Consider the following 63330-nt stretch of genomic DNA (forward strand, 5'->3'; position numbering starts at 1 on the left):
AGTTCATGGAGGACTGTCTCCCGTGGGAGGGACCCCACCCTGGAGCAGGGGAAGAGTGTGATGAGTCCTGCCCCTGAGGAGGATGAAGCGGCAGAGATAACATGTGATGAACTGACCGTAAACCCCATTCCCCATCCGCCTGCACTGCTGGGGGGGTAGGTAGAGAATCCGGGAGTGAAGCTGTGCCCGGGAGGAAGGGAGAGGTGGAAGAAAGGTGTTCTGAGATTTGGTTTTATTTCTCATTACCCTACTCAGGTTGATTTGTAGTAAATTGAGTTAATTTTCCCCAAGCTGAGTCTGTTTTGCCCATGACAGTAATTGGTGAGTGATCTCTCCCTGTGCTTATCTCGGCCCGCGAGCCCTTTGTTATATTTTCTCTCCCCTGTCCAGCTGAGGAGGGAGGGGGGAGTGATAGAACAGCTTTGGTGGGCACCTGGTGTCCAGCCAGGGTCAACCCACCACAATGCCTCGTTAGCCTTAAAACTAGACCATAAGATATATTTCATCTTAAGAGGAAAGTAGCTGTTTTCCTTGTGATGATGGCCCCCATTCCCCAAGCTCTTCCCTCACTCTCTGTAATGTCCCTGATACCCCTGTGAAATCTCCCCATTGGTGTCCCATTGCCCAGGCATTGTTTTGTTGGAGGGGCCAGAAGTGCTGGTGAGGGGAAATCAAAGCACAGAGTCCCCAGGGAAGCTTAGGCATGGCAGACACTCAGGAAGATTCAACCAGAAAGGGATAAGACAATGAAATCTGTGGTCAGCGATGATCTCAAACCATACGGATCCCAAAAGTCTGCAGGCATCACAATATGAAGTCAAATAGATTTCTCATGATTTCAGAGAAGTAATTTCAGGTGTCCTTAGTGCCAGTATACCATCTCATAGCAAAATAACTATCAGGACAGTAAACTTTAGCTAAAGGAGTCATCTTTAAAGAGACAGCTTGCCCAGCAATAAATGTAAGGGGCTGTTGCCGAGAGAGAGAGAACAATCTAAGATAATACAAACTAACCTAAAGAGATTTATATGAATACACTTACATATATACTTCCTAGGAAATAATTTGAAAGAATTAACAGATTTGAACAGCATCCTGACTAAAACTTCTCACATTTCTTTCCAAATCCTCACAATTCACTGTTTTTTAGACAATCTCTATTATTGTGTTGGGATCTATCCCTGCCAAGTAAATGGGGAAAAGATGAGATTTCATCCTAAAAAGGAAGAAAGTCCTCAAAAAACCATGCAATTAAGCTGAAGGAATGAAATGGAAAAGTTGTTTTCATATTAATAACTGAGCTGATGAAGGCTGTACAAAGTTCAAAGAATTGATATGGTTTAGAGTAGCAAGAGCATTAGGACTCATGTGTGTCTCCACACTTGACTCCAGTAATTGTAATAAAGTCAGTATCATGTTTAGTCTTGAGATTTTTTTCAGGGCTTTTTAGTGATTTTACTCTTGACAGACTGTGTGAATAAAATCCCATGTTTGTAAAATGTTTATATTCATTTACTGTGGTTTCATAATTCTGTAAAATGAACTGTTCTCCAGAATCAGGACTAAAGCACAGGGGTGAGGCCCTTTTAGCTAGAAAGCCTCCTGCTCTCTGAAGATCCACCTGCTTTATGAAACATTTTAGTTTTCATATCCTAAGTCTGTATTTGAGCACCTCATTTCTTGTCCCAGGTGGATTTGTACCAGAAGCCAGGTAGGCAGGAAGGTTATTAGGAGTGCTGAGGGGAAAGCTAGCCGGCTGGCTGGATTTGTTATTTAGTTGGGTATCAATGCTGGAAGCACATTTGGGATCCAATAAACAGTAATAGACCTGAGTCAGTTACTCTAAGTGTGTAAAAATGGTCACATCCAGAAAAAAACAACACTTAAACTGAGAACAAGCTTCCAGCCTTTGCCTCCAGTGTTTGCTGCTGGATATGTCGTAGGAGCAGACAGAGATCAGAGGAAATGAAGCTTGCCAGAGGCTCTGAATGTTTCGCACCTCTTTCCTCTGCCTGCTCTTTCAAAGCCTAATTACACAAAGGTAACGAAAGCCCTTTTGCCTTCTGTAAAAGGATAAGGATTAAGTGGAAGTTTGCTGGTACTGAGTTCATTCAGCCACACTTGCCTCATCTGATACAGAGCCCTGAATGATGTCTGAACAAATGGTTCGGTAGGACTGGGATATTAAAAGCTCTACTGTAAGGTTTCTTTCCTTCATTTTGTGTAAGGATCTATCCTTTTCACTGGATGGTGCCTTGTTTTGTGATGATCAGTGAACATGGGAAAAGCAATTAATCTAGAGGATCCTAAATAGGGACATTTTACACAGGAAACAAGAGGCACTTCTCCGCAGCAATAAATAAATGTGCTCTATTTAAATGCCATTTCTACCTTGGGTTATGAGATAAAGGTGTGACACAAAGGGAAGGACACATTGTAGAAATCCTGCATGATATATGGTGCAAGTGTACTGCATCAACATTTAAAAATGATTAGATGCTGACCATCAGTAAAAATACAATTGTTCCCAGTGTTCCACTTCAAACACAGAAATGTACTAAAAGGAAATGCAGAGCATCAGTAATGAGATTTATTACTCTAGAGGTGAACATGGGGCACTTTAGGAAAACTGAGAAAGAATGACCAGAGATGGCCTCAAAAGTGGCAGATAAGTGTATGTAAGAGTGACACAGTTTTGGTCTATAAGCCTGGTTTTGATCAGATTTTTTTGTAATGGATTTTAATGGCAATGAAAACTATTTCCTTTCTACTAGCACCACTGTCTCTGAGCAGCCATGAATTTTCCCATGAGCATATGGTCAAATGCAGCCAGGAATATCTTGCTCTTGCTTAAGCCAACTTCGTAACTCCCACTGAAACTGCTGAGTCTTAAGCACCTTCTGCTTTGTTTTCCTTACCAAGACATAACACCCTTTCATTGCATCTTTAGTATAAATCCTGCTTTTATTTTCATTCCCTGTTACTTTCAAGCATCCAAACCAAGCCAGCATCTTCCCTGAACCGGGCTCTTAGGAGAGTAATTCCAAAGGCTCAGGCAGGGAGACAGGTAACTGGATTCCCTCCCTCCATCCCCCCCATAAAAACTACCCTTGACCAGACCTAATATGTAAGCTCTCCCCAGCTTCACAAATCTCCCTGTTCCTTGGGAAAAAAAAAGGAGAGAGGAGGGAAGGAAAAGTTACGTGATCAGCAGTGCAGGCTAATGGCCAACATGACGGACACGCTGGGCGGTTTGAAACAGGGAGTCGCTCCGAGTACCAAGGTCCTGCCAGCTGCTCCGCCCTCGGCTGCGGGAATGGCAGCTGGGCACCTGGAGAGGAGTATTGCTCTGGAATCCCTCGCAGCATTCAGCTCAAAATAGGCACATCTAATCCCAGGCAAGGCACCCCTGCCAGAGCTGGGACGGCCACAGACACCAGTGGCTCAGTAGCCTGGGCCCAGAGCTCCCAGGAATGCATCAGCAGCGGTTGCCCCCGGTGCCCCTGTCCTGCTCCCCCCATGCCCACATCCCGCTCCCTCCATGCCCAGGGAGGCTCCGGCGAGGATCTGCCCTGAGGAAGGCCAGCGGTCGCCCTGGGCTCCCCAGGCCCCTCCAAGTGCCTCCCAGTTTGTGATGACAAAGAGCTGTGCCCCAGCCTGCGGCGGGGAACTGGAGCTGCGTGGGGACAGCAGGGAGGGCCACGGGAAATCCCAAGCACAGCCAGGACGAGGAAAAACTCAAGCCATCTCCGGTTTCTCCCCCAGCCATCTGTGTCCCCTCCTGGCCAAGGGGGCCGAGCTGGAGGAGGGCAGCGGTGCTCGCCCTGTGCCGCGGGGGGGGTCTGCCTCCTGCGTGGGAGCTGCTTCAGCACGACACGGGGCAGGCGTGCCACGAATTCATGTCCTCCGCAGGCCGCGGCGCGAGCAGGGGAAGAAGTTCCTGCATTGCGCGTGATCCAGCAACGCTGCCGCCCGGGGTTCGCCGCCTCGAATCGCTCGTTAAGTTGGAGGGGTGAAATCCGTGACAGAACCCGATCAATACGAGCCAGGGAGCTGACCTTTCCTTCTGGCCAGGCAGGCTGGCTTTACAGCAGAAAACGCCCCGCGTGTGCCTGTGTGTGCGCGCAGGCCGGTAGGGCACCGCCACCCCGCTCCCACTCCAGCGGCCGCCCCCGGGGCAGGGGCGCCGAGGACCCCGCTCCCGGCCCCGCCACGCCGCCAGGCGGCGCTCGCCCTCCGCGGGGCGGGCAGCGGGCAGCGGGCAGGAGCGCTCTTCTGCCCGCCTGCTTCTGCCGCGGCAGCGCAGCTGCGGGCGCCGCCTGTGGGCACGGGCGGGCGGGTGCTGCGGGGCCGGCAGGAGGGGCAACACCGCCCCCTGGTGGCGACCGGTCGCCACTTCACCGCCCGTGTCACCCCCCCCACACACACCCACCCCACCCCACCCCCCGTACAAACAGAAAGCACGCGGGGGCTTGTTTTGGTGCCCGCCGCGGGCAGATGAATTCAGGACGGAGTGTTTTCTGCTGATGATTGTTACCCCTGAATGCAGGCAGGCGGACAGCGGCGTAAATGGACTCCGGAAACAGCAGCCTGGCTAGGGGCTTTTGGCAAACCGTGATTTTCGATTGCTTCCCCCCTCAGCTTTGCTCTCACATCTGTGTTTTGTTTGTATAAAAGATAAATCCCTCCTACACTACTGGAAATCCCTCTATTGACGCTAATTCCTTAATTTGCTGCTTAGATCTTTGCAACATCTGCCACGTCAATTTAGCAGGTTTTTCAAACCACAGGTATGTCCACGCAGCATTTTGCAGGCAGGTACAAGCTCCCTCTGCCCTCGCCCTCAGGCAGCTAAACAAAAGCCAGCTGCAAACTGAAATTTGGCAGCACACTTTCTGTCCTCTGTCCTTCCCCTTTCCACCTCATGGCCCCTTGGCACAGCAGCGGGGCGACCTCCGCTGCCTGAGGAGGATCGCAGAGACACACCTGCAACACCTGAGCTTCTCCTGCCCCTCTGGTGCTTTTGGACTGTCAAGCTAAGCTGGCCATCTACTTCCCTAAAGATCAAACAGGTTGTTGATTACTAGACGTGGTTTGTTATTAGCTATATTCATTGTTGTAGAATTGACTTAGAGACTGCTGGGGGGGGTGGTTCATGTGCTACAAGAAGAGGAATAAAAAGGAAAGGTTGATGGGATGGGAAGTTCAGCCTGTACCTCAACTGCACACTGGTTCGGTTTCATGGACCTGCTACAGGTTGCACCTCTCTGAGGAACAGAGGGGCCCAGTCCCTCCCCTCAGAGATCAGTGGCTCCGGCTGGCAGACGAGAGCTCCTTGCTGTCCGAGGACATGGAGAAATGGCACGGTTGGCCTGGCACGTCACTGAATACCAGCAGTCTGATTTTCTTACCGATCTCTAAGAGGCTGCATTCAGTGGGAGATGGGGAGAGCTGAGCTTTATTGGGAATCTGTACGCAGCTGCTCAGCTGCAACGATGTTCACAAAGCCAAGATCAGTAGAGCCACACGTCAGCCAAAATCTAGGCATAACCACCAAACACCTGAATGGTGCCATACATGAAATCAGCTGGAGGTTTTAGTCCAGCTGTTAGCGGATGACTGTCCCTACAATAAAAACTACAGTCATAACTGATGCCCCAGTTCCTCTGGGGACTGTTGAACGTGACCAACTCCAAGCCAACAAGTCATGACATATAGCTCCTAAAACAAACAATATTGCAGTTACCCTGTGTAACGTAAGCCCATACCTAGATACCCCACATTGGTGCCAGCAGAATAATGACTGTTCATCATGGGTGAGGCCCATGCTGCTCAGCTTATTCAAACAGCATTAAAATAATATATTTTTTTCTATGGTGTGCAATTAGAAAATACAGTTAAGTGCCCTGCAGAATTATACTCCTCAAAATCACCTGTTGGATTGGATGAAGCCAGTATAAGGTCTTCAAAGCAAGTGTTTTTAACAGGAGTAGATTTATTTTAGTTGAGACTTTTTTGTGCTGTACAAGTGCTTGTACTGTATGTAGAGCAGTAGGAGCAAGCATGGCTATGCTTGAGAAAGAACATTATGTCAGGTAGGCTCCACATTTTGGGCTAGGCACACTATTTTGGCTTCCTTCTGATAAGAAACCAAAGTCCTCTGAAATAATCTGGCTATCAGTGCAGCTAGCTTCTTTCCTTGTTTTTCATCAGGTTTCTCAAGCCTTAGCTGGAGAGTTGATCTCTCTTATGTGTACACTGTCCTTGGCCTGTGGCTTCAGATGAGCACTGGCTGCTGCCAAGTGTGAAAGTGGGGGTCTGGTGTTTGCTACAAAATGTTTATCCAAAGTGAGGTTCTGGTGTTTGTTTAGAAATGTTTATGCCTTGACAACAAAACATCCAGTTTACTTTATGGATGATACTGAACAGTGACTACCAACCCTAATGGTTCAACCCTAATCAACTTAGAAGCAAGCATTGATTTATCACATCCAATCATCATTCAATTCACATGGTTTTAACACTGCTGTAATATGTATATATGTAACATTTGTGTTTATTATTACTCTATGTCAGCATATAGGATATTATACTATTCCATACTGTGGGATGTATGTTTTGTTCCATAAAACCTCTCTGCTACTTAGCCTTTTGCAGAATTGCTGTTTATTTTTATTGATCTAAGGCTGTAGCATTTCCGATGCATTATAGGATTTCTCATCACATTCACAGGAGAAGAATGCACAGGACAAGGGGAAAAAGAACCCCAATCTCAAGCTTTCACATTCCCTCTGGAGGAACGCTGAAACTCAGAATAGTTTCCCAGTTCAAGAAGCTATATATATACACACACACACACACTCACGCACGCACATACACAGAACAGCTAACAGGTTTATTTCTTTTCCTGCAAAGACAAATGGCAAAAGGTATCAGTCATCTTATGCAAGTGCTTTGGTAGCAGTCCAGTTTGCACACAGATGGGAACATGTTACCTTTCCCCGTGATGACATAGTGAGAGAAGCTGGACATAAGCTGGAGCACGGCTGGACAAAAGCCACTTGGCTCACTTATGAGTCCCCCAAACAGAACTGAACCCAGGCAAGGCTGGTATCCATCCTTCAGCCTGGCTCTGAACCCATTAGAGGTTTAGAGTCTGATCCTGCAGTGTTGTGAGAGCTGAAATGAGAGAGATGGGAGTGCATACTGCAGAATCTGGTCCTCAGGGGAGTAACTTACCGATTAAGAGAAGAAGAAATTGCTGTCTAATGGACTATGGTAATACTGAGATTGGTGGTTGCTTGTGGTAGCCCCTTGGCTAAGCAGAGAGCTACCCACAAGTAGAAAAGCGGGCATGCTCCTGCTGTGGTTACCCTACAAGATGCTGGGAGTCAGAGGGAAAAGGCTTAAGGAAAGCTAAAGGTTGGGCTGGATTTCAGCCACCATCTTGGCAAAGTTAAGGCTAGAAACTTGGCAACAGAGCTGTTTGTTTTAGAAAAGGCAAGACTCAAAATGACCGTTTTAAAATTTATTTTTAAAATATGTGGTCCACCGAGAGTGAGGGGGAAAAAACAACTTACTTTATTTGCAGATTATATAGTCAGGAAAACTTTCTAATGCTAAGTTTGATTAAATACTGAAACAAGTTAAACAAGAAGGCATTGGAATCTCTTTAAGTGGAGATTTTAAAAAGATGATCTAGCTTTACAGCCTAGGGAACAGAGTATACAATGTTTTCAGAACTCTTCAAGCTCTGCCTTTTTGGGTTTCTGTGACTAGTTTTACTGTGTCCAGGAGAGTCAGCTAACCCATCCACAGCTAGAGGACAGCAATGTGGGCAGTCTCTGTGGAGCAGGAAGTTACAACTAAAAGAATGAACTCTTGACCGGGGTTGGTTTTTTTTAGTTTTCAAATAGTTCAGAGACTTAGTTGGAATAGTGAGACTGTGTGGGCAGGAAAGGCTTGACAGCAAGGATTGTGCTCCAGGCAGACATGAAGGAAAAGGTGCCGTCATTTAAATGGCAGAGCCCCCCGGTTTCCCCTCCACTCCACTGCGTGACTTCAGGAGCTCTGCTCCTGGGTCCCTGTTTCTTTCTGGACCCTTCAGGGCAGGGGCCTCCTCTCGGTGTGTACAGCAGCTTGTATAAATAGCAGTATGATGTTAGTTGGGCTCAGAAGATGTTGCTCCAATTCAGATATTAACAAGTGGTACTAATAGAAGTTGGGGACCCAGCTCGTGCCCTGCGGCAGCCCACGGGCAGGCTGCGTGCCACAGGATGGCAGCCGCGCACCTCGCACCGAGCCATCCTGCAGATGCCATCTCTCCACCTCCCTCTCCCCCTGCTAGATAAGCAGCTCATAAAAAGGGTCTCTGGAGGGAAACCACAGACTTTGAAACCTGCCTCCCCTGTGTAGCTATAGCCAGGCACTGAAGTCTCACTTCACAGAAATTCTCAGTGTTTTTAACATAGACCTGAAGCTACCAGCAGTTTGTTTCACCGTGTTCTCCAAATGCTTGGGTTTGACAATTAACATTTCCAGAGCTGAACCTATACAGCAACCTGAGGCAAACAAACACTGTGCTGAGCTCAAAGACTGGGGTGAATAGTTCAATACCAAACAAACCAAACTTGGGGCAATGAGTCGATACGCTCAAGGGCAGGGCTGTCACTCAGAGGGACCTCGGCAGGCTGCAGGAAGGACAGACAGGAACCTCAAGAAATTCAGCAAGGACAATTACTAAATCCCGCACCTGGGAAGGAATAGCCCCTTGCAATGGTAAGGGCTGGGGACTGACTGGTTGGGGACAGCTCTGCAGAAAAGGCCCTGGAGGTCTGTGCTGACAGCAAGCTGAGCGTGGGCCAGCAGCGTCCTGGGCTGTTTGAACAGGAGCACAGCCAGCAGGTCAAAGGGAGGGATTTTCCCCATTTACTCGGCACTTGTGTATTGGGTCTGGCTGAGATGGGGTTAATACTCCCCATAGCAGCCCTCATAGCACTGTGCTCTGCATCAGTAGCTAGAAAGGTGTTGATAGCACACCAGTGTTTTGGCTACTGCTGAGCAGTGCTGGCACAGCATCAAGGCTGTCTCCCCAACATTTTTGCCCTCCCCTCAATGGCAGGCTGGGGCAGGGCAAGATCTTGGGAGGGGACATAACCAGGACAGCTGACCTAAACTAACCAAACAGATATTCCATACCATATGACGTCAGCTCAGATATAAAAGCTAAGTAAAGGGAGACAGAGGGGGGGCATTTTGTCTTCCGGAGCAACCACTGCGTGTACTGAAGCCCTGCTTCCCAAGAAGCGGCTAGACATCGCCTGCTGATGGGAAGTAGAGAATAACATCATTTGGTTTTGTTTCTTTGCTTTCGCGCGCGTGACCTTTGCTATCACTGTATTAAACTGTCCTTATCTTGACCCACGAGCCTTTTGTTATATTTTCTCCCCCCCAGCTGAGGAGGGGGAGTGATAGAGCGGCTTTGGTGGGCACCTGGCATCCAACCAGGGTCAACCCACCACAACTTGTTAGACTGCATTTGGAGTAATGCTTGTAGTTTTGGGATTTGCTGTACGAGAAAGACATCAATAAACTGGAGCAAGGTCAGGAGAGGGCCACTAGGATGGTCAAGGCTGGAGCACTTGTCCTATGAGGAGAGGCAGAGGGAATGGGACTTGTTCAGCCTTGACGGAAGAAGGTTGGGGGACACCTAACAGCCACCTCCCCATATCTATCAGGAAGTCATCAACAAGATAGAGCTAGGCTTGTTAGTGAAGTGCACAATGGGAGAATAAGAGACAGTGGGAAATACAGGAGGTTCCAACTTGATATAAGGGGAAAAAAAATTCTCAAACACTGCAACAGGCTCCCCAGAGGGGTTGTGCAGGCTCCATCCTTGGAGGTTTTCAAGACCTAACTGGAGAAACCCCTGAGGAGCTTGGTCTGATGCCAGAGCAGACCCTGCTCTGGGCAAGAGGTTGGACCAGAGATCTCCTGACAGCCCTTCCAGCTGAGTGACTCTGGGATTCTGTGAAACTGCCTACCTGACAGTACCCTCCTGAGTGCTAACGGATGAAGAGCTGGGGATGCAAAAGCTGGTTCTGTACCTCATCGCCTGCATAGCTGTGTGTGAAGAAGAGGAGCAGGCTTTTTCAAAATGTCAAAAATCATGTGTGCAGACATAAATGTGTGAGAGACAAATGAGTCCTGACCAGGGCTTCCCATTGCTCCCACCTATAATGTGAAGTTGCAACATCAACCTCTATGCAAGTGATGTCTAATAAACACATTGCCCGCAAGTTCTCAGCAGCAAGAGGAAATCACTTGTAAGACTGTGGGTCTCATCCTATTTTTCTTGAACATCAAACTCTTGGGCATTGCAATACAAAACTTTTTTAGAAATCACTAGAGCAGACACCCCCCCCCCCCCCGTATTTCACAGTTAGCATGAATGGCACGCACATTTTGTAGTGTATAACAAAGCCACAAACCATAAGCATGGGGAAAAATCTAATAACCTTTAATAAACCATGTTTTTACAATTGACAGCATCTTATATTTTCACAGTGAGGCACATCAACAGAAGGACCTTTCTTTCCTTCTGCCACAACATGGCAGTAGCAACATAAGCAAGCAATGTGGTGTGTCAGGGTGGAAGAGCAAGAAGCTGGCAGTAACTCAACTTCAAACTCTCCATTTGCCCCAGGGACAGCTCAGCCCTGCAGAAAAAAAGGATGAGCCAGCCTTAACAACCTATCATTTTCTTCTATATTGCTTGTGCCAGATGATATTTTGCAAGAAAAGATTACAGTCTGGTTAAGAGAAGACTCTTTATTGGTTTACCCTTCTTTCATGTTTTGTGCTGTTGAATGAGAAGGGCAAATAATGCTGTCTTTTGAGGATGTTAATTCAGAGTTGCTCCAAACCTGTTGGTAACAGACCCTTAGAGTGGAGGTGCATACAGATGTCAAACCCAGGTTCAGTCAGTTTCCATAGCTTGGCTATTGAGCTGGCTGCCAGCCTGACCCTTTCTTAAATTATTTGACAACACCCAATAGACCCAAAGGAAGACTGAAATTACCAGAAATAAAGGCACTTGGTGTTAGTCCTAAAGCTAAGGATGGTTTGGAGCAAAGAGAGAATGAAGGTCTTCTCCTATTAGACACATCCAAGAAGGGCAAAATGTAAAAAAGTGGAGTTTATCCTGAAATACAGTAGAATGTCTGATAAGTGTATACAGAGTCAAATTTGCCACTATGTGATGTAAGTAAGGGAAAGTGTCTCTTACTGTGTAACATTAACAACTCTAGCAAACAGATCCTATGTAGTCCTCATATTTGCCTGATGCACAGCCCATGCATTTATTACAAAACAGGGTTCCCCAGAGCACTTGTCCTTCAGGAGCTGAAGGGGTATCTTGGGAATTCAGGCATCTCATAGACTTCTGATGGGCAGAGTGCGAAATACTGCTCCTTCAAGTCCGAATAAGGGCGAGAGGGGACTGAATTCTCTCATGCACCAGCTCTTCCAGGAAAAAAAGTTCAGTCACAAATCCCAAATTCAAAAATTAGACAGCTTGCCTGAAATATTTATAGTATAATTGGTTGGATTTTTTCCTTTACATTTGCATATGCAATACGTCTCATAAATGAGTAGGTAGGGCTTGAATCACAGCAGCATTTTAGTGTCTGACTTCCATTGGTTTCAGTGACGATAAAATGCCCAAATACTTCTCGGAATTGCACCTAAATGACACTCTAACTCCTGGCTTTGGCCAAATGCCCTTACTGAGGTAACAGCATCTGCAGTTCCCAGAGGGCTGTTGGGCATGTAAAGGCCAGAGGTTGTTTCTGAAAAAGCAGCAAATATCTTTTCATTTGAATCACAGCAATTCTTACTCTTCATGCTCTGCAGGTGCCCTGCTAGAGTAACTTTGCCCCGCAGCATGGTGCCTCATGGTTTTTATAGGATGTTCCTACTGCATTTCTTTGTGAAGGTGCTTATGACTGGCCTGTTCTTACAAATAATCCCACTGGTTATTCAGGCTAGTTAGAATGAGGGTAGCTGTAGAGATTCTAGCTTTTGGTAGGTACTCTCCTGCGGTAACAGCATTGTAAAACATGCCACAAAGATGTTGTTTTCCATGCTGCATCATGGAGAAGCATCTGCAGCACTGGAGCCACGGTTGACAGCCACGTTGTGACTGAAAATTTGCAGTTAGTCCTTCCAGTTGGGCAAGCAGGCTTTCAAACCGGACCTGTTTTTTTTCTGTTTTAACCTGCACACCAAGTCCCCAGAAAGCGGGCAGAGCAGAATCTGTCCCATAGGGATGGTCATGGGCGCTCCCCAGGCGGAGGGCCAGCGCAGTGCTGGGAGGGGAGGACATCACGCCGGAGGTCCCCTCTCCCTCCCTGCGCACCAGGCCGGCCATCCCCCGCGAACACGGGTCACCGGCTCCCACCGCTTGGCTACATCCCAGCTCCCCTCCTCGAGCAAGCGGGGAGGCCATCGATCACCTCTAAGCAATCCCTTCGTGTACGACGGCACACCCGATGACGTGCGAGCTGAGGTAACGAAGACAGGTAGGGATCCTGCCGCCGTGGCGTTAAGGATAGGGGTAGAACTTGGACCCCTCTCCCGGTTGTCAGGGGAACGGTGTGGGTCGCCGGCCCACGAAAACGTAAAAGAGCAGCAGCGAGTGGGAGAGCAGGCACTGTCGCCTGCCCCGCAGGCTGACCCCGCTCCCAGCCGCAGCCGAGCATCCCTGCCCCGGCAGGCTCGGCCAAGCGGGAAACCGGGCAGTGACGAGCCCGTCCGCTGGCATTTGGAGAAAGAGTAAGTCGCTGTCTCTGTTTTGGCTCTAAAAGGTGGGGATAAATAGCAGAGGAACTTTTAATAGCTTATATTTTTATGAATGAGGCTGTTTCTCTTCCAGCACAATTATTTCCTTGCCAGTAACTCTGTTCCTGGCAGGTTTGGGGGTTTTTTTCAGATTTGTTGTTTTGTATTCACGGTAAAAGAACAGATTCTGCAAAGTTTGTCTTTCATGTGTTGCAATTGTTTATACGCTGTATCTGTATGCCTTAGGTAATAATTAATAGCTCTATGAATAATAACCACAAAGAACGGTGGAATGATTTTGCTCCATTTTGCAAATACTTCTTTAGGCAAGTCTTTAAAGGTGGTGGAAGTGTCGGTGGGAATTATTCCAGCTGACAGGAATTGAGTTATTTTATTCAGTTAAAACTGCCTTGAGGAGAACACTGGAAGAGAAGGATCAGGGAAAGAGCAGGATCAGGGAAAGAGCAGCTAGGACCTGGGTTTTATTCTGCCGTTTAATTTACCTGTGTTTTATTCTGCCATTTAATTTATAAATCAAGCCGCTGATACAGTAAGGACAAAACAATGTAAATACACCATCTCTGTATAGCTCTGGAGTCTCAACAGCAATGACAACATCCACTATCCGAGTGAGGGAACGGGAGCCGAGATAGCTGACACCAGGAAGCCCTGCTCCAGAGTTTCAGTGTCCACCTGCTTAGTGATCATTAACATTTCTTAACAGCTTTCTATCATGTAGCTTTCTCTTCTCACATCTTATTTTCTTAATTTAGGATTTGAACAACAAAAAACAAAGTGTTAAAGTACACTTTTTATACATTTTCATTCATGAAGTAAGCATTATCTTTTGGGCTTGGCAAATCTTTATTTTAGTGTAACGCTTAACTTGAACTTTTGTCCAGGTCAGGTTAGAAAGGGCACTGGGAAATAATAAAAAAAAAAAATGCAGTCAAGCTTTCTTTCCTAAAGTTCACTCAGTGTAAGTACCCTTGCTCCAGGGAGTAGTTGGTTTGACATAAAAGTGGTTTTGAATTTAATTTAAGTACCCCAGTGTTCAAGAACTCAGCTTGAGTCACCAAGAATAACTTTGGTTTTCAGGCAGTGCTGACCACCCATCCTTTGGACACCTGATTTCGCAGAAAGTGTCCCTTTCTGAGGACAAATGAATAAACAGGGATTTGATTGTGCATACCTTACAATTACAAAAGTACTTGTTGTTTGAAAATGTGCTGCACTTGTGCATTCGTGAGCACACAAATTCATGCTTTATGCATGTGCAGACACTTATACACTTTCTTTTTTTTTTTTTTTTGAATACTCAGACTTTAAATCACAACAAGCACAACCCCCCAAACATTGTAGCTTACATACATTCAGTGCATTCAGAGTCAGCACCGGTACTGAAGGAAATTGTATTTGCTAAGGCTTCTCTTCTACAAAAATAAATAAAATTAGCCTATTGGAAGGCAAGAGGCTAGATCGTTCAAGAAGTGAACAAGGAAGTTATTGAAAAGTACTAATCTATAATTTAGAGTAGAAATAAGATCTTTTCACAGTGTAACATATAACTGTGTACTCTCAGGTTTCTCTTTAATACAAAGCCAGGGCACAATTTTGTATTCCTGACCCCTTTTTGATACAGGGCTCTCTCATAAGCATCAGGACAAGAGTTCAAGCTACTAGTGCTTCTGTTATTTGAAAGCTACAGAAGGCACTGCAGAGAAATATCAAACAGTCAACAGGCTGGAATAGCTGCCTGGTTAGATAGTAACAGGAGGAAACTTATTTTTCTGTAATGCCTTCCCTTTGAGACTCTTAAAGCACTTCATAACCACTGAACAGAAAACTGGGACTTGTAGTCATAGGTTGTACTAACAGGCAGGATGGAGGCACACTGCCATAATGGCACTGCTAGAAATAAAATTCCGATTTTCCATTTCATTAGATCAGATTTATACCACTGATTTCAATCCGGTTACACAGGTGCAATGACAAATCCTGCCTATGGTGCCTGAGTGTGTAAGGTATGTTTGATGAGCGGCTGCTTTGTAAAGCTGTGCAGAACAGCGCTCTCCTCCCAAGCTGGTAAAGCTTTATAGCACTTTCTTCTTACTTTTCATTTATGTAAATGCTTATTCTGGTGCAATTCAAAGATGATACCCAGATCGGTGTGTGTCAGCCTTCCTGGACAGCATGTACTGTGTGCACACCTCCAGGCTAGCAAAGCAAATCCTGCCGCTCATCTTGGTCCAAAGCTCTTTATTAGGAAAAGTGCAGACCGCACGTGTGAAGTGGGGCATGAAAATGAAGGCCTTACACATGCATCCTTTCTACTCTCTCAGGGCTGAGAATAATCAAGCTGTGATCTGCCGAGGGTGACCTTCATTCAGGGAAAAAGGGAGGTATCACCACTCCCAATTCTTTGGGAGGACAAGGCTTCCTCCTTTCCCTTGAGTCTTCTCCTATTAATCTGCCTCCCTGCAGTTACATGTCACAACCTCCCCTGCTGTAACTTCTGCCTCCAGTATGGACAGAAGCTTTGCATGGGATGGACAGGCTTGACGATTTTGCAGAGTTGTTTTTAGACAAATTGTCTGTCCCAGAGTCTGTGTACACTGAATACCAAAATACCCATACGCAAATATTTTCAAGGGTCTGTGTGTTGTTCAAGTTCAGTGCAACAGAATTGCCTATTTTATCTTGCATTTTTATCATTGCTGGGAAGGAATCTGTTCCACTGCACTTGACAGCACCACTGCTACAGCACTGGCTGCTCAGCCTAAGGACAGCAGCCCAGGCTTTTGTTGCACAAGCAAATGCAAATACAATTTTCAACTTATTGACAACAAGCACAGATCACACTGCATCCTGGAAGTCTGTAGAACATCAGCTTTTATCACAAAGTTATTTTTCTACACTTATCTGTGGAATAGCTAAATAAATAAGGTAATTGTTTAAACAAAGAGACAGAAAACAAAATACCTCTCTCTCTGCTGTCAGCCCACTTCGGGAACTCCTAAAACTCCCACGGAGTGAAAAGGTCAAATCCAGCACTTTGTTTCTCTCAAGGCCTGAGCCTCCCTAGGGCTTTCTGGTCAAATAATGTAGCTACTCTGCAGTGAAGACTCAGACTAGACTTATTAAGGGACTGACTCTTTGCATTTTACATAACTCTTTACATTTTCTTGTAATCTTGCATTTTAACACTTGTGTAGTTCAGTAGATGTTAAAAGCTAACCTTACCCTTTCTCATGTGCATACCGTTCTTCAAACCAGAGATGTTATTCTTTTCAGTTATGATTTAACAATAGAAGTTTTTTTCCAGAAGATCCAAGAGGCTTTCAAGCAAATTTATTAGCATTATCTTTGAGCAAAAAAAAAAAAAAAAAAGTTCAGTTTACTCTTTCAAATGCCAAAGAAATTGCATTTCAAAAACCTCCAATTAGTCATGATGTGAACACAGCACAGCCACCCAATGGTAGCCCTGTGCAGTCTTTAAAAAACACTTTTTCAACAAACATTTTACAGGTTAGAGCAGTATTAAATATCACCGAAAGAGCACACAGATGAAGGCAAGCCTGGGGCATGCCATGCTCCTTAGAGTAACGGGAGCTTGTCTGCGCTCCCGTTCCCCCTGCCTCCCTTTTGAGGTTTCTGCACGGCAGGTGAGTAATGACTCTGCCCCAGTGAGATCAGCCCAGTTAAGCTGCTGTACCTACCTCCTTGCTGCCACCTTCTCTCTGAAATGCAGTGTATCTTTTTAAACATCCCTCCCATACCTGCATGCAAACAGGAAAAGAAAGAGGCAGTCTTCATAGTTCTTCTAAATGCTTTTGGTGTTGTCCAGCCTTTCACGCTATTTTGATCTAAATTGGGGGGTTTTGGTATTCATCCTGTGTACATTACTCAAGCTGCACAAGATTATATGGATTTAAGCTCCTCTTTGCTTAATACAGCATTTTCACATAGGCACATGTTAACACAAGTGATCAATGAGGGGTTTTAATTAGGTTTTTTTCTGAATAGAGAATGGAAGAAAGCACCCTGTGAAGAAATTAATTGTATAGGCTTGGGACTTCCATTGAATAGGATTAACTTTGCTTGAGACAGTAGCATTCTCACACAACAGTCAAAGGCTTTTTATTGCTTTTTTGCAGTTTTCTTAATACACAGATCTGCAATTAGCAAAAAAAAAAAAAGGTGGAATGATCAAAGCAAATTCAGAAACATGAAATGACACTATTACTAAATAAGCGTTGAAAATCTCCTTTAGCTATCAAAATCTGCAAAGAAAAAGGAGCGGGGATGGAATTTTGTGCTAGAAAACTTTGGGCATAACATGTAATAAAACAGGGATTTCAATGCTGGAAAGAGGATACACATCTAAAAACATGCATGGTTGAAGCAATCAAACCGGAATCATTTTCTTGTGGTATCTATGTCTAGTCCGATTTTCACTTGAAAGGCCCCACACAGGACAAAAATGAACAAGTGATTTGCTAGATTTAGATCACTCAGAATTGTTTTTTCAGAAGCAGGTTATTGCTACTGGAAGCAAGTAAAATTCCCCTAAAATCATTAGGATTTTTGTTTGCTGCTAAGCAAAGAATGCAGCTTCTCTTCCCTCTCTGTCACAGACATCCCAGCTCCAAAGCAGTGGCTGCCTTACCCCTCCCCAGGTACTGCAGGCTGGAGGGACTCCAAGGCAGCTGCTGGGGTCTAGTTTTGCCCCAGTTTTTGCATGGAAGGAACAACTCAATACTGAACAACAAATATTGGATTGGATAGAAAGCACACAAATCAGGAGCCAAAGCAGAAACAGAATGGGTGGCTCTTGCAGAGAAATGTTGTTCGTTTTCTTTTACTTTCTATCAAGACACGCTTGTAAAGTTAGCAAAAAAACCTGCCCCGGGACATCAGTTTTGTACTCTTTCTGTAAGTTCTGCCCTGTTAAAGAGCTTCCTGATTTGCTGAGGAAGGCTTCCTACTCCTTCCTTCTCCTTCACTTCATCCCATCTCTGGGCTGCGCTTGCCTCTCCTCCACCCAGGCCCTTATCACCACTTTTCCCCCTTCTTCTCTCTACAGCTGCCTCTTTCACCTACAGCTACCTCCTTGTTCCACCATACAGGCTGCTGTGGATTCCTCCTCGTCCACCTGCGTCTGCTGAGTCTGTGCTCTGGGGTTTAAGTACTGTGTCCAGGTACTCCTAGACATGCTTTACTATAGACTTACTTAGTTGTTACGGAGTTGCTCTTGGTGCTTAGAGCTGACCTTTCTTCCCTGTTCTGCAAGTATTCAGCTAAACAGATCTGGCTATAACAAAAAGTCCTCCAACTTGGTGTGATGCAAGAGCTTCCCCTCAGTGTCAAGGAAGACTTTTCTAATGGAGCCTACATGGAAAACTGGATGCTGGGTTTGGACTTCAGGAAGCTTAAATGCCGAATGAAAATCAAGAAGATGATACCAATCACCAAAGCCTTCTTGATGATTAACATCTTCAGGCCAACTAAGAATCTCTTGGTCTTGAACATACCCACTTCCACCTCCCCACTTCCCAGAAAGCCCTTGCAGTGCCAGAGTTTCTATCAGTACTCTTTTTGTAATTGCTCAATCTTTGCCTTCTGATAACTGAACTGAGGTACCTCTTCAATTCATAGAAACCAAAATCCACACTTCAAAACCTTTCTGAAGTGTTTTAATGCTGTAACTGGCAGATAACCACTGGGGAAACACTCTCAGCTGTTTGCAGAAGATCTGGATCAACCATCAGTAATTCCCATGGGGTAGTGGTACTCTACATCTGCTCAGTGAAGTTGGGTGACTGCTTACCCAGGCATAAGTAAAAGCAGACATAATAAAAGACCTCTGGGGCGATACATTCGAATTATTATTCAAGACACTGTGTTGTTCCCATATACTGATTTAATTTTTCTCTTCATTCTCAAACACTAAATGTTTCCCACATTGTGACTCTGGACAGCAAGGTGGTGTGGGGGGTATGACTCAGCAGCTATTTTTCTACTAGTTTTACTCGCCTGCTGTTTTTTCATCTCCTAATTATATTTCCAAAACCGGACTATGTAAAGATGGAAAAGGAAGGAAAGTAGGCTTTACCTCCAATTTACCTATGCAGGGTGTGGATTTGTTGAAGGTCGCAGCTGTAACAAAAACTGACCAGTAACTGATAAAAGGAAACGTTGCAATCACAGCACATAATTTCAAAACACTGTGTAATTGTTAGCTGACTGTATAAGAACAACTTAGAAAAAGTATCAGTGCAGTTGGGTGAAGGGCATGTTATTACATCCCACCTATGCCACTCATTTGAAACATGGTTGTTTGGGCATTGTTAGAAATAATAACACCATGAAGAAACCGTGTTGTTAGAATAAACCATCTCTTTGGACAAATTATTGCTTTGCTGCATTGGACAAAGAGATGAACCCAAGGTGGTATTAATTCTGCTGGAGGTCATCTTGCAGCCTCGTAGAGCTCTAGTTTCTTTTACTCAAAAGTTTAAACCAAACCTTCAGCAATAGCACAAGACTCCTCCAGTGCATACCACATTTAGGCTACAGAACCATTCTGTATTATAATCAAAATCAATCAGCTCACTGCAACTGGTTAATGCAAATGTTCAATCACTTCTGGTATGAAAATGTGTTACCATTTTTATTACTCCAGCCCCTTTCAAGGACTGCTGAACATTGGGTATAAGGTTGGACAAGAATGACTGTCTAAAACAGCTGAATTGAACAATTATAAGGAAATAAAATGCAGAAGCTCCTTCTTAGCTTGAGCTTCTGTAGACAAGGGAGTTATTCTTTGCACCAGAACAGATACATAAAAGCAGGTAGGTTTTGGTTACCCATCTGTGAGGGAAGAGCATTCAGATAATTTGCCAAGTGCAGATTTGAAATACCATTCTCATTTCTTGATTTCAGCAATCTGCTAGTGTAAACTAGAAAGCTGAAAAATGCTTATATGATTTTTACAGGACTGTTATACCTGCTATGCTATATTATGCAAGGAAATGTCAAATGGCTTATGGAAACAAGTTGTAAAATCCATTGTGTCAGGTGGATGAGTCTTTAAATAGCTATAGATTTTTAAAGTTTTAAGTAGAAACAACACTCATAGATGTTTTTTCCATAACTGTATGATAAGCCTCCTTTTGCCAAAGCTGGTAGCATAGTAGAAGAGTAAGACATAGACCGAGTCTGTTGGGTTGTTTTATCACTGAAATTCTGTCTCCTATCCATAATCAAGGAAGAAGGCTGCAGAACTAGCTGAACACATGCATATTAAATGCATATGATGAGACTGTTGCTTAGTCTCTGAATATGTACTGATTATAATGGAAGTCTAGCTAAGCTTGATTTGAAAATTAGGGAAGAGAAGAAGGCATGCTCACCAAGCTTCCCTAGAAAATTGTATGGAAATTCTTGACATTTAGCACAATCTGATGCATTCTTTGGGTTTCTATAGGTTATATCTAAAAATAGTTCAGTGAGCTCAAAGGATAAATTATCTTTGTTAAGGGGAGCGGGTAATGCTTAGAGAGAGATCATGGTGTAAAGATGCATCCCACAGCCCAAATTTTCTAATTTTCTGAAGATACTCCATCCTTCTTTGTAAATTGGGAGATGATAGAGAACACAGACCCACAATAGGCAAGATAATCACCCCATATTTTCTTTCAGCTTAATGGTAATATTACAACAAAGAGCTTTTGTGTGTCTCCAAGAGCCCTACTGAAGGCATCTTTGCATTACAAGCAATCCAAAATATAAGGAACTTCTGCAAAGAGGAAGATTTTTGAAAATAACTCTGTTAGCTTTTGCAACTTCGAAAGTACTTCCTGAGAGGCAGAGGGTTTATTCTTTGTGTAGCTCACCATGACATCCACAAACCAAATTACAAACAAACAAACAAAAAAACCCCCAAAACACCAAACATTAACAATTCTGTGTTTCAGTCCTTTCAGTGATCAAACTTAGATCACCTCAACTATTTTGCTTCATAATAACGAGGCGTCATCCTGCAGGTGCACACATTCAGGCCCTGGCCATGTTTTTCAGACACATGCTCTTTTTTGAGCCTCTTTCTTTTCCCCACATCTTCTACCCTGGCAAAGTCTTGTCCCTCAGCTGCCACGTCTGTGAATTTTGCTTCACATTCTTCTTCATCTTCCTTACTGAAACTCAGACTCTTTTGAGCCACTCCTGGGGAAGACAAGCTAAAGACCCCTCCCCAGACTCTTAGTGAAAAGAACCCCTTGCTAAATTGTGACCCCCTCCCTTCTAACAGTGCCTTGACAGCAGTAATAATTCAAAAAGATACAACTCAGAATCATCAAGCTAGTGCTGTTAAGTTTTATCTATGCTTTAGCTTGCTTCTTCCTTGCAAGGGGCAGTACCCCCACCCCTAAAAATTAAAGCCAACTTTTTTCCAAGTCTTAAGCAGTGCAGACAGCAAATTAATTTGATTAAGAGCCATATAATGCACATTTTCCTGTAGATAATTGGTAGCTTAGGTAAAGGTGCATTGCAGGTGACTTTGACACTTCACAGACAGACAACCTGCAACATATATTTCACTGCTTGCATATCACTCACCAAAGCCACACAAAAACTAAATGCTGAGAACTGATTTGATAGGAATGTTTCTGTGTTGCAGGGAGCAGAGGAGGACAGCAAGTATTTAGGGAGATAACATTTCCTGGAATGTCAAGATTTAGAATTGTGTTTGGATTTTGATGGACAGAGTCCAAATGCTATCAGCTAAGCTAAACCAAGAATTTTCTTTGATTGGCTGCAAGACAGTAGAGAACTAAAGGTTCTCCACTCTTCAGGTAGTGAAAAAAATATGAAAAGGAATTAAGAGGTAAAACTAATGAGGCTGCATCGAAGTATTTTATTCTAATGTTTTATGACTACTAAGTCCTCACATGTTATGTAGTAAAAGCAGTATCACCCCTTTTGATGCACCACACCCGGCTACAGAAGGCCCTGTGCTGAAAATAGTTGGAGGCAAAGAAAGTTACAGCAGTAAGTATCACATGTTCTTGTCCTATTCGAAATCTCTCATACGCACCCTCCTATAGCTGCACATGGACATGGCTACTTGCCTAGCTGGATCTTTGGTCTGACAAGATTATGGCCATTCTTATACAAGACCTATATAGTGTAAATGTAAGCAAACTGACTCAAACATGATTTAATTCTGTATGTACTCCCTGAATTTAGTATGATGTTTTCTTAAATGAAGGATACAGTCATTTTAATGCTTAAATCAAATATTTAATCCATGTTGCGGAACATACCAGAAATACCAGTCCAGCTGTTAGCTAATGTTTAACTTCAAAGGTCAGACTCATCCAAGCTGTAGCTGTTCTGGTATCATTACTGCTAGATTAATTTGGTCTCTAGTATCTAAGCATCTAATCATGCATCACAATGAAAATCCTATTACTAGACCTCCATACTGTGCTTATTTTCTCAGCCCTTAACCATGGCTAACAGTTGTGATAAGAAATCTGTAATATCACCACTGTTTCACAACTCAAATTACTTGAGTTTATCTGTTTTGGAGGTAAGAAGAATTCCTAGACAATGTTAACAATATTAGTTTGAACTAAGTAAAAGAGATTTTAATTGAACACTCGGCACTTCTGCATTTCTAACTCCCACCTGTACATGATAACCACAGTGGACTTCTCCTCACTGAACTTATCCAGTCCTGCCCTGACTTTGTGAAAAATTTTGCACCCCCAACATCCTTTGCTAAGAATCAACAAGTCAGCTGTGACCCTAGTGGTTTTGAGATGTCTTGCTCTTGTTCTTGGAAGAAGCAGTGAAAAACTGATCTCTACCCACCATCTCCATGTCATTTGTGCTGTTATAGGTCACCACCATATCCTGCTCAACCATCTCTTTTCCCACCTAGACTCCTACCTTACCTAGTCCCATCTTACTTAAAGGGAAGCCCTTCCACATCTTGTCACTCTTCTTGCTCTTCTCTGAAGTCTAGTCCTGTGGTATCCTTTCCGAAATGGTGGGATCTGAACTGCACACAACAGGCAAGCGCCAGCGAGCAAGTGATGTATGCAGTAGCTCAACAGCACTGTCTCTTTTTTTACATCATTTTCCTATTACATCTTAAGGATTTAATTACTTTTCAACTGCTGTTAAGCAATGCGCTGATGTTTTCGTGCAACTGTCTATAACAAGCTAAAGATCTCACTCCTTGAAAGGATCTGGTGGTAATGTCTGGCCCAGAGTCCACCATTTCTTATGTGCAGATTTTTCTCCCATGTGCACGTGACTTTTGCTTTTCTTCCTTTTCCCATGAATGGCAAAGTCCTGGTCATTTATGAACCATCAGTTTCTACAGATTCACTGACAGGAGAACAAACTTTGAAGAAAAAAAGGTGGACTAGAGGACTATATCCTCTGTAAGTGAGAAATGTGGAAAGTAGGGCACAAACTATTTTGTCAAGATGTAGTTTTGTGGGTTTTTTAGAATTTAGTATTAGTCAAAGAACACTCTCAATTGAATTTTCAGCAGGAATTGAGCTTAAAACATTTAGATCTAAATCACATACCTGGTAAACTACCATGCATATGATAGTGCTAGTGACTAAGAGAACTTTAGTGTGCTCCTAAAAACACTTTCCTTTAATTGTCTGTTAAATGACCATGAAGTTTATAGCAGAAGATTCCACTGTCTAATGATGGAAGATGAATAACAGACAAAAACAATTTGTGTTTTTATTATAAATACCATTATTTTCCTGTTTATTTGGTATGTTTCTCCAAAACTGTAGGTGTACTGCCATGTTTTCTGAGGTGCTGGAGACATGCATTCTGGACATGGATCAATCTTTTCATATGCTAAGGACCAAATTCTGCACAGTGCATGCCCTACTGCTGCCTTCACCTTTGGTCAAAATTTGGCTCTAATGTCTCTTGCTGCTTCAAAACAATTACAGTCAAATCAGACAAACTTTCCAACAAGTTACAAGTAATTTGTTCTGAGAAATTACATTCTGCATTGTTGCTCGTACCATCATCTAATAATATGCCAGGAGAACCCAGATGCTCCTGGTAAGAACCAATGCTGCGCTGAAAACTAAAGGGCTGATAGCTGATAATCCAAGAGTCCCCACCAAACATGCTCCCGACCATTTGAAGTGGAGCATGGCTGGAATGGAAACTTGCTCCATTGTCATGAGCATGGGTGGAGCTGCTACTTTGCTTTGCTGGCGTAAATGAAGTGGGGTAGAGCAACCAACAAAGCCAGGATCTATCCTATGCTAGTTGCTGCGCAGAGCATGGTCAGAGATGGTCCTTGGTCCCCAAAACTTACAGGTTAAGGCTGGAGCAGACGTAGCTTCACATGGATCAAAAGCAGGTTTTATCAGCATGCCACATAGCTCAGAAGGGTATGTGCTGCAGCCAGCAGTGCTTCTGCCTTTAACCACCTTTTCATTTTTCCCTTTGCCCAGTATATCCCACACTCAGTTTAAAGGGAAGGTTATCACAACCCTTACTTAGCAATTCAGGTGTAAAACAAAATGCTCGTCTCTAGCCCTTCCCAGACTGCCTCACTCAGAGAAGTGGGGAGCAGGGTCATTTGTCACCTCTATCTGTTGGGAAGTGGACAAAGAGAAAGCAGAAATGAGAAAGGAGTAGGAGGAGTCCTGCCCCACACAGGGCAGGCAAAGGAGCTGCCTGGATAGAGAAGAGGGTATCCAAGCTGTCCCATAAGCAGATGAAACCATTTAGAGCAAAAGAGCAAAAGAGGAGTGAAAGAAGAATCGTGAAAGAAGGATCATGAAAGAAGACACATGTGTCACAGTTCATTTTTCTGAATCAGTGTAGCTGTGCTTCCCCTCTAATGCAGGGCAACCTGCAAAACTGCAATATGGTTCTAAAGAGATGAGACAGATAATGAGTGGGAGAACCAAAGTAATATTAACTGTTGAGTGGTCTTTAGTATAATAAATTGTTTTTCCTCAGTAGGTAAAGCCGAGTGATATAATTCGCTGAGTAAAAGGAGGAGACGCCTGGCAGCTTGGCACCAGTACTAATGAAGCCAATAGCCTTCCCTGCTCTCTCCTTTTGGCCGGCTCTCATTTTGGCTGGTTTCCTTGGCATACACATCACTGGCAGTTTTGTGAGAAGTCAGAAGAACCATACGCTAATTTTCACCAAGGAAAACACAATTCGCAACTGCAGCTGCTCAGCAGATATCCGTGATTGTGATTACTGCCTGGCAAACTTGATGTGCAATTGCAAAACCGTGCTGCCTTCTACCATGGAAAAAACTACCTACAATAGCCACCTGACCATTTGGTTCACAGACACTTCCATGCTGGAGATGCTTCTCAACTTCACAAGGGTGTGGGATCTGAAGCTGTCCTTCTGTGGCACCGCTCCTCTCCCAACAGAATACTTGGCTATTTGGGGACTTCGAAAGCTCCGGGTAAAAAAAGTCAAGGGACGATTTCCAGAACAGAGTGTAACCATCTACAGCAGCAGCAGCAATGAAAAAGAAAACTCACTTGCGGTGCACAACAAAGACAGGCAAATGCTTGTATATATTTCTTTTCTGGATACCTCGCTTTTCAATGGATATTCTTTGCTGAAGTCGTACAGTGTGGAAAACGTCTCTAGTATCATGGAGCATTTCCCCAGCCTGCTGTACTCCGATGTTTTCTCGACATCAGCTAACAAGAGCTATGTTGTAACATTCATTTACTGAGTTATTTAATAGTCAGTAAAGTAGTCAGAGGTACAGCAAACTGCTGAGAGAGAGATGGGACTTCTTTAAGTTTGTTTGGTTTGGCCAGGAGGAGCTGTTATGGGATGGACAGTTCTGACTGTGATAGCACTCTACAAGGAGGTGTTTAAAGACAGACTCATCAGACTAATTCAGTAAATGCTTTCTTAAGGAACAAAGAAAATGTGAAATGACTGTTTTAGAAAGCATAGGTACAAATTCTTTTTATATATTGTAAGCTAGAGAATTGAGATCTGCAGATAAATTTTGTTTTAAGGTTGTGCCTCAGTAGGTAAAGCCGAGTGACAGACAGAAGAAGACATAACCATGTATGTCCAGCTGTAGAAGAACCTGAGCCTCCCAGCGAATCACTCAGGTTAGATGGGAGCTCGGGAAGTCTCCAGTCCAACCCCCTGCCCAAGCAGGGCCACCTCTGGGATCAGACCAGGCCCCTCAGGATTTTCTGCGGTCAGGTCGCAAAAACCCTCAAGCACAGAGCCTGCACAACCTCGTTGGGCAACCTGCTCCACTGCCTGCTTGTCCTCATGGGGAAACTTTTTTCCATGTATTAACCCCAGTCTTCCCTTCTCCAGGCTGAGCAAGCCCAGTTCCGTCACACTTTTCTCACCCTCACATGCCCCAGCCCCTGACCATCTTGGTGGTTCTCCACTGGACCACTTCAGCTGATCCATATCCTTCTTGCACGGGGGGGGGGCAAAACTGCATGCAGTACTCTGTATGCAGTCTAGTAAGTGCCAGGACGAGGGGAATAATCTCTTCCCTCCATCTACTGGCTGTGCCCCTGTCGGTACAGCCCATTGCTGCCAGGTTCAAGGGGTGCAAGGTGGTTACAGGTTACTCAAACTGGGAGTGCTGAGTTGTCCTTGCCCTTGGCACTTGGTCAGAGCTGGGAACCCTCTGCTTGGGCTGGGTGACACAGCCTCTTACGAAAGCAGGCACAGGCTATGCAGGCAGCCTCCAACCTCAGCGCGCAACTGAAGGTGTGTTTGGGGGATGACCAGGAAGCTGTGTTCTCTGCCAAGCCACGGCACACATCATGGGAAAGTACCGGCCAAGAGGCCACCCGACAAGTGAGACACCACGCTCACAAAGGCATTTTTCCCAGGGAAAGGCCTGTCTCTTGCATGTTGGGTGTGCCAATGCCTGCAATTTCCCCAAATGCCAGGAACTTGACTTCATCTTTTGTGATAATGGCAAGCTCTACTCATGTTCTCCCCTATGAGAAAGAAGACAGACCCCATCCAACGACTCTTGTCTCAGAAGGGAGGCTAGGCTTCTGGCAGACATGTAGCAAACAATTTTCAGACACGTTGCGGGAGAAAGATTGTTATCCCCTGGAAAACATATGTCAGGACTATTTATATAGCCCAGAGTCTGCTCCTTGCCCATGTCTGCAGGATTTGCATTCTATGAGATACGATTCAGCCCAGGATCCATCCACATAGTACAATAAAGGCTTTGGAATAGCAGCTCCTAACAGTCTTGCATTGCCAGCGGAGGATTACATGAAACTGGGATAAAATATGTGTGCTGAGGAGAATGGCTATCAAGATTCTAAGGAACCAATGAATTTACTTCAACAGCTTTAAAGAAAGACTTTTTCTGTAACTGTAATCAATGATGGAGCAGTTTTGCTACGAAGCAAAACTTAATTTTTCAGAATACTTAAATCCATACTTCCATTACTGTGAGCTTCCCACTGAAATCAACAATGTGGTAACTATTGAATTAATGGAGTCTATTTGCAATCGCAAATTAACAGATTTAAGCACACAGGTGTTTGAAGGCTGGGGATTGAACTGGATTTAACTCAACCAGAGAACTATTAAATCAGCTGTTGTAAAGACATTGTTTCCTTTGTCAGCACTTTGGCAATAAACCATAAACCTCCCCAAATCACAAATATTTCTAGCGATACCTCTCAAGATTGTGTCACAGGTTACAAAATGGCTAGGAGATGGAGCTGGGCTGACAGAGATTGGCAGTGGGGTGGGAGGGTGGGGGAATGTTCTGAGCACATTACATGCCTGGAATGTATTACAGACACAGGCAAATAATTCATATAGTCTGTCCAGGAATCTCATGCTCCAACTGTCTGTGCAAGAGTACTAACCTTGCCTTCACAAACTGGCTAGTCACTAATCCTGCACAGGATAGTGTTGTTAAAAAAAAAAAAAAAAAAAAGAGCTGGCACACACAAATATATTGATTTCTAAATGTTACCAACCCTCTTTAAAATCTGGGAAAATCAACCCCAAATATCTTCAGCGAATTCACTGAGGTTCTGCTGCCCTCTAGTAAAAAATGTGCTGAATAACACAGTACTTCCACATTGCCATGACAGCAGTGGTTGGCTGCTGTTACTGTTCAAAATTCACACCTGCAGCAGTAACTGAGAATGTATGTATTCTGGCCTCCTTGGGAAGAGCCATGAGATTAATGAATCCATGGGCTTTCTAACACTGCAAGTTACAGTTCCAATTACTTTTGCCACTGTAGTGTTCTTAATAAGGCTGATGTAAAAGACCTTTTATTTCTGTGCCGAAGTAAGCACTGCAGAGATTTTCCTGGAATCAGGAAAAAAAAACTCAATTACACGCGCAGCAGAAATCCACAGCACCAATATTGCAGTGATCTTTTCAACGCCCCTGCTCTTCTCCAGCAGATACCAAGAACCTGATCTTCCCAATTTCAATTTTATATGGCTTTGCCATATGAAAGTATTGCATTAGAAGCTTGCAGAATTTTTTCAGAGCAATGCATAAAAACATATACCACATATGTTGTGAGTTTTATTAATCCTGTTGGTGGAGGTTTCTTTTATCTGCATGTAAACTACACACAGCAGTACATTAAGCATCACTCTGCAGAAATAATTACGTGATTTTGTGAATCTGTTTTAAATCCTAGCGCAAGACTCACACTTAGCCACACTCAACACCCTATGTTGTGTGATCATATATTTATAGCAATTAATATTTGTACACACAATGGTTTAATTCTCCATGTATCAGGTTCAACCTGTATTTGCCAGTCTTTAACCCTGATGTGTGATTATTGGATATGCCAATCAATGGAAACTGAGGCAATTCTTTTTCTATCAGAAAAAAATGGAGATAGGAGCTGTAAATTTAGTTTTCCTTCCTATTAGTAATTCTGGTGTGACTTTGGGAAGTCAGTACAGATCTAGAACAGTACGAAAGTAACGCATTGCGTTCTATGGGAGATCTTGCTGTGCAGCGGCAGCGAGAGGCTGCAGGAGGCCAGCCAGGCCCCTGCATCTCCTCCTGGGCAGACTCCCAAGGTGGCTGCAGGGGAGTCTGGCCTTCCTGGTATGGCTGGAAGGCTGAAAAGAGGTCCCTCCAGTGCCCAACACTCATGCTTGGAGAGACTGTCTTTAAAAAGGCCCGGGATCTTTTGGCAGATGCCACCAAACTCGTGGTTTTTCTTCTAATCAATGCAGCAGCAGCCACCCAGGCCGGCCCAACTGACTTCTGGGGATGCCCCCAGCCTAGATGAAACCGAACCCCCAAGGGCCCTGCACATGAAAGACGCTACCATGGAGCACTAGCGAAGAGGGCCACCACGGTACCTGCCCCCTCCAAGCCAGAGGCCCAGATTCCCTCAGGGAGGGCAGGGGCTTTCCGGCAGAGGCCGCGCAGAGTCGGGCAGCCAGACGAGCACGCTGGCCGCCGACGGGATGACGGGCGCCGGGCAGGTGTTTGCACCCTCTGCGGACGCCCGCTGCCGCCGTCCCCAAGCTGGCTGTGGAGAACAAGCCCACCAGGCGGGGATGGGGGGGTCGAGGCCGGGCGCCCCCCCTTACCCCGGGGGGACACCAGCCCCCTGCCCCCGCCATGGCGCGCTTCCACGCGGCCCCTCACCCTCCCCGCTCGCGCGCTGCCCGGCCACGTGACGCGCGGCACTGGCTTGCGGCGCTTTCTCGACACAAGATGGCGGCAGCGGCGGCCGCTGGGAAAGGAAGGGGGGGGGGGGGAGCGGCGGGCGGCGAGGCGGGCCGCTCTAGCCTCCACTCTCTACGCTCCCCGCCGCGCCCGCTCTATCCTCCGTCCCCGCCGCCTCTCTATGGTCGGGCGGCCGCTCGCCGTCGGCAGGCGGGCGGCAGCGGGCGGTGGGCGGCAGGGGGCGCTGTGACCGCCGGCGCGGCGGCTATCATGCTCGGGGAGCCGGGCCTGGGCCGCGGCGCGGGGTGGCGGGAGCGGGCGGTACCGGAGCGGCGCGGCGCGGGGGGTCGGTGCCCGGCGGGATGTTCCGCAAGGCGCGGAGGGTGAACGTGCGGAAGCGGAACGATTCGGAGGAGGAGGACGAGGAGCGCGACGAGGAGCCGCCTCAGGAGCCGGCGCCGGTGGCCGGGGCGGGGGGGGAAGGGCCTGGCGAGGCCTCCATGGCGCTGGCGGCGGGCCCCGGGCTCCTGCCGCTGCCCGCCGGCTGCGTGCCCCTCGCCCTGCCCGGCAGCCCCGCGGCCTTCGCCTGCGCCGCGGGCTACGGCGCGGCTCTCGGCTTGGGGCTGGGCTTGGTGGGAGGCGACAGGGCAGGCCTGGGGGCTCTGCCGGCGCCCGCTCTCCTGCCCCCCCCGCCGCCGCCGCCGCCGCCGCAGCAGCAGCAGGGCAACGGGCTGCCGGGCGCCGGGCGCCCCAAAGAGAAGAAGCGGCCGCGGGAGAACAAAGAAGTGCCGCGGGCCAGCCTGCTCAGCTTCCAGGACGAGGAGGAGGGTGAGGCGGGGGACTGCCCGCCGGCGGGCACCGGGGCCGCGCCGTCTTTGGCTCGCTGCCTGCGGGGGTGGAAGGGAGCCGGAGCGGGTCAGCCCGCACCGGGCCTCCGCCCGTCGTCTGCGCACCCCTCGGCCCCCAGGAGAGCCGGGACCCTTGTTTTGTGTGTTCGTTAAGGCGGTCGGGTTGCCCCGCGTGACGTGGGGCTGACGAGGGGTCGTACGAGAGGGGGAGAGCCCTGGGGGCGCGGTGCGGGGGGCCAGGGGTGCACGGGCGGGGAGCGTCCCATCGGCAGCCGCTTCGGCCCGGCTCCTGCGGGGCCAGCGTGCTCCCAGCACCGGGGTGATGTCCCGAGGGTTTAATTCCGGTTTGGGGGGGGGGGCGATTGCCTCTGCTTCGGTATTGCTGGTGCCGGACTGTTGCACCCGCGTTGCACTCGCTGCAGGTGGGTGGCTTGCCGGTCAGGGTGCGGGCTTTAGCCTGACCTGGGTTTGTGCAGTAGCAGGTACTAGGCCCAGCAGGTTGAGAGGCATCTTTCCCGTGGCTTTGTGTTGAGTTTGTTTTCATCTGATGTGGCTGGTGTTCACAGGTCACGTCGGACTGCCTGCTGTCCTAGCAAACTCCCATGTGAAGCCACTGGTGTTCTGTTGCAGAGTTAGTTCATCTAGCCATCCACAAGGTTTATTAGATTAACCTTCACAAATAGTGGAAAAAGCAGTTGAGTGGTTTCTGGATGCTTTTCAGGTTTTGGAGAAATAGCATAATTGTGTTTGTACAGTGCTTCAGCTAATAATTCTGCTGGATTCCAGCAGGCATTGCACTCATGAGTCGGTCCATTAACACTCAGATAATCTGATTACGGATAATAGTTATTATGTATTTAAAATGTTCAAAAAACTATCAAAAAACACTCCTCAAACTCCAGAGTTTGTTGCATCCCACAAGTTCAGGGTGAATAAAATGAGGAGCTTATTTTTATGATACCTTTTGTCAGCAGGAGACTCAGTATGCGTTTTGAATTTTCTTAGAAGGAATTCTTTTGTAATCACTGGAACTTGGATTCTAAGACTAGTGATTTGAAATCTTGGCAGAAATACTGGAAACATGGAATTACAATATAGACTTAAAAAAACTCGACCAAACACTTGTGGATTTCCTACATCAAGCTTCCATTTTTTCTGTGCAATTTAGTTCTTTAACTTATTGCATACCTTTTGGTAGGTTGTAGTGCTGCAGGCATTTGAACTAGTAGTACAACCAAAACCAGCCGTTCCCTTATTCATGAGTTGTGTATATACGTGGCCATGAAAAGACTGTTGACCCAAAATGTTGGGGCTTCATGTTGTTTTCTTCCAAATTCATGGTCACAGTGAAGGATCAGCTGGGGTTTTTTGTTTGTTTGTTTTTTATAGAAAAAGATTACTACAGTCAGATAAAAGCAGGCCATGTGTGTACACTTCTGTGTAACTTCTGCCTTGCTTTTCTGTGTCTGTGCTGTGAACGGGATGAATACCCTTGAAAATGACTGCAAAAAGAGGAGGTAGACATGACTCCACATGAAAGGATATGGGACTGGTTTTGTTGCAACAGTGCAAATGTAAAGTCACATTAAATTACGTTGTTAGTGGCTTTTATTAAGTTCTAGGTACAAAATTAAGAGGTTTAATAGGTAAGTATAATTCTTGGCAGGTCTAATGTAATGTTTTCCAACTTTTCTTTTAAAGAAACTGAAGAGGTTTTTAAAGTGAAGAAATCAAGTTACAGCAAAAAGATTGTAAAACAACTGAAGAAAGAATACAAAGAAGATCTTGAAAAATCAAAAGTTAGAACAGAGGTCAATTCTCCAACAGATGGTAACTGCAAAACTAACAGTAACTTTTGTAATGGAAAAGATTAAGTATTGTAAATACAAATTACTTGTTTTCAAGATGAATTGCTAGTCTTTTTAGAGAATTTAGCATTTAGAACTGAACTAAAGCACACATTAAATGTGTTCATTTGAACCTTACAAATGCTGTTCTGAAGCTGGTAGAGAGTTCTTTGATTCTCTCTCATGTGGAAATGAATGTAGAAGGATGAAACTTCTCAGCTATGTATACAGTTGTCAGTAGACCTCAGTAGTTTCTGTATTTCAGCCCTGTTTATGTCAGATGAGTTTCTTCCTATTGAATTAGGAAGGAATTAAATTAGTTTAGAAGGGTGTCTGGTGCCTATATGACAAGATGTGTCCTTGTAACGCATCTTTTTGAAAAGGAAGATTGTGGGGTGAGCAGAGTGGTGTTCTTTGTTATTAAGTAAATTATTCAACAGCTGCCTGTTTCAGGACTGGGACCTTAGAGTAGACTTGATGATTAAGATGACAGGATGAAAGTGTTGGAGCGGAAGGATCTTTTAGCAATGTACGGTCCGCCAGAGCTTAGAATAGAGCCTGGGACTTCAATTTCATTGTGCTTCTGCTATTGGTTTTTGGGAAGCTCACTGGTAAAGCATAATGATTCCTTTTCCACTTAAGTTTTTATGTAGAGTAATAAGCTACAATGCTATGAATACAAGCCGAGAGGCTTATGATCTAAAGATTGCAATGGTATAGCTGGAGCATATGAGAGTTGAACATGGTCCCATGCAGAAGATTACCCTTTTTTAAGTTAATTAAATTAGTCTTTTAAAAATCTTAAAGATTCTTTATTAGTAGAATCTTTTAAGTTGCCTATGCTGTGCTATGGGGCATGAGCAAAACCAGAAGTTATAATTTTTGTGGCTAATGTTCACGGAATCTGTGGAAACCTGGATCTTAATTCTTGCTTCTGTCATAAAGATCCTTAAAAAATTGCATTTTGCACATGGCTAGTGTGGGCTCATTTTCTGTTTGTCTGTTTTTCAGTCTCTGTAGTTGGTTTGGTTATAGTGCAAAGACCTCATGGCTGCTACTGAGTCAGTAGTCTGGATTCTTTGAACAAATGTTAAAGTCTAAAAACTCAGATATGTGCAGCTTGGATTGGGTAACTGGATTTAACATGCATTTTCTTACATAATACTTGTACCCGCTGCCTGTATCTGTATGTTACCCACCTAATGTAGGGTAATGTTGCACCCAGCCCAAGAGGAAAGTGAAGGGGTTCATTTGAAATGAGTCTGTTCTTGTGGAAAGATTTGGTGTAAGACAGGTAGTGCTTTCTAATTACATACGTAAGAGGCTATGTGAAGATTGTGCACATGATCTTAATTACTGAGTTCCCTCACTTTTTTAATACTTGGCCATGTGTAGAATTTTTAGTGGTTGTTGGGCTGTCTGCTTTGTCAGATTTTATTTTGAGAGGATGTCAGTGACTTAATCACAATTAAGAAGGTATATTTCACTAGATATCAAAATAAAATTATCATTTAACATTTTCATTTGATTTTTACTTTTGGTTTTTAGACCTTAAAAAAATACTTCCAAGTGATCTTTATAAAAAGAGTAAAACATGGGCTTTGTTGTCTTACCAGTCGAACCACCTCTAGAAAAGGCAGGACAGCTTAAGGATATAGGTCAAGAAGACGGGACTGCAAACAGTGAGCATGGTGAAGAAGAAATGGAAGTTGAAAGTGAGAAGGAAGAAGAAAAACCAAAAGCTGGTGGGGCTTTTTCAAGTGCTCTGTCATCACTGAATGTTCTCCGCCCAGGTTTGTTATTGTAATGTCTGATATGTTAACAAATGGTTTAGCCAGCATTTACAGCAGAGTAATGCATTTGAGAGATTAGGAAATATTTTCCAGCAATATATCCAGCATCTGAGAATTCAGGAAACTGCTATTTTCCAAAGCTGTTCAATTTTACAAGCCTTGTGAGAGACAATGCTTTACTACAGAATGCTTCCATCTTGATATCAGTCGAAAGCAGGAATTGAGACTGTCTCTCAAAGTGATGACAAACTGTAAGAAAATCTAGATTTGGAATAGGTGACTTAACATGAACTTTAACTGCTTTCACTTAAAATTCTGTCTTTGGTTTGAATGTCTCAGTTACTGGTGTGCAAGGTGTCTCAAATGTTTTCCTATCTCATTTTGTCTAATGAGGTTCTAGTCAGGCCCTGAGGCCAAAGAAATCAGTCTGAGAAAGTATTTTTGAAACTAATTTACTAATTGTTAGCTAACACTTGATTGCCAGCTCCCCAAATAGAAGACAGATGTCCTTGGGTCCACAGACTTGGCCATATTTCAAGGGAAAAAGAATTTCCTAGTTGACTCCCAAATCATTTTTCCTTTTAGGGGTATTTGCAAAGTATTGCAATATGTATGTTATTGCATCTGTAAAGATATTGCTGGCTTGAATAGAGTATCTCATGTCAAGTATAAAGAGAATCTGAAATTTAACCTTTCATGCATGCCTAATCAAAGTAGTGGTAAAAATTGTTCATGTTTCAAAAAATTTATTTTGGGGGACCTTTCTTTATATGAGTTTTGTAAGTTGCATTAATTTTGTGTTAGGAATTTTAGATTTTTTAGTTAGGTCTGCTTTTCGTGTTTCCCCTCGATTGTACAGTCTTCTCATATTAGCTTTGTCCAGTTTGGTGTCCTCTTAATCACTGAGCTGTCGTCATCTTTTGAAATGGCCGATGTTTTTTGTTCCCCCAAAATAAGAAGAGTTGCGAGCAATATCAGGACAGGAAGTGATACAGTCAAGAACCTTGCTTTCTTCCTCCTTTTGCAATAGTCAGCCCCTGTAAAGGGCTGCTGTTTCTTTAGGAGTATTTCCCATAGGAACATCAGGCTCCTCCTCTTACAGTACATGAGCTGCTGGAAGCAGAGCCAGACTTTTTGGGAAAGATCCCAGCTTTGAGGGTTTCTGGTCAGAAAGTTTGCATGTGCAGCTTATAAGTTGCTTGCAAATGTTTCTGTTTCTGGATTTTTTTCCTCTCACATTTTTTTTCTGTTCACAAAGATGATTTGGTAGGGTGGCAGAGATGAGTAATAAGAAGTCATAATACCTGTTTTGTTGCAGTGGTTGTTTAACAGTGCAAACATCTATCTCTAGGAGAAATTCCAGATGCTGCTTTTATTCATGCCGCTAGGAAAAAGCGTCAAATGGCTCGTGAACTTGGAGACTTTACCCCCGTTGACAGTGAACCAGGTAAAGGCCGCCTTGTTCGAGAAGATGAAAATGATGCCAGTGATGATGAAGATGATGACGAGAAGAGGAGAATAGTTTTTACAGTGAAGGAAAAATCCCAAAGGCAAAAGATTGCTGAGGAAATAGGTAAAACCTTTTTAGAAGGACAGCTGATAAACGTTCACACTGTTTTCACTGCAAGTGCTCCCATTCAACATTTTTAAATAACGTGTTTTTCAAACAGGTGTGAATCTGGAATTGTATTCCATTTCGAAGGAAAAGTACTGCATAATGGAATCTATGTAAAATTTTGACCACAAACTATGTTCCTGTGCTTAGAAGCACACAACTCTACTGAATCTGGTAGAGACTTACACTAAGGTTCAGTTAGTGTTGTTCTTGTACTTTGTTTTTTAGGAAGTATAGCGTTGTGAAAAGGAAAAACATTAGTTCTTTGATTTAGCATTCTTCTTGCTGATAAGCAGGTAAAATAACCTCTTGGAAAAGGAGAATTAGTAAGATATATAGGATTTTAACATTACAGGGTTTTACCAGCAATTAATTGCAAATTTACCCATTGGATTTTTTAAGTGGAACCTCTGTGATAATAATTCACAGGCTAGAGTCCTTCATTCCTTATGAAGAGGAAAGGAGGATGCACTGAGATGTTCCCACTGAAGCATGGTCTCTCAGGTTTTTGAACTCATGGCCCTTACTTTGAATACATTATCTTCTTTTTGTTACCTATCTGTTTTACTTGTATTAAGGTATTGAGGGAAGTGATGATGAAGCACTGGTGGCAGGGGAGCAAGATGAAGAACTCAGTAGATGGGAGCAAGAACAGATACGGAAAGGAATCAACATACCTCAGGCATGTATTTAGTTGTGAACTCTTTTTGGTTTGTTTCTGCATATATTGGCTAAATCCATTACAAACTTGAGTAGTTTACAGAAGGCTGTTTCATCTGAGAAATTTAGTGTGCAACTTCTGATATTCTTAAAAGAGAAATGAGAGGTCAGATTTTAAGTATCCAGTGGTATCAGTTTCATTAGTCTCTGTTCTGGGTAAATACTGATTATGGTGCTGTTAACCAGCATTTATTTGCAACTTAAAACAGCTAGGATAATGACACTTTGAAGAGACCTCTGTTCTTCTTTATCATTAGGTTTGTATAGTCTATGTGCAGTGTGTGTTTCTTTGTTGCTTCTGTATCTTCTGTTGCAGTGTAGAGTTGGAATTTGTAGCAGGTTGTACCATATGTTACCTGTGCATTCATAATGAAGTCGCTGCTGGGCTGAAGAGAGTAGTTGTTTTTTTAAACACGTTTCAGCAAAATCACAACCAAACACTGACTCTAAGAACCTATGTCATTCTGTTAAATAGTCTTAGCAAAATTTAATATAGTCCAAACACTTGGTTATTGTAGGAGTTACAGGCTGGTTAAAATTGTCACATAATAACTTGTTATAAGTATAAATATTTAGAATTATAATGATACTAAGAGTTTGTCCATTTAAGAAGGTGCTTCTGAGGGAATTAGTTTCTTCCACCTTAGGTGTTGGAAGTTCTACACTTAAACCCACTTAATAAGTACATTTTGTAAATGTACCTGCTTACATTTTTCACTTTATAACATTTGAGATGTGAAAGAAATTTTTCCTTTCTTGAAAGTCTAATATAGTACAATTGCATTTCCTCTTCCATTAGGTTCAACCAAGTCAGCCTGCTGAAGTGAATAATCTGTACTACCAGAACACTTACCAGACACTGTCTTATGGTTCATCATATGGCATTCCATACACTTACGCTGCATATGGATCATCGGAAACCAAGTCTCAAAAAACAGATAATACAGTTCCTTTCAAAACTCCCAGTAATGAGATGACTCCTGTTACTATTGATTTGGTAAAGAAACAGCTTAAAGACAGGTAGGACAGACCATCTTTTTAGACTTAAAGACCTGTCCCCTAGCTTTCTGTTCCTCAGGCGTCTTTTAGTCTCGGTGAGCAAACAGAGTTTCATCGCTGGAAAAGTACTGACTGGCACATCCATTTAAAAAAAAAAATAAAAAGGCAAACAAAAAAAGCTCAAAGTGAAGATGACATTGACACTTTGTTCGAAAATCTCCTTGGATTGCTTCTCTGGAAGTGAAGCTTTAAATATGAGGCCATTGATCTTGTTGAAGACAGGTCTGAGTTGCATCTTCTGGACACTGCACAGTCTTATAGTCAAGAATTGAAAGGCCAGCGAGGTGTTTAGCTTGTCAAGTTGCATTCTTTTAAACTGTGAATCAGATTTTTCCCCTTCAGTAGATAACGAATTTAAATTTTAGTGTATACAGGGTTTTTTTGGTTTAAACACTAGAATCTGCTTGTCAGGTACACAAAAGGTCCTACTGAATGAACAACCCAATTGCAGTGAGAAATCATTTGTAATGAATAACTTGCACTTTACATGTCCTCAAAATTGGTTTGTATGCTCCTTGTAGTGTTACAGCCTTTGACAGTGAATTGAGTTAGTAGAGGAGTAAGACTGCTTTGTATAAGCTATAGTTCTCACCATCACCATCCCCCCGCCAAAACCTTTCCTTCCAGTTTTCCTTCAGGGCCAGCCTTGCACTATTCTAAGTGCTATCAACTCCTGTAAAAATTGTGGGAGTGGGCAGTGCAATGCACTCAGCATAGTCTAGCAATTAATTTAAACCTTTAGCCTTGCTATTTATGTAGAGAGGGGAAGAAAGTGACAAATGAAAGTTAGAGAATATGTCTTTGCAGTATTTCCCATATATAGACTTGGTACTTGCACTGTCTGTTTAATATCTCAACGGTCTGAAATATACAGACTTTTGGATGTAAATTTGCTATTTATCCGTTGCCCTTCAGGTTGGACTCTATGAAAGAATTGCACAAAGCTAATCGGCAGCAATATGAGAAACATCAGCAAAGCCGAGAGGATTCTACCAAGGCAATTGAAAGATTAGAAGGGTCTTCTGGGGGTATTGGTGAACAGTATAAGTTTTTGCAAGAAATGCGAGGGTATGTCCAAGACTTGCTTGAGTGTTTCAGTGAAAAGGTAAGGATGCAAAAACATTCATCTTTTTAAAAAAAAAAAAAAAAAAAAAGGACTTTTAGTACATGCCAAACACCACAGCTCCACAGCTCCCTCTGTTTTCGAAAAAAGTCCCCTGAGAACATATTCTTCTAAAGGTTTGGTTATTCGAGGGTTGAAAAGATAACTTTTCATCATGCTAAGTTGGTTATCAGAAACCTCTCTTTCACAGTGTAAGAGATCACTGACTTTAGATTGCCTAAAAACACTTTTAGATTATATGTCTTTAGGATTTTGGTAGATATTCCGGCATTTCAACTTTACTCAGATGCTGCTTTTTACTTGTGTTGGCTATCAGGTTAACAAAAATAAGGGCTGAATTACAACATTGCTGGTTTCTGGAATGCTTTATGAACACCGTAACAAAGACTTGTATTTTGTGTGTTATTGAACTTCCTCCTGCCAGGCAGTTTCACATACTTGGTATTGCTCTAGTGTTTGAAGGAGAAAAGTTTTAAAACTAGTGTAGCTGTCTGAAGACACCCAAAGTTACAAATATACTTTTTCATGTAGTGTGATACTTTTGTATATGTCTAACTTGAAAACTTAGCCTTTCTTTCCTATGTTATTCATTATGCTTTAATTACTTACTTTGTTGTAAATATAACAGGAGCTCTGGAATATATATATATTTATATATATATATGTAAAATACACAGAGGAGCTGTAAAATTCAGTTAGCAGGATATAGGCTATTTCTTAATTGTCTTCTGACTTGAATACAATAGGAGAGTATCTTCTTAATAAGTTAGCTATCAGAATTACTTGGGTAGTTGAAGCTACTGCTTACCTAGCTTGTTAGGTGTGGGAGAGGAATACAAAAGCATTCTGGCTGCTAATCGGTTAGACATTAATTGTTCAGCACTAGTGGTATTGGGAGAGTCCCATCTTCAATCCAGTAAGTTGAAGAATATCTGTGTCATGAACAAACTCAGGAAATGTGGACCAGTTAATTCACCCAGCTAATTGATCAGTTACAATAGATACTGTTCACTGAAGAAACATTATTCCTTAGTCTGTATTGGCATTAGCTGTTGAGGTGTAGTAAAGGTACTTTCTTTTGCAGCTATCAGTGCTGGTTGCCCAGATGCCTGAACTCCTACTTAAGGATAACTTTTTATATTCTTTCTCTGAAATAAATTTGTATTTCAGAAGACAAGTTAAGTACCTGTTTCTCTATTCAGCATTTGCTTTCTAAAGACCTCCTGTTAAATTTATTTTGCGATTACTGTAAGCCATATCTGGAGGTTCTCTCTGATAGTCCATGCTGTCTTGTTCAAATATTTTCTTTAAACAAATTGTTTTAGAATGCATAATTCTGAGTATAAACCAGGCCTTTTAGTCTCCCAGATTTTCTATAAACCAGGAAAACTTACTGTTAAGTGAGTAACCATTCCAGTTCAGTTTATAGGAAGGTTATTGACCTATCTAACTATTCTAGTAAATAATCAATTCCAGCCATTATACAACAAATTAGCTGCTGATAATTTAACAGACAGGCTTGTTAAAGTTGCATTCTTACAATATACCTTTGCTTTCCTGGTAGTTGGTCTTTTGAGAATTCTACACCTGGATACCTTCCTCTCCCTTCCCACCCTCCCCATACCCCATCTGCCATGCCAGCCCATTGAACTTTTAAGATGTGCTTTTTATCATCTCATGCTTCTTAGGGACATTCACAGAGTTTCGCTGTTTTCAGTTGGAGGCTGCTGCATTACCTGTATGTACAATGACTTGCAAAATTAGGAAGTGATGTGGTCAGTTTAAGAGGAGCATTTAATTTATTATGATGTCCTATATATTCCTCGGTTCTTTGGCCAGATAATCTGTTTTGGAATTCAATGCTTTCAGCATGACAAAAGTACTATCAAATTCAAAAACAGTAGCCCACAGGACACCACAAGGTTTTCTAAAACGGAGGTGGGGGGAGGGGACAAAATAAAGTAATAAAATCAGTATCAGTTTTTATTTAAATGAAATGCAGCAGGACAGTAAATTCTTCTTAGCTTTTGAGTGTCGAGATAAATTACCTTCAGCTTTTTTGTAGAACCTGTGGCCCCGACTACTTTATGTTTAAAGTGTGTGTGTGTGTTCATAATATATAATGTACATAGATGTTATGATTATAATATACTTAAGCATATAAAATGTGTATCTATATGTGTAATAACAATATTTTGTGTGTATGTATGTGTGTATATATATACACACATACATATATGAACACATATCCTAAATATGTATAAAGCTAGATCCCTCCCTATCCTTCCAAATATGATGCTTTGATTCTTTATTTTATTAGGACTAGTCATGGTTATTAGCCAAATTCACATTGGTAGTGATCTGAATGAGAAAGTGGTTTGCTGAAGAAGCACTAATGGGTTCACAATATACTTGTCCACTCCAAAAGAGTCCATTCCTGTAGAGTTTTCTTGTGTGTCTATTGACGTAGTTTTGGAGAACAAAAAACATCATCATAAGTTAACTTTTTCCCCCTACCATCTTATTTCTGCACCCATTCACCATGCTCAACCCTTTGTGACCCCCAACCAAGCAAAACCATTTTGTTTGTATTCTGTTTTGAAGAGATTCTGAATGTTAGAAACACTTTGCTCATTGATAAGGTGCAGTGGAGAGTATAATGAGGCAGCTATTATGCAAATTTTAGAAACAAGCAATAGAAATGTCAGATCCTCTAGGATTTTTTTTTTCCCCCCATAAATGATAAAACCAGTGAGGCGGAAGATGCTTGCATGACTTCCTTCACAAGTAATTACTGTCAAAATTATGCTTTCTGAGAAGGCTAGAAAATGGTAACGGTGTCTTTACATTTTGAATGTAGGAATATGCAAAGGATACAGAAGGCATATCTTTGACAGCACAGTTAGATGAACTGTTATTTTACCTGCAAAAGCAAATTACCAAAACCCACTGTGTGTCAGAGAGAGGGACTGTAGGTTAAAATGATCCTTGTCATGTAAATGTTCAGAAAGCTTTCCACTTTTTCCCCTTACACTGTTTACAGTGAAAGTGAAGAAAAAAAACCCCAAAACACTGAATTTAAGGTATTGACTAAACAAAACACAATGAATTAGGGCTGTAACTTTCTAGCAGTTAGTGAAATTGTCAGTCACTCATCAACCATGCTATTGATTATAGAAGAATAATGGCTTCTAAGTCTCTTGGATTTAAATGGGAAATATTTTGAGTGGATTCATATGTCTGAATACATAGCTGGGTTTTTTTAATCCTGAGGCAATTACAGAAAGAACCTCTAGGGATGCTTTGAAAAATTTTCATTTAACTTTTCATTTTAGAATTCCCTTTACACACTTAAGAGAAAAAGCTATATTTTCTGTGGTAAACTGCAGGAAAACTAGTATTTTTAAAATTATTATTTCTCTTCTCAAAGTTGTCTTGAATTCCAGATATGCATTTCCAACGCTGGGATATACCCTCCTCCTATTTCTCTCTACTCTGCTTTCTCCAAAAGAAAGTTGTACGTATCTTGAGTTGGTGCAGAGTTGCTTTCATTTTAATCCCTGTAGCCCAGTTTATACCACAAAGAGCTAATACTTCTTTCGGCTTAATATCTCCTCTGATGTGTGTCATTTTCAGATAGCTGAAATGGCCCTGTAGCTATAATCTCATAATCCTATATTTTACTGGAGGAGGTTCTTTAATAGCTGCTGAGTCACGTTCTAAATTACATCAGGAAACAATTTCTGATTTTATCTTTTGTTTTGAAAAAAACTTAATCCTGGATGGTAGGCAGCAGTGAAATATTTGAGCTAAAAGGCTGGAAGACTGTGGACTAAGCATAAGTCTCGGAGGTAAGGAGGACATAGCTTAAGTGTTCATACCAAAAGGACTTGCCTTTCCAAATTAAGAGATCGAGAAAACTTCTGGTTTGCATTTGAATATTTATAATGATCTAATTTTAACTTGTCCCAGGAAATGAATTTTTGCAAAAGTGAGCAGTGAATCTGCTATTTTATGTCAGGAAATTCCTAGTTGTTATAACATCATCTATTTTTGTTACAGTTGCTACTGAAATTTAGTCCACTTAAAAAAAAAAAAAAAAAAAAGTGGCAGGTCTGAGCCGACTTAAGTCTGTATCGTTCAAAGGTTATACTTAATGCATAACTCAAAAATTATACAATCTTAGTGATTGGCTAGGGTGACATTTTACTGATTTGAAGTATCTGTTGGCATAACATGCATATGCAGTGTTTTATTGCATTTCAGTAATAATATTTCAGCATATGCTAATAAGAGTTACAGCAAAACGATATCTGCTGGCTTCAGGAAGTTAAAGTCATGCTTTGTTTTTTCACTGTATAAAGTCAGGTTATTTTCTCATTAAAGTGTAGAATACAACTACATTCTTGTTTAAAAAGAAAGTGGAAACAATGAGGTCTGAGAATTGTAAGCACTGTAACACAATGTGTAATGCACTTGGTAGAGAAAATGAGTACTTGAAATAACATTTCACACTCTAATATGGTTGTCTTGCTGTGTAGGCTCATTCAATCAACAGAAGTTACTTTCAGAATGCTATTGCTGCGGTTGAAAGCTGTCAACGTTGTTAAATGCATGCATTTTCTTCACGTTGAAATATTTACTGGTCCAAATGATACAGATGAGTAAAAGGAAACAGTTTGTGCTGCTATAAGTACAGTGACAGCATTATGCTTCGGAATAGTATGGTACCCCAGAAACCAAGCACCTGAAGAATTTGATATTACGTAGTGTGTTGTATTTTTACAGGTGCCTCTGATTAATGAACTTGAATCCGCAATGCACCAGCTGTACAAACAGCGAGCTTCCCGCCTTGTCCAAAGACGACAAGATGATATTAAAGATGAATCTTCGGAGTTTTCAAGCCATTCAAGTCAGTCCATCTTGAAGGTTTTTATTATTCATTAAACAACCTTGTTTACTTAGTATGGCTTAATTTAAATGTAAATGTTTAAAGTATGACTGTCTTAAAGTTTATCCTTACTCTTGAGATAGGTAGAAGCAAGTTTAGATAAAAGTTCTCTAATCTGTTTTGTTTTAAACTCAAAGCCACTCTAACTTTGACTTCATCTCTCCTTTCTATTGCTCTTAACTATATTTTCTCTTTCCTAGCACTGAAAATGTATGTGTGGTGGTAGTGGTAGTAGTGGTAGCATGTGACTCCTGATTTTTCTCTTATGTCAGGACTTTTTTTTTTTTTTTTTTAACCTTGAATCTATAAATTCCCTGTAATGCTTACAGTTAACTGTACAAAGCCATGAAGCACTGGGCTAGAGTTGACTTCTGTCTAATGCTCTATTTTGTAGGCAGCGTAAATATTTCATTTCAGACACTTAACTGGTAAAGCTAAAGAACTGGAAGAGATTGGTGCTGTTGTTAAAAATCAGGCTAATACAAAGTGGCCCTATATGAAATGCAGCTTAAAATTAGCCAGTTAAAATACCTGCTTACAGTGTGGATGGGGGATTCTTACTGAGGAGTTTTCTTGTGGTGTTTACTCTTTAATACGTAAAACTCTATAAAAGTATAGATGTTAACTTGGGTGGAAATACATGTTCCTTGGAGGAGATTTTATTCAGCATGTTAAACGACAGGTAAAATGTCGTATTAATAGTAATCGTCTTCCTGCTTTGGAGAGCTTCCCATTTTTAAAAATGGCTTTCTTGTCCATCCTACTGCTGACCTAAAATCCTATAATAAAAGCCATTTCCTATTCTGTCACAGTGTGTCCAGAGATGAAATTTTGTTAATACCATTAGATGGAACTTACTGAGGGTGATAAAGTGTTAGGGCATCGGGGTTGGTCACCCTTTTATGGAGTGGTTAGCGTACATATTCCCTTTACGACTTTTATTTGGAGCCCTACTTAGCAGCAACTGAAAACATTGGTGTGTTATCAACATTATTCCCATACTAAATCCAAAATATAACACTATACCAGCTACTGGGAAGAAAATTAACTATCCTAGCCAAAACCAGGACAGATGGGAATAGCTGTCATTGTCAGGGCTGGGTTTTAAAGAGAGATCTTATTTAGTATCTGGAAGTCTTGAGAATGAATTTCACTGTGTCTAGAAATAGTCCAGTTCTGTCTCTCAAATTATCACAGAAACTAGGAATTGATGCCAGCCTTTGATTTGATGTGTGTTGCAGTCATAGATGATCTGCTTTTCTTCATACAGTGTCAGAACACAAAAGGCCTAGAAGTGAATTTAAGTTTGTCTGCCAACTTTTGCTTTACTTCTGTGTAAAGACAAGTAGCTCAGCTTCGATAACATTTTAAAAATTGGACAAATGATGGCTTCATCTGTATGTTAAGGCTCTTCTGGTGTAGATTTTGGATACTGACATAGATCATCATTAATATTCTTAATGATGGATTTGTAAATAGATTTAATTAGAACAAGTAAATTTACTCTTGAAATTTGGGTAGGCTTTTGTTTAAATTTTGATGTTTATATTTTAGTGGGTGGACTTGACCACTGGCTAACATTCAGTCCAATTTTACAAATTTACCTGAAAAGGATGAACTGGAAGCACTCTTGGGTCTGCCTGCTGGTTGCTGATCAGCTTCACTGTTTAGCTGTGGTGTTTTCTATAACCAGAAACATCTATAATGAGTCGCAGCTTAAAAAGAAGAGGGAATATGGTTTATCTTCATGTAGGTTTTGATGTGTTTTAAACTTTAGGCAATCTGAAGTATATGAACTGAGAAAACACTATGACTAGAACTCTGAAATATCATATATTCCTGCTCCAGTCACTTTTCTCTGTCTTTCTTTTTGTTCATTTTCTTTTCAAAAGTTACACAGGGAACATGTTTGTTTAAGGAGCACTTTTGTCTTGGAACATTCAATTTAAGCAATTTCTGTTAAAACTGTTGACTTCTATATAGTTGGGCACTGTTGTGAGAGGGACAAGAGTGAAGTATGGTGAAAACTATTTGACATTTAAGTGGAGATTTTTCCAAACTCCACTACTTCCTCTTTTAACCTCTACACTTGTGAATTCAGGCTTCTGGGTGCATCTTTTTGAAAACTTCAACTTTCTACTTCAAATTACACTTAGTTTAAAGTAGGTAAAAGGCTCTTATGAAACTGCCTACAACACATTTATATAATCATAGATAAGCATTTTAATTTTCGTCAATGTAATTTTACAGATAAAGCACTGATGGCACCAAATCTTGAATCTTTTGGACGAGACAGAGTGATCTATCAAGAACAAGTAAAGCGTCGGACTGCAGAAAGAGAGGCTAGAAGGTAGAGTACTGAGATTTCTTGTCCGTTAAGAGTCTTTGCCTGCTTGTATGTTAGTGTCCTGTGTAACATACTAACATAAGTAGCAATGTTTGCTCCTTTCCTGCAAAGGGAAGAAAACACTTAAGCTGGTATGCTGGGCAGGGGTAGCCTTATATATCCTAACTTATCATACAGATGTACAAAACAAGGGATCATTACATGATACTGATGTAAAATCTCTAAAAGAGAGCATAGTAGAGTCATTCTGTATCTGTATAGTCTCTGCTGGTTTCTCTTCCTTCCGTTGTTTGAGGCAGCAATGTAGTGGAACGTTTGAGGTGGTGACATAGTGAAAATTTTTTCCAACTTGGATTTCCTCGCATTAAAAGTTATGACAAGCTTAGGCAGGTCTGTTCATTGCGGGGGAGGGAGGGGGCGACACGCACGCACACGCAAAAGAAAGTAATAGCTGGTTTATACTGCTGATCCTTTTCAGAGCTCGTCGTAGACAAGCAAGAGAGCAAACTGGGAAGATGGCAGATCACCTTGAAGGCCTTTCCAGCGATGATGAGGAAACTTCAACGGATATTACGAACTTCAACATGGAGCGAGGTTAGAAAAGCTACTGAAGCTTTATGTAATAAAATACAGAAAATTTGGCAGAAGAAAAGAAAATTATCCAAATGCAGCCCTGTCTATATGTTTCACCATATTTTGGAGAAAGTTTAGGAACTGTTCCTTGCTGGATCATCAGTGTGACCAAAACTGTCCCTTTCACCAACCCGTTGTGCAGCTTGGAGCTAACTAAATACCCAATCCTCAGTGAGATTCTTTTCATTTAATTCAAACATTCTTTTGCTGGCTAGCAATAAGCTTTTGTACCTTCAGTGGATACTAAGTCTTCCTCCTAATTTGTAACGTGGTTTATCATTCTCCAAATTGTTAGTAGTAACAATCCTCAGCCCTGTCTCTACCTGCTGTGTGTACTAGTTATGTTAGTTGTGTACAGGTTACTACTGTTTGTTTTACATGTGAAATTCTGAAAACCTCAGTGAGTGCTTTAGAAACTTTTTTTTTTTTTTTTTTTGTTTGATAGGAATTATTTTCTGGAGTTTTGCGTAAGCATCTAGAAATGCAATGACAAAGGTTTTGTAGACTCTTGTTACAGCCTGGCAAACTTTGCAGATCACAGAAAGCAATGTTGAGTGCAAACATTGCAGAAAGATCTTGTGGTACTGACCTGATTTGAAATTCATCTGCAGTTTTATGATGGTTTGGTCAAAGTAACCATTATTATGCATAACCCTAATTATGCAATAAATGGGGTTGTAAGTTAAGCTAATGCCTCTAACTGGGAGAAATGCAAGAAGCCTGACATTTGGGGAAGTATGGTTAGTTTGATGGAATGATCATCTTTTATAGTAGCAGTTAAAAGGCAGACAATTCCAGTGATTACTGTGAAACCAGTAGCGAAGAAAGTAGAACATCACTGTAGTAATCCTGTTACCTTTTCGTTATGAACCTGAGTACAATTATTCTCTCTGATGAAGGAGAATTTAATCATATTAGAAGAAATGTGGAGAAGGGGAGCAGCAAGGATCACATGTATAGAATTGCTTATGTTGTATGTGAGGAGGGATTAAACAGTTTTGGACTCTTCAGCTAGGAGAACGATGTTGACTTTTCACAGGATCAGAGCTAGTGGGCATGAAATGAAGTGATACAATAGGTTTAAAGTAAACAAGTCGCTTCCCACAGAGAGTGTAATAAAAATGCCAACATCATTGCTGTAGGTGGTTGTGGAGACCCAAAGTATGAATAGTTTAAAAAGGCAATTAGATGAACTGTCTAGCAGTTGGATCCTTCAGAAGTGCAGTTTCCACACCTTTAGTCACTGGCTGATTTACCAAAATTGTGGATGCAGAGAGCGCTCTGATAAACAAAGCAACTGTTCAGGCTTTTTAGGTACTATAATTAACTTTGCTAAGTTAAATGATCTAGATTAAAAATTCAGTGTGGCTCAATTGCTCTTTGTAATTTGGCACTTTTATGTGTACAAAAGCCTTCTGTAGGAGTTTCATCAGTTTCTGAGTAAGCTTAGCATTTCTAAAGCTTTTTTTTTATCATTCATAGCTCTCACGTTAGTCCAGAATCAGCAGTGAGCTATATGGAACAGAGGAATGCACTTTGGACCTGCTGACTTTATTTGTAGCATCTCTTCTTGATCCTATTGTAAAAAGTGTGTTTATGTGACATAATTTCATGTCCCTCAGCCCTGTCTCTACCTGCTGTGTGTACTAGTTATGTTAGTTGTGTACAGGTTACTACTGTAACTGAATATTTAAAACTGTGGCTGCAGCGAAAATGAGTGATTAAAATGAAACTAATCCTGGGAAGTAGAAAAGATGAAGGGAAAATAATATATAGAGAAAAAGTTTTGGACTGTGTAGAATACTGATACTGTAAATATAAAAAAAACGTAAGGACGGCGCTAAGGGATTGTAATGGTTACCCAGTGCTAACAGCCATGTTATGGTCAGCATGGTGTCTGCCAGGACCTGCCCTGTCTGAAGTGCTGATTCAGTTGGCTTATCTGAGATGCCCTCCTGTACTTGCACTTAGATGAGCAAAGTTGTAGAATAATTTGGGTTGGAAGGGACCTGGAGATCAGCTGTTCTAAACTCCCATGTAGAGGAAGGCCAGCTGTGAAGTTAGATCCACACTGAATAGAGCCCAATATATCACCAGTCCAGTGTCTGGTAACTGAAAATCATTGTATTAAATGTTTAAAGCAAGACCTGTGTTAAAACAGTATATCAGAGAGTACTCATTTTTTTTATTGCTTTGTATATTTGAGGCAGAAGTAACAGAACTTTTAAAGGTGATGGTTTTTTGGTTTTGTTTATAGGAGTTAGCTTATGCCAGTGAGCATCAAAGTCCGTCTTGAAAGAGGTATTATAGGGAATAGGTGATTAACTTATTACTCTCTTTCTCCCCACCAGATCGTATATTGAAAGAATCCAGCAAAGTTTTTGAAGATGTTTTGGAAAGTTTTTACTCAATTGATTGTATCAAGTCACAGTTTGAAGCTTGGCGCTCAAAGTACTTTGCTTCTTATAAGGATGCTTATATTGGCCTCTGTTTACCAAAGCTGTTTAACCCTTTAATCAGACTTCAGCTGCTTATCTGGACTCCTTTGGAGGTAAGGTCCTCTGCAAGCAACTTCTATGTAAGCTTCTATATAGCGGCTCTTTCACACCTCTGCAGAGCAAAGTAAATTGCACCTTTGATGTGTGCTTCTCATAAATGCATGTTCTAGGCATGAAGTTTAAAATGGGCACCTCTCTTGGGGTGAAGCTTTTCTGGGGCATTTCTGGACTGTTGTCCTCTGTGTTCCCAGCAGGCCAGAGTTCAATTCAGCACATGCCAGTACCTTCTCAGTGAGTGGTGTAGACCAAAAAGCCAAACAGCTTCTTAAATAATACATTTGAGTTTTAAAATACTTAAGAGAAAATTGTGATTCTAGAGATGTTGTTTCTTCAGAAGTGGAACTAAGAAGCCTGTTTTTATGTTGACTTACAACCTATGTCTCTACACTATATATCTTTCTTTCTCTCGCCTATACCTTCACACCCTGTAGAACTCTGGCTGGCAATTTCTAAGTCTTCCTCGTAGTACTTATTGCCCAGTTATTAGGTAGGGAACATGGGAAAAGCAGGACAGCATTGTTGCAGCCCAGTATCCCTGGCACATGTTCATTGTCCAGCCTGCATGTGTGTGCTGACAGGAATAGCCATCAGGACAAACAGCTCAGGTAGCTTTTGACTCCCACTCTGTTCTTCCTACCAGTGAAAGCTCTTATAAGGTATTTCTGCTGCAGTCAGGTGTTTATTTTCACACTACTGGTAGGAACGTACTTTTTTCTGCCATATTGGCTTTTACTGGGGAATGGGAGTGGGTCAAGGCACGGAGTGAGTGCGATTGCATAAGCTTGGTTTGATTTTGGGTTTGTGGGGTTTTTTAGGAGACTAGGCTAATAAGGCAGATTTGTCTTCTTCCCTTTCAAAACTTAGCTCATCTACAGCACTGTCTGCAGTTGTGTCAGCCTATCTCACAAATGACTGAATCTCTACTTTTTATAGAGGTGTTTTTTTATTAACTACTAAAAGAATATTTGTAGAAGGGGATCTTCTGTTGCCTCTGCTCTGATTGCAGAGGAAGGGAGGCACAAGTCTTCAGAAAGCATTCACAGTATTTAATTTGAATAACAAGGGAAAAATCTATGAAAGGTGTCCTCATTAAATTTTAAACTGTTTTTGTACATTCTCCCTTCCCCCATTCTATTTCTATGTGAGTTCTCAGGCCAGCAAAACAAAGCTCAAGTTAGTTGGAGACATGGTACAGAATTCTCAAATCTGTTTCCACTACTTTGTGTTACTGGTCCCGTTAAGCATTTTGTTAAGTTAGAAAAATTATAAGGCATCCATAAAAAGAGGTTTTTAATCCAGAAGGCATAATTTTATAATGCAGCACAAATGAACTATACTTCTCACTTTTACCCTAATCTGTGGGCTTTTATTTGGCTCAGGTGTAATTAGAAGTTAAAATCTGTGGGGCAACAGCTGCCAAAAAGAGTCTTATTTCTACCATTTTCACTTTCATTAGAACTAGTGATTACGTGGTTGTAGAGTGAATTGGTTCATTTGGCTGATTTGTGAAAAATTGACCTTGCTCCCCATCCTCTTTCAGCTTTTGGTTGGGTTGGGTTGTCCATATACACTACAGTGACCTGTGATGGCATGTTTAGTAGTGTTCAGGCAAAGAGGTAGAACATTTTCTTCACTTCCAGGAATCAGGCTTGCCTACGTTTCTGAAGGAAGTAGTATCACTGCTTCAAAAGTAAGGGAGCCAAAGCAGGTGAAGTAATTTGCCCAACCTTGTGCCAGATTAAGAGACTGTTTGGTCTTGAGGCACTATATCTTTTTTATTATTATTATTATTTCCAGTGCAGATGAGTACCAGACACGTAGACAGAGGACTAGATTTTTGAGTTGTTACTGCGCTCAGTTGCTACATACACTGCCTGCTTAGCACACTTGGTGGACTGTTTTAAAGTAGTTTTGTTCTGTTTTGTGAAGGTATCATACTTGCACATATAATGTTTTTATTTCTTTTTTTTTTTAATGTATTGACTTTAAATCTCTGTTTAAGAATCTAACCTCAATTCTGTTTTTATTAGGGCAAGTGTCGAGATTTTGAGACTATGTTGTGGTTTGAATCATTGCTGTTCTATGGCTGTGAAGAACAGGAGCAAGTGAAAGATGATGCTGATATTTCACTATTGCCTACCATTGTAGAAAGAGTTGTTCTTCCTAAATTAACAGGTACAGTCTTAGAAAGACTTAGAATGAAAATGGGGGTAGAGAGGGAGGTGTGAAAGTTGATGCTTGTTTGTGCTTTCAGATTTTACTGTTTTGTAAATTATTGCCTGACTATCTGTACTGATTTCAGCTGGGATAGAGTTAATTGTCTTCCTAGTAGCTGATATAGTGTTATGGTTTGGGTTCGGTATGCGAAGAATGTTGATAACTGATATTTTCAGTTGTTGCTAAGTAGTGTTTAGTCTAAACTCAAGGATTTTTCAGCTTCTCATGCCCAGCCAGCAAGAAAGCTGGAGGGGCACAAGAAGTTGGCACAGGACAGAGCCAGGGCAGCTGACCCAAACTGACCAACGGGGTATTCCATACCATGGGACGTCACATCTAGTATAGGAACTGGGGGGAGTGGGGGCAGGGGATCGCTGCTCGGGGAGTAGCTGGATGTCGATTGGCAGGTGGTGAGCAATTGCACTGCACATCATTTATACATTCCAATCCTTTTATTATTACTGTTGTCATTTTGTTAGTATTATCATTATTAGTTTCTTCTTTTCTGTTCTATTAAACTGTTCTTATCTCAACCCGTGAGTTTTACTACTTTTCCCGATTTTCTCCGCCATCCCACTGGGTGGGGGGGAGGTGAATGAGCGGCTGTGTGGTGCTTAGTTGCTAGCTGGGGTTAAACCACGACACTGTCTTATTACCTGTATTTGAGTATTTGCAAAGTGGAGTAATTCTTTAATCTCTTACAGTGATTTCTGAAAATATATGGGATCCTTTTTCTACAACACAAACATCTAGAATGGTAGCAATTGTACAGAAACTAGTAGATGGATATCCTTCAGTGGTGAATGCAGAAAACAAAAATACACAAGTAAGTTGTTTTTTCTTAAGTATCTTTCATAAGTTAAGGAATTTGAGTATATTTTTAATATGCTATATTGGAGAACACAGCATGCTTAGTGAGGAGCAAGAAAGAGAATTTTGCAATTATTTGATGCTCTGCAGCCTTGTTATGGAGAGTCAAGTATGGTGATAAATTAGGAGGAAGAGCTCAGTGAAGTCTCCCCAAAATAGATGCTAGAGATAAAAAGAGATACCAAATGTACTAAGACTTGTTGGTCTGCAGTTTTGCTTTAAGGGTTAGCTACAAATAGTCAGGCTTTTCTTTTTTAGATCTTTGTAACCCTTTCAAATGTATTGCCTGGAAATTTGATTGTTTTACTTATCTTCTATGAATACAAGAACCGATGTCATGAGTTCAGGTGCCATAGCTAATGCAATGTATGCATTGCCTTTAGAATAATGGGAGATAGGCCAAAGTGCATGTGTATGGGGAAGTTAGCAGAAGATTAAAAATGGCAAAAGCCCTGACTTCACAGAAGCTAATTGTGTAGCCAAGCTTAACCACAAAGTAATTCCGTTGCCTTCAGGTTTTTTTGAAAGTGTCAGATTTCAGCTCTGTTAATTATAGGCTTCTCTAAGACTTTATTTATATGTGTGCTTAAGTATGTATACCTTTTACTGTTAGGGTCACAAATGGTCTTTGTTGCTTTGAAAATCAATTTCTGAGTGGTTAACTACTAAGCCATGCTTTGGACACTTAAAAATAAATTTATCTGTTTCAGATGCTTTTAAAGGCATTGTTGCTAAGAATGAGGAGAACACTAGATGATGATGTATTCATGCCCTTATATCCAAAAAAGTAAGTTTTCTTTCAACTGTGGTGTTAGACCGTTGTTGGCAAGTTGGTGTCTTCTGTCTGTAGTTAACAGGGTTTTTTTCTCAGTATGGTTCACTGGCTGGATAGAGGAGATCTTTCGTTATCATGCTGTGAGGATTTAGCAAAGACAAGCAGGATGGAAGGGAATATTTATAGAACTGAACTGTGTGTGGGAAGGAGGAAGCCAGCAAACTCCAGACAGAGGTGGTCTTGGTTGCTCATTAAAGAAATTTCTTACTTTCCAGCATCTTAGAAAACAAGAACTCCGGTCCGTATTTGTTTTTCCAACGTCAGTTTTGGTCCTCTGTTAAGGTAAGTCAGTAAATACATCCTGTAAATCTTTGGTCTAGACAGTGTAGCAATAAAATCCTCTTCAAATTTGTGGAAAATTGTAGATAGAAATTGCTTTAACTTTATTTGAAAGAACTCTAAATTATGATTCTTAGTCTCTGGTAATGCACTGTGCCCTCTTCAAAAGACTGCCAAGTGAAAGCACCATCATTTTAACTTGTATGTTGTGGGTTTACTTACCATACTCAACCCAGTTTTCTTAATGTAATTGTGCTTGTCAGAATAAAACATGCTGCTTTTATTTCACTTATGTGGGAATTAGAGAGCTTGGTTTCTATTTTTTTTTATATATAGCGTGAGAATCTTCATGAAAATAACGTGGTCCCTTTTGGAAAGCTCACTGCTATTCGTGAAGTATAAGAGCATTTGTAATCTTAGTTTAATTGAAACTATAAAGAGTGTGAAAGAAAAAGTCTCTGTGTGTGGAATGTGCAATATAGTTTGCAAAGGTCTGTAAGAATCTATGACTGTTGTAGTTTATTTCCAATAAAAGGCTGTGAAGAAAATTAACTCCCAACAAAACAGGAAAGTAAAGTGTGAGATCCATGTTGATTGAACTGCTGATCTCCATGATCAGGCAAACAGAACTCTTATCTGGAATTTTCTATTTAAATTGCAGCAGTGGCGGAGACTGTATTCTGAATAGGTTTGCAATCACTTCATTTACTTAAAATATTTGGCACTAAATTCTTTCACTTTGAAATAAAAGTCAACTTCCTAAATGCTGTCTAAAGCAAAAAATGCACAAAGCTCATTTATTAAAATGCTGTTGTTAAAAGTGAAACAGATCGCTTATTTAGGGCTTGTGTCTCTTTTGAATGCCCTGTCAGAGCCTGGGCAGTTTAGAAGTATGCATGTTGTTACCACAGTTTTATTTTAGGGAAGCATTAAAAATACAATCTCTTGCACTAGCAAGTCAGTTACAGGATCACAGACAAGCAGAAGTAGAAGCTGGGAGGCATGCATTCGTTTACTGTTTCATGATGATCTGCCCCAACAGTAAACTGCTGGCTGTATTAATTTGTACAAGACTGGCAGCAATTTCTCTGCAGGCTGTGTGCCATTGGGGAATAAACAGCTGCAGAGTTGGCTTAGCCGGCACTCCCCATGACACTTTCTGTGTCTCTTGTGTCACTGTGCCTTGGAAATAAGGGTATGCTGACAGCATAGCTGGGGATTTCACTGATAAGGGGGCTGTGAATTTGTGCCCGTATGGCATATGCTAGGCGTCACTTGGCTTGACATTGACATCAAATTTTGAGAACAAGATGGCTTAAAACTTTAATTCTTTTTTTCTGATTTCTTGTGCAAAACATGAGCGAAGTTGAAGAGGTAGTGGTGGTGGTTGTATGAGAATTTGTAACACTCCAGGCTGGATCTTTATGGGTTCTGAATAGTTTTGAAGCTAACAGAAGGCATATTTCCACTGCTTACCTTGGCCATGCTGTTACATTTGAAGAGGCTTTAGAGTGTTTGATCAGCCTCCTGGTTTCAGTACATTTTTAAATGCTTATTTTCCCTGTGTTGTATTTTCAGTTATTAGGAAACTTTCTCCAGTGGTATGGAATCCTTTCAAACAAAACTCTCCAGGAACTGTCAATAGATGGTCTGCTAAACAGATATATCCTTATGGCTTTTCAAAACTCTGAGTATGGAGAAGACAGCATTAAGAAAGCTCAAAGTGTAAGTAAAATCAAACAATGTTTAAAATCACTTGTAAATCACAAACTTCAGTTGAAGGAAAAATATAGTTAAAAACTGATGTTACCTATGAAATCTTGGCTTTGATATCTTAAAGTTGTGATGACAGTGAAAAATAGACTTTTTTTTTTTTTAATATACAAACTAAAGAAACAACCTTCCCTGGCTCATACCCCTAACTAAAGAAAGAACCTTCTCTAGCTCATACCTGTAGACAGCTTAGGTATAGTGTAAGTTTCAGTGGTTTACTGCTTGAATTTTGGATTTTTTAAATTTTTTTCTTTTTAGTAGGTTCCTCACTGTTTCACTCAGTTGGGCCTTGTCACTGCAATTGTGCCTGGCAGACTTCACAAATCATGTTAGATAGCTTTTAAAATCTTTTTATGTTGTGTTTAACTTTCTTTTTCCTGTTATGTCTAGGTAATTGCTTGCTTTCCTAAACAGTGGTTTGCTAATCTAAAAGGAGACAAGACTATTTCTCAGCTAGAAAACTTCTGCAGATACCTTGTTCATCTGGCTGATACAATTTATAGAAACAGCATTGGTTGCTCTGATGTAGAGAAAAGAAATGCGAGGTAACTTAGCTTGAGTTAACACAGTTGCAATTCTTGTGCTTTGTGTTATTTTGCTGAAGCATGCAAACGTGGGTAAATATCTCCATACTGCTGCACGTCTTTTGAAACTTCTTTGAATTCAAACTTTAAAAATGTTAACAGTATGGTAAATGGAGATTTTTAAGGCGTCTGAAAACAGCACCTGCTGGAAATCTTTAAACATTCATAATATATTTTGCACTACTGCTTAGTGTCACTGATTCTGGCAAATTTTGTAGCTACTGGGCTTGGACTGTTCCACCTTGTGAGCCTGTTGCCTATTCCTGCATAATGGCTTCTAAATTATAAACTGTGCTTTTGTATACAGTAGAAAAGTTCTGACTTTATTTACAGAACCAACTAGATGAACCTGTTTTCCCTTAGATCAAGGAGTCATTTTACTTGTATCTGATAACCAACATAATTAAAAGTTCAGATGCGTAAATGTAACTGCTGGCCAAGTAACCTGAAATGCTGTGGGTGTATCATTTTAAGCAATGATAAACTTAAAAACCAAATTGTTGCACTGATACACAGGAATATAACAAGACTGGAAGATTGTTTATTCCTGCACTGTTGTATGAGGGGGAGAGGTTTCAAGATCAATAGTTCTGTTGTTCCAGCAAACCTGAAACTTGGAAAGATGAACCCCCTTGCTACCTGCATTAGTCATTCTTGATAATTGAACTTGCTTGAGCCATTGTTGAGTTACTTTTCAATTATTGAGGCTCTCCAGGGGATTAGATCCTTGTCCCTTTTTGATCTTATGCATAGCACTGAAACATAGAGACAGAAATTTCCCTTAAACCGTAGCAGAAGAATCTTGGTTAAGAGGTTGAGGTTTTTCCTAGTATCAATTTTTTTTTCCAGTTACCATGTTGGTTAGTAGATACTGTTCTGTCTTTAGAATCACTTTTGGCTGTGGCATATGAATCATCTCGTTTTGAGAACACTGAGCTTTGTGCCACACTGGGTTGTGCTCAAACAACTTTTTATCTGCTCTCAGGTTATGCCTCAGAACTTTGTGTCCAAAGTATAATAGTAAGTCACGTACTAATTTAAATTTCCCCATGATTCAAATTCAAAATACACTTGTTACTCCTTCCTTTCTAAAACCAAAATGCCTAGCCTAGCATGATACTGGAATTGAAATGGAGTTGAGAGAGGGTCTAGTAGAGATTAAACTTTCCCTCTTTTGGTAGCCTGTTTCTAAATTTGAAAGAACTTTCTTTATCAGCTGAAATGATAACTTGGTAAAACTTTGTATTGGAAGAGAAACATCCAATTAATCATTTTTTTTAATAGAGAGTTCTAATGTAATTTCTATCTTCTGTCCTTTTTTTTTCCCAGCATTTAACAAATCTGTTGCCATTGCCCCCATGAAGCAGATAAAATAAGTCTGCAGCAGAAATGCTACTACTTTTAACTGAAGAATGTCATGTCTTTTCATATAAAACCTAGTACAGTTGTTTGAAACAAAAATGCATTAATTTCTGCTGAGAGGGAAGTGTATCTTTACCTATTTCTGTTGGTGCTAGTTTTCCAAACGTTGGATGCTTTTTCACAGATCAGCTATTTACTTTTTAAGATTAATTTTGAACTTCTAGTATTTTTTGTAAGACTGACCTAAATTCCATGTCAAGCCTCCTACCAAGATACCAAAATTGTTCTTGACAGCCAAAGTAGTACAGTCCTCCTAGCAGTTTGTTCACTCTAAGCTTCCTAGATTGACCTGAATTGTAATGCAGTTCATTGGTGGCAAGCTTCATACCTTTTTTTAAGGCATGCATTAAAGCATACTTGCTTTTTTTTTTTTTTTTGGCTTAAACATTAGTTACTAAGAGAGCTGTGACTGATTGCACAGTACTGTAAGTAATCCAAGACTTTTTCTTGAGATTATGCTGCATCTAGTATTAAACCATATTGTATGATTAATTCCTACTCCAAAAATAAATTTTTCAATTTCAGTACAAAGCTGATAACCAACTTATTTTATCAGACTAAGCAAGTGGAGAAGATGATGATGTGAAGTTACCTAAAACTGATTTGCTATATGGATTCATAATGTAGTATTCTGTTGAAATATTAATACTTTCACATGATTGTTCCATTCCTGTATTGACTTCTTTGTCTTTTTTAGGGAGCACATAAAGCAGATCATAAAGCTTCTGGCAAGTATCCGAGCACTGGATCATGCTGTGACAGTTGCAAATGATCACAACGTCAAAGAGTTAAAGATTTTAATAGAAGGAAAATAGACTTTTCTGGCAACTCATTTTGAGCTTTAAAACCATTCCTGATGTGTAATTTATGTACATATGTAAAGTTTCTTAAACTGTAAAGTATTGATCTTTGTTTTAATACAAAGTGCATTCTTATATACAGCATCCTTTAAAAAAAAAAAAAAATTTGACTTCTTTGAAAACAAAAATGGAATCCCAAGATTGTCATCTTTCCAGAAATCAGATTTTCCTTAAGGTTTCTCAAAATCTTGTTTACAAAAATACTTTGTACCCATGATTAGTAGTCATCTACTCCTGTTAATTGTTCCATGGTTAACTGGAATGTGTATAATATATTATGTGTAATACAATGTATGCGTATATTTATACCACCATGTTGCTTTCACACTGGATATAGAGATCTTGTACTGTTGGAATAAGCTTTTCATTTGCTAGAAAATTCTTATTTTGACAATAAAATGATCATATTATTGGTCAAAAGGGCTGGCAAAACATTCAAATATCTGAAAATCATTTGAGCTAAAGAGTAGAGACACTTTCAAATGGAGCCTGACCTTTAAAAAGCAGCTGTGCTGCACTCAAATTGGAATAGCTAAAAAATTATCTGCATTCAGAATATGGAACTCTTAAGACTGTTCTTAGAAACAAAACAGAAAGGAAAAGCCAAATCAATGCTTAATTATTTTTTTCTTAATACAGGCATACAGTGAGAACTTGTGATTATTGCACAAGTATACATGACAGCACTTTGTAAGGCCCAAGCACCTTTCATTTTGTAGGAATAATAGTTTACCCATGAACTCTGGACCCTCATTCCTTGTGCAAGTTGGTTAAATTCACTGTTTGTGGGTTGTTTGGGGTGTTTTTTAGGGGTGGGGTGGGGGCGGTTGTAACTTCATACATGGAACCTGTTTCTTCTGATTGGTATGGCTAAAGATGTCAAGCAAAATGAAGGTGAAGAAAATTTTATGTCCTATGGTTTGAAATACTTATATTGTAGTAAATATTCAAATGTTACACTTCCTGCTAAATATCATCTAAGAATAGTCTTGCAAAAAAAAGCATTTAATTTAAGTGTAAATTAAAAAGAAAACACTTCAAAAATCTGGTGATTTACATAGGAATGCTAGTGACTTGACCTTGGGGTCCAAGGCATGGGAACAGCTGTAATAGCCTTGGATTAAGAGCTATTTCCAGGTGTGCCCTACTTTTTTTGGGGGGAACTGTAGCAATAAATTGGCATACTGAATAACGTAAGAAATCATTGTATCTTATACTCATGTCATGTGGTATAAATGAGTATATTAAAAATGTACAATTTGTAACATGCACACTTGATTTGGACACTGAACAACTGTTTTTCTGAACTGTTGGGATTGATGGAGTACATTCAGAAATACCTGCTTTTAAAAACTGTTTCAATAAACTCGTCTATCAAGGAGCTGTTGCAGTGCAATTTGGTAAGCTTTATTCCTTTAGGAAGGTGGTAAAGGAAATGTGTGCTGACTGACGCTATTTCAGTATGTCAGACCTGTGCTCCCAAGTTAGACTGGTTGTCTAACTGGAGTTGGTGTTACTGTTTGCAAATGAATGTAAACAGCTAATACTACTGCAGTCGTGAAAGGGTACTTTATTTCCATTTGGGTATTTTAGACAATGGAATTCCTTCAACTGAAGTCACTGAAACAGTTGCAAAAATTTAGAAGCCTGGCCTCTCTGAATATATTAACATAAGTGTGTGTTGTGTACTGTCTAATTCATTCAGAATCACTGAGGAACAACCTCGGATGCCAAAGCTTTTCACTGGTTTTTCTACATCCAGAATTTTGACTGCCATCTAATCCTGAAGCTGCAAGATAGCCAATGCAAAGATTTCAACACTAGAAAATAAGGAAAGTACTTGACCAGGAGGTGTCAGAGTTTGGTTTTTCAATTACGATATTTTTCAAACACTGGGGGTAATAAAGCTATACAGAGTGCAGGGAAAGGGGTGGAGTCAACTATTCTCTTCTGGTGCCTGGTGTCTGTTGAAAAAGGTGGCAAAGGGTGGTCACCAGTAATCCATCTGCTCTGAAAGCCCTCTTCAGCCTTGCTCTGCTGTCCACCCGCCCTCCCTGTGATGGTGGTGTGCTGGGCTGGGCTAAAAAAACAACAGTAACTGGGTTTGTTTTGGAAATCATGTTTATTCACACTTTCTACTGCCTCTTGGGGAAGAATATTTGTAATGAGTCCGTCATTCCCTCACTGTCTCCCTGGCTGTCATTCAGGGAGGAGAAAAGCTTATGGGTTCAAGTCATCAGCTATCATCTCAAATTTTGCTTTTCTTCTAATAGTTTACATATATTATAACACTACAAAACTTAAATGCAAGTTTGTAACTGCAGTTTCAGTAGGTGTGCACGCTACTAACAGAGCTCCAGACTAGTGGAGCAGCAAAGCTCAAGGCATTTATTATTAAAAATACAGGCATTTTGCTCCAATTCAGATTGTGACTAGGACTGTAAGGGAGGGAATTAAGAGAATATCTTCCTTGTAACCTCATTATAAATTATAGCTACAGAGAACCTTTTTTCAAGATAGCCTGTAGTCATTTTCCTAATTAACTGCTGCGGAAGACCAGCTACTTGTATTACACTTAGCCTGGCCTCCCTCTACTACAATGACACCATGTGGCTATGGTATCTGGGCACTTGCACTCTTGAGGAGTTTCTCCTTCCTACCCCCAAATAATGCCACGTTTGGAGAACAATAACAACATGAAGAAACTTGCAGCAAAGTATACTTATGGGTGATAAGTAATCTAACTTCTCATTTTGGGTGCCGTTCCTATGTATAAATGGTTGAAATTGTATAGGCACTTAAAGACTTTATGTAAGTAATGTTACCGAATTTTATTTATAAATAAAATAACCACTTTCACTTCTACCACTTCACCTATATCTCATCTATTGATGCAAATTAAATGCTAGTAGCAAAGTGGTTATACTTGATGTAATGATCTTTAAACAATGTTACACAATGGCTGCTTCGTTGAAGTATAATCCAAGGACAATGGCTTTAACATTATTCTCCCACAGTTTACCATGTGTATCTCACTGTTTGCTAACAAAATTAACAAATAATTATAACATGTTAAGAGACTGATGTCCTAGATGATGATGAAATCCCATGTGAAAAGGTACTAACGCTTTAAGTGACACAGCAATCTTATTTCTGCACAGAACTCTACAGGGACTTTTGAGAAAGTCTGATAACCTCTTTAGTGGTTAGCATTGTTTAGGAAAGATGTAGAATACGTAAGAAAAAATTGCATGTAAAATTGTCAGTCACTGGCATTTTTATGAACAGGATAATATATTACAGAATTATTAGTTGTTATTATTATTATTATTATTTTATTATACAATTATGTATTATTCCAGTTACTACAAAGTTACCTTTACCCTAAAGGTCACCAATAGCAAAAGGAAAACAAAATGAAATGTGAAATAGAGAAGTTTGAGGAAAAATTGTGCAGATACAGGGAGCCACGTGATTCTTCTTTCTCCTCCTTTCAGATAACATCTCATTTTCCACAAAAGTTTGCTAATCAGTGGTTCTTCTTTCAGTTCTCCCTAAGTTACTCTACAAAAAAGGCCTTTTTTTAGAAAGAACTCCAAATATATATACTGGGGGAGGGGATATGTGCCTCCAATTTTGATGTAGTGTGCAGCTTTGGTAGGATGACTTGGTGACATCTGTTTTAACAGGCTGAACTGTCCTCTTATGTGTGGTGGTGCTTAAAAGCAGTATCCCTGTCATCTTAGGTTTATTAGTTGCCCAGTGAAAATTAAATGTCTTGTCATCAGTAGTCTAAAAGGAAATAACAGTACTTGTGATCTGGCCATTAGGCTTTACCTGTGAAGTCACAAGCAAACCATTCCTGCAAGAGTTAGTAGTGGTGTGTACAGAAGAGAGAACTCTGAGGAGGATTCAAAAATGGTTGTTGCAAGGCTGTGGTTTTTTGAGAAACTTGCACGCAACCAAGAGGATTGATCAGAGTTGAGTGGTTTTGCCCTGCATGTGGTACTCCAAACATAAAACTTCGTTAGCCTTACAATTGTTAGTTGAATTAGTCTGTCTGCACCATGAAAGAATGTAAGATTTTTTGTCCAAGAGTACTTAATTTCTGTATGTAACTAAAACTCTTGCCGTAAATGTGCAGAAATAAATGAATGGGGATAAAATAATTGCATGGAGACAAACTTAGTAACACAAGGTGCCTGCGATTCAAGGCTCTGCTCCAAACAGTGACTTAAGCATATGGTTTTGTTCAAATATGTGAACTGTCCCATTGTCTCCACTTACATTACTTTTGTACTTTATGTGCATAGTTAAATGTTTTCATAGAGCAGGGACCTGGAGTGAAGCACAGATGTATCTCCAAGATTTGGTGTAGTATTTTTCTTACATGCTTAAGCCCAAATTTTCATAGCCTAGGTTTCATACAAGTTCTTGAGTACTGTCTATTTACTGTCCTAATACTTTTGTGATACCTAGCTAACAGAAAACATTAAGTGGGATGTAGGTTGTGTGACTATGGGCCTCACACACCCTGGGGACATGTGGCTGAAAATCATTGTATTGCAGTTAAATTACATATTGCCATTTTACCCAAAAGCTCTAATCAGGATAAGAAATTCATTGAACTAAAGATACTAAAATTATAAAGTACACATACGGTTACTACCTCAAGGAGCTAGCAGTTCAGAGAACCTGCATCTGCAAACAAGTGGTGGATAGAACAAACTCAGCTTTAAATATTTAATGAGCGGTAGGAGTTTGGAGGAGTAAGACGTATGGTAAGTGCTACAAAGGATATGCAACCTAAATATGATGTCAAAACTTTAATTTATTTGCTGTTGATGTGCCAATTTAGTGATGTACAGCACCACAGATGTCCCTGAGAAAATGGTGGTTTGAACACTTAGTGGAATGGGTAAAATGTGGAACGGGTGGCCTCGCTGCCAGCAGTGCCTGTGCCAGAGCCTGGCAGCCCTGGGCTGCTGCTGCTGCTGCCAAGGGGAGAGGTGGGGGGTGTCAAGCCGCTGATACTGCTGAGGCTGAGGCTCGCTCTTTCCCCGTTTTTTGCTATTGCTTTTTTTTGCACTCCTTCTCCCAGTTTTGCATCAGGATGTGCAGGCCCAGAAACCTTCCTCTTCCCCTTTCAGGCATCCTAATTCTGCCTTTACATATGTCTTCCCTGAGACAGGCGCAGCATCACCCTGAGCTTCCTCACCTTTTTGATACCAAAGGTAAATTTTACCTACGTTGCTGAGAAGCCTTGAGGCACCCCTGCTCTCAAACAGCAAAGAAGTTTTAAACAGGCTCTGCTCTGAAACCCAGTGAAGCCGTGGTGGGTTAACTTTGGACTGCAGCCAGACACCCACCCAGATGCTCTCTCACTCCCCCCTCAACAGCACAGGGTGAGAAAACAGGATGAAAAAGCTCATGGATCACTTAA

The 63330-nt window shown here is 41.4% G+C and overlaps 2 protein-coding genes across 2 annotated transcripts; both read left to right on the forward strand.

Moving 5' to 3' along the window:
- Positions 1 to 24934: 24934 nt before the first annotated feature.
- EPCIP (exosomal polycystin 1 interacting protein) lies at positions 24935 to 25609 on the forward strand. Its single transcript, XM_075034726.1, has one exon. It carries the CDS (start codon positions 24935 to 24937, stop codon positions 25607 to 25609), a length of 675 nt encoding a protein of 224 aa, XP_074890827.1.
- Positions 25610 to 29851: 4242 nt separating this feature from the next.
- PAXBP1 (PAX3 and PAX7 binding protein 1) lies at positions 29852 to 59268 on the forward strand. Its single transcript, XM_075033810.1, has 18 exons — positions 29852 to 30381; positions 32103 to 32231; positions 33865 to 34041; positions 35393 to 35614; positions 36235 to 36338; positions 37176 to 37396; positions 38351 to 38540; positions 43347 to 43470; positions 45760 to 45859; positions 46335 to 46450; positions 48841 to 49040; positions 51078 to 51222; positions 51969 to 52090; positions 52845 to 52921; positions 53185 to 53251; positions 54827 to 54973; positions 55412 to 55566; positions 57725 to 59268. Exons 1-18 carry the CDS (start codon positions 29916 to 29918, stop codon positions 57840 to 57842), a joined length of 2880 nt encoding a protein of 959 aa, XP_074889911.1. The 5' UTR covers positions 29852 to 29915; the 3' UTR covers positions 57843 to 59268.
- Positions 59269 to 63330: the final 4062 nt, after the last annotated feature.

This window comes from Buteo buteo, chromosome 8 (genome assembly GCF_964188355.1).
Source record: "Buteo buteo chromosome 8, bButBut1.hap1.1, whole genome shotgun sequence".
In the NCBI taxonomy this organism is placed as follows: Eukaryota; Metazoa; Chordata; class Aves; order Accipitriformes; family Accipitridae; genus Buteo; species Buteo buteo.

Bases quoted from the DNA above. Each gene is read 5' to 3' on its own strand.
- PAXBP1 (XM_075033810.1), top strand. From the start codon at position 29,916: ATGTTCCGCAAGGCGCGGAGGGTGAACGTGCGGAAGCGGAACGATTCG. The intron at 45,860-46,334 runs GTAGAGTACTGA...GATCCTTTTCAG, and splicing joins GCAGAAAGAGAGGCTAGAAG to AGCTCGTCGTAGACAAGCAA. The intron at 51,223-51,968 runs GTACAGTCTTAG...AATCTCTTACAG, and splicing joins TGTTCTTCCTAAATTAACAG to TGATTTCTGAAAATATATGG.
- EPCIP (XM_075034726.1), top strand. From the start codon at position 24,935: ATGAAGCCAATAGCCTTCCCTGCTCTCTCCTTTTGGCCGGCTCTCATT.